Below are 72,089 nucleotides of genomic sequence, written 5' to 3'. Positions count from 1 at the left end.
GACGGTTGCGTCGCTTATGTATGACTGTCTTCCAACAGCCACCTGTGTCGTCGTCAGTTTTGCCGTCGTAAATGTTCGGGGCAGCATCTTCCTCCATCCTTTCCCCGGTCGGAGTGTCTACCTCTCGTTGTTGGGAGGTAAAATCGGCGACGATGGGATCGGCGGCCACTCCCGCGGTATCCACCTCGGGCGTCTTCGTTGTTGTCGAGGAACGCGCTTCGACGTTCTCCGTCGCCGATTGCGTCTTCTGCTCGTTGGAAAATGACGTTGCGGTAGATAAATGCTCCATCGAAACAGAGCGGTGAATTGGTCGAAGGCCCTTTGCACGCCCATTTAGAACATGGGCCTCGGAAGAGCTGGTCGCTTGGCGCTGTTGTTTCATGGTGTAGAAAACACGCCAAGGCAGCTATGGCCCCGGCAGGGGCAGCCGCGTTGGAACTGCTTCAGAGCTGTAGAGGCGCGGGGAGCGGCAACAAAGTCCCGGGAAGAAAAGGCGGTCGGTGGGAAACGGCGAGAAAGCCGCTTCCCATACGACTCCCGGCGAAAGCGGCCCGGGCAAGGGCGGTCAAGGGCGGTCAAGGGCGGTCGGTGAAGGTCGCGGTGGTTGCGGAGCGCGCCGACGACACGTCCGTTCACTTCGGCCGACCGATTGGAACTCTGGGAAGTAGAAGAACCGCCGGACCCAGAAATGGTCATGGTATTGGGGTGCGCCTTGTTTCCCGAAGCCCAGCTTATTGTGCGTTATCCTCCCTACATTTATGGCAAAGATTGTTCTGTATAGGGAAGCGCAAATAGTTGTGGACGACCTCCTCCGCTCTTGTGCCACTGAGCACAAGAGCGGAGGAGGTCCTAACACCCACAAACGAACGGTCTTACGGAACGCCTCAACCGAACAATCACAGAGATGCGGTCGATGCACGTCTCCAACGATCACCGCGACTGGGACGCCACGCTGGCTTAAGCCTGTTTCACATGATGCGATTTTCGTCGCACCGGAAGTGCGATTTCCGTCGTTTGCGATGAAAATCGCAGTCGCAGTGCCGACCCCCCGATTTTCGGCTGCGACCAACCGGTTGGTCGCACAGTCGCACCGTCGCACCGATCGCTGCGATTTTCCGTCGAAATTGCGCGGAGAGCTGTCAACGGAGCTATTCCGCCGGTTTGTTTTGGAAAATGGCGTCTCGCACGACAAGTGCAATGCACGGAGAGGTGGATCGTCGAATTCGGTACGTACGCGAAGGGAGAATAAAAAACTTGTACCGCAGATTGCATTCTCCAATTGCTATGCGTTTGTTGACACGCTACACAGCAAATGAAGTGCATTTTCACGTTTGCTTCGTACGCCTTTGGGAGTTCTCAGTGCTAGGAGGTGTTCGAACCCCAGCAGACGACGAGGTCGTCACAATTTTCTTTTGCTGAGTAGCATGCAGAAATCGCGCTTACAAAGCAGCTTGAATTACTTCAAACTTGGCAAGGGCAAATGACAAGACAGCAAAGTACCCGAAGTTTCAACGTTGCGCTGAACGCGGTACCGTTCAGTTGCATTTTCTTGTCGGTTTTCAAGCATGAATTTCCCGATGCATCTTGAAAGCTTATCTTGCCTCTTATTAAATTTGACAGAGCGAAAGTGTAGGCTATCGTAATGAATTTGCTACGATAGCATTAAATCCGTGGCTTGAATAAAACATTACATGCACGTTAAGTTGCACCTCTTCTCTGCATATTTTTTTTTTCTTGCACAGAAACCAATAAACATTGACTATGTTGCGGACTTTGTATCCTTACTGCATCTGTATGAACACATGCTCTGCAAGGTACTTAACTGTACAGCTAGTAGATTAAGTAAATTGCTTGCTATAATGGCACAGTGACAACGTACCCTCCTGCACAATTATGTAGAACTCGTGCAACAATGCGAAAAGCAGGCAAATGGTCTGTTCTTGTGGGGATAAAACAGTATAAAACGACACGCTCAAGAAAAGTAAATCAAAACTGTGCAGTGAAGTCAGCCAGTAAAAGCATTTCTTGCACGTTCACGGCTGATCAAGTGTGCAGAAACATTCATGCCTTACATGTTTCTAGTAAGTTTCTAATAAGTTTATGATCACATATATTAGTATGTAAAACCATATAACGATATCCGCTGCGATTACTATCTTTATAAATAATGAAATACCATGCTACTTGCAAGAACATATATCACCCGAGGATTTTAGAACAAATTTCTGCATTTCAACTATACACAATATGTGGTTTATTCAATAAAATAACACAAACTGGGCTTTTTTGCAATGACAAACTTATTCCAAACTTTACTTACATACAGGCAAGAAAAAAAATTATAGACAGAAATATTGTTCTTCAATTTGTTCACCTGCCACTGTGGCTATAGCATTCTGCTGCTAACACAAGGCGAGGGGTTGTTTTGCCAGCCATGGAAGTCGCATTTCAATGGGAGTCATAGGTGAAAAAAAAAAGCTCTTGCACTTAGATTTAGTTCATCATCTTTTATTGAACCCTTACACTTCAATATACTATTGCATAGGGGGGCATGCTTATGCAAAATCTAACACCAATAGAAAGCAAAGGGCAGAATTGTAAAACAACCATGTTTCGTGATAATTCGAGTGTGTAAATATTCATTGCATCAATATGTATTGTTCAACAGCACTGCACAAATAAGCATGATCAGGTATAGCAAGTACTCTGTCAGGAAGCTGGTTCTACAGATGTATAATATCAAGGCATGAATGCTCATACTACATATACGTCGCACACATAGCACAAAGAAAACCTTTTTCAAGAGTTGTCCCTTCTGGCAGATATGAGTGGGCCATAAGCAGCAGGAACTTTATTGCAGGACATTGTGTAATACCGCTTATGAAAGAATGAAGAGAGTTAAGAGGCTTTTAACAGGAGTACCTCATGCTGCTCTAATAAGAGGAACGATGAGCAAAAACATTTTTGGTAGAGCACTTAAACAGTAACTTTCTGAAAGGCAGAAAATTCCAGGTGAGAGTTGGAGGTACATTTGGCCCACACATAGCAACAACACAGGCATACTACAAGAAACACTACAGCCTATGGTGTATTACAGTCTATGGGAAAGCTATCTTATGCAGAAATCAAGAATGATGCAACAAGCCCTCGACAACACTTCAGACTTTCTTGGCCGGTCTGGCCTCTCGCTTTCTGATAAGTCAGCTCATATCAACGTCGAAAAAGAAAGAAAGACTAGAATCAAGAACTGCCCCAGATTGCACATTGTGATCCACATAGCTGGACAAGTATGCCCACAAGACAACATCCACAAATCCTCAGCCAGTGTAAGACCATGACGGCAGAGCCAGCACGTGGGTGAAACAATTATGCAATGCCTGGACGCAACTTCCACACCTGGTGAAAAGAATAATCTCGAAATAATGGGGGTGGACAAGTGGATACTATAGAAAATCGCAGATGCTGTGCTTGTGTCCAAGGTATGGTACGGTATGAATTACCAGCAGCACACAAAAAAGACAACTCGTCGAATACAGGCATCGGGTAGTAATAACAGGTCTTTCCAACTTTACCATGCTTGAAGACCTCTATGAGAAAGAGCTAACGAACAAGCAACTAGACAGTAGAGTTGCAGCCTGCAGCACAAATTCTTTGTCTCAAGAGCTCAGAACCTCGTCCCAAGATACTATGCCAGCTAGCATATGAGATGCAAAGACGACTACCCGTCCCTTCAGAAACACAACCTCGGGAGTGCCTGAACTTGAAACACAACAGGCCCATACCGTGGAATATGGGGGCAAACAATTAAGCCAGGAGACTATATGCAACTGCCAAACACACAGAGGAGGTTGCTAATCATGAAGATGCAAGCAAACATAAGGCACATATGGCATGGCAATAGCAGTGTAACAGTAGTATGACACTACATAAAGCTAAACCCTATATAAGTGAGTACCATTCCAGGTCATCCTACACCTAGAAAAGCTGAACTGAAAGCAATCAAAGCAGCACTTGTAGTGCAGATTACACCCTGCACAACACCCTGCATGGATTCACTAGAAACTATTTGGGCCTGCACATCACACAAGATTGTCAGGAAAATCAGGAGATTGACACGCGACTTGCAAGCACATGGCCAGAAATTAAATTACAGGATACATAACCGTGCAGATATTCCAGGACACAAGCAGGCTTATAAGCCCGACATAATAACTGAAAACTAGATGACTTTGTGTGTAATCATTATTAACTAAAGTGCAACAGATTGACAACAGACAAGAACGAAGTGCTCTGTGTGTTCACTTCGTTCCTGTCCATCGTATTTCTGTTGCACTATAGTTAATTACTATAGATTGTAACACCATAACTTGATACAAACATGCACACTATAGGATGCAGACAAATGCTCAGGACAAACTCTAGAATGTTTGCATCCTGATACTTATGAAAGTGAACGGTTTCATTCCATGGCTGTCAATGAGACGGAGAGAAAACTTGATTGTGTTCGTGGAACAAAAATGCATTGATAAGCTTAGACATATAGTCATTGCTTAACACTTTCGAAATGAATAATTATAGCTTGCTATCGACATTGAAGCAGCCTTTCGACAGCAAGAAAAGGAATCAGTTTTTCCAGCTCTGAACATCGAATTGCAGGAAATGCAAGCAGACACAAAATTCAGCCAATATAATCTGTTTAGGAATACCAAATTGGAATAAACATGGAGGCTTGCATTTGTACTTTCTCTGGCTGAGCAATCTAGTTTGAAATTACTCCCATAAGCATGTCGTAACAATGTTGATCTAATACAGGTTAAATGCATGACTATCTTAAGAAATCTGGAAGATTGCTATAAATTACAGTGAAGAAACTATAATATCTAATAACATTGATAATAATATTTATTTCCACAGAACAGGCTAACCGTGAGAGGCGTGCGAGGCTGAGCAGAAAGCTGAAAAATTCTACGGCAAGTGCGCCTGCTGTGGGCCCACGATCCTGCATTATGGATAGCGCGTATTGATATGGTCTTCTTGTTAGAAGTTCCGAGTATAGTACCAGCGCGAGACACGGGACAACAAAGTGGACGAGAAGTGTGTCTTTTAGAATGCTGTTACAACGTACAGGTTTCTACAAAAGTGACGGTAACTGCTCGAAACATTTGATTCGTCGGCTTTTGCGCCTTTAGAAATATTTATAGAGGGCTCCCATATATATATTCGCAGCGCAAGCACGGCGATGGACGAACCAGGCTAGCGCTAAGGTTGAATTTCACAACACAATTTTCATTCCACGTCGTAATCACACAGATCGTTTGAGGCTTCGTTCAGGGGCACACGCGGGCGTTCGGGTTGGTGCTTCTTGATGCGTTTGGCGTAAGAATATGGCTAGGAGCAGGCACCACATATGCGCAATTACGGGCATTGTACACGCATCATTTCTCCAAAAGCTGACGCCGAGCACGGGTAGCGCGAGGATCTTGTTGGGCTGACACGACAACTTCGTGCAGCCGAATTCGAATACTGCATATACGGTGAGGGCAGCTATATGAACTTGTCGGTAGGCCATCTTGTAGATTGTTGTAGCGCAGGCAAAACGAAACGGTCATAGAAGGTAGATAAGACAACACACAGCGCTGAACCATAGAATAAAGAATTGCTGAACCACCTGCGAACAGCTGTTTACGTGCGCGATGTTGCACTGATCTACAGAAACCGCCGTCGCGCACTCCAAGACAAATCTTAACTAACGGTTTTAAATTAGTAAACGTACATATTATTTGCTTCTAATCAAGATAAGTCAATAATATTATAGTGTAACCGTTTTATTCACTACAATAAAGTAATTATGCAGCGTGTGCCGCGAAACCTGGCTGTAAGCAACCCTGGGCGTCGCACCAGTCGCATTGTTGAAATCGCAATCATGTGAAATGAGCCCTCTAAAAATCGCATTGCGACGCGTGCGACAGCACCGATTTTCGTCGTTGCAGTCGCAGCATGTGAAACAGCCTTTACGCGACGCTCGCGATAACTCGTCCCCACATGACACCGCGGGATATTCACCTTTTATCTCTTCTATGGTCGCGACCCCCCACTGCCGTTTGACACCATCCTCCCTTCTGTGCCACTTGTTGTAACTGATTACGCTCGTGAAGTCATCGATCGCACTCGCATGACACGTCAAGTCGCCCAATCTCGTTGATTAGCCTCTCAGCATAAACAGAAAAAGCGTTATGACCGCTGCCGTCGCTATGTTAAGTTCGCACCATGTGCTCGGGTGCTCCTCTTGTCACCATATCGTCGGGTTGGCCTCTCCCAGAAGCTTCTCTCTCGTTACACAGGGCCTTATGAAGTCCTACGCCAAGTTAACCACGTCAATTACGAGATTTCGCCGCTACACTTTGATTCATCCCCAAATCAGACGTGTGTCGACGTCGTGCACGTTTTGCGGCTGCAGCCATACTTCGCTCGCAATCCTTCGCTTGCCGTGCGCCGAGACGGCGCTTCGCCACCCGGGGGTCCTGTTACGGAAGGATGAGAAAGGAGAGAGGAAGAAGATCGGAGACGCTGGCTGCTGCGTGTTGTTGGTGGTCAGCCATATTAACTATTCTGACTCATCCTGTATATACATCGTAAATATAGTTTTTATTAGCTCGCAACATCCCCGTAACACCACGTTTAAAAAGTAGATTCACGATTCTTACAGTCAAAATGTACCAAAATATTTGCCATTCTACTCAAAGAACATGAATGTATTGTCACGTGGTAGTGACAGTGAATAATGCAGCGGTAAAACTGTGAACGACGGAACTTGTTATTGGGCGAACTTGTGCCCACATAAGTAAGTTACACTCAAAGCACAGCAATAGCGTCGAAGACGGTCGGCGATCGTCGAAAATTTGTTCAGCGGGTCAAGCGCGTCGGCTTTTATACATCAGTCATCGAAGGTTCCAGAGTATAATCGCTGGTGGTCGCGTGTTATCCAGAAAGTCCTACACCATTCGCGTCGCACATACATGCAATCAGATTACACGGTAGGGTCAGGAGTAACGGGAAAACAATTTTTCAGAAGCCAACAAGCCGAGTCGGAATCCATAGAAGTACAAGGGCACCCGGGGTATATATAACGTCGCGATGACGGGAGTCTTGACAGTGATGGTACGACGGCATTCATAGCGGTGACTCTGGTGGTCTTGCGGTATAGTAAGGCTATGGCGAGCAATCTGATATGCCTCGTCAGCTCTCGAAATGGCATCGCGGGAGTGTACTAAGCGGGCACATGGACGGCAGCGGTGATGATATATTGTCAAAAGGTATACCGTTAGGTCGCGGCCAAACAATATAAAAAATTTAATACCAGCGCTATCGTGACGGGAGGAATTGGAGGCAACTGTAACAAAGGGCCGCTCAACGTCCCAGGGTTGATGCTCATAAGAGACATGCATAGAAAGCACGTCAATTAGCGTCCGGTTGAATGATTCAGTCAAGCCGTTGGTTTGCGGGTGGCAAGCCTTCGCAAATTTGTGTTTTGCCGCGCAGGAGCTAAGTAGATCATAGGTAACTCTGGAGAAAAAGTAACAGGCACGGTCGGTGAGGAGTTGACAAGGGGTTCCATGATGTAAGATGACATCCTGTAGTAGGAAATCAGCGACGTCCATAGCCCAACTGGTAGGGAGGACGCATACGTATAAATATGCAGTTGCGCATCGAGTGGTGTGTCCGTGCAGTAACAACAATCCATTTGTTTCCAGATGCAGAGGCAGGGAAAGAACCGAGGAGATCAATACCAACTAAGAAGAAGTGGTCAGATGGGACGTCAAGCTGAAGGAGGCCAGCAGGAGGCATAGGGTGACCCCTTTCGGCGCTGGCACGGTTCACATGCAGCCACGTAGCGACGCCGAACGCTGTCGTAAGTTCGGAAAACTCCAAGGTGACCAGCGGTCAGGGCGTCGTGGAGCTACCCAAGAACGCGCAAGCGCAGATGCGCAGGAACGACAAGCAGCAGTTCGCGTCTGTCTGGCTGCACGTTGCCGCTATTACCACCTTTAAGCACGATCGGGTGCAATCCAGCTGTTGAATAAGCTCACCTAAGCTGGGATCACGGCGCTGTTCATCACGGATGTGACTTAAAGCGGAGAGTGAGAGTACACATGCAGGCGCGTTATCGGAGGCTTCAGTGGGATCCACGGGATTACAGGCGTCTCGGCGCAATCGTTCAGACTTACAAGAAACAGGGTAGGTGTATTCTTGGTGCCGCAGTACCCAGCGACCAAGACTCCCAGTGGGATGCTTAAGGGACTAAAGCCAGCAAAGTGCGTGGTGATCGATAGTGACGGTGAAATACCGGCCATGTAAATTGTGGGTTCCTCTCACACCCGTACTCTTGGGCAGTGGCGTAGCTAGGTCGTCTGGCACCCGGGGCCCATAGGTCTTCTGTCACCCCCCTCCGCGGGTGTAGCTGGCGGAAAGAGGGGTGTCTTCAGACGCATATGACACCCCCCCTCCCCCTCTCTGGCCCCTTGCACCCGGGGCCCACGGCCCCCCGGCCCCCCCTGTTGCTACGCCACTGCTCTTGGGACAAAGGAACGACAGTACACAGTATGCAAACAATCACAAGGGCATTTATTGCACCTTTCATAGATCAGTGCCTGCTAGCCGAGTTGCTATTCACAACACATGCCGATGGGCGCGCGACAAATCTAGAAGTCTGACTCACCGCGACCGGAAGCGAGCGAATATGTTCGCCCCATGCTGGATCCCAAGGCCTGGTCGTTCGCGTGTATGGTCACGCGAATCGTGGCGCGTTCGAGGGCGGCCACGCGAGGCGGTCTCGCAGAAGCATGGGTCGGCGCGCACGCGGCAGACGTCCCCGCCGCGCGCCGACCGGGCAAGAGGGTCGCTGCACGTGCGGCACGATCGTCCCGCTTCCTGTCTCGAACCCAACAACCTGAGCGCCTTGTCTCCCGACGCCCGAGTAACCCCGCAGCGGCGCGACGCTCGCGCCATCTCTCGCACCGCGCTTGTACCACCCGACCGCCGCGGGCGCCAGGCCACGCGGGGGGCGAAGCCGCCCTGCAGGAGACGAGCCATGCGGGAAAACTAGATCTCAGGGGAGGCGTGAGAGTCACGCATCCCCACATCCCCCCAACCTTAAATCACTACATATTCCGGCGAGACATGTGACACGGTCTAACATCAAACTGTGCTTCGCAAACAAGGTAGAACATTAAACAGTGGTCGCGCCGAAGAAATGTCCGCACGCTGTCCATAACATGCGAGCCGACATTGTCCTTGGGTGCACCGCTGGCGTCCGCCGGTTACAGCGGCAGCTTTGCAGACTCGACGGCACGATGCCAGGCCAGGACTCCGGAGACGACGACGCAGTAGTCGGTACGAACAAGCGTCGCTCGCGCCGCCGCGCCCTGCTGGGAAGAGCCGCCGTAGCTGTCGGTGACCGCCGGCTCTTTTGTCCGCCACCGAGGGTTGTGAGCTGGATGCAGGAGGCCGCCGAAGTCGCCGCGCCGAACTGGCCACAGCATCACCATCGCCCGGGGTGGCTCGATCGTAGTCCGGGGCAGCAGCAGACGATGTGCAGGTGACGGCAAACCAGGGGTGACTCCAATCACGCTGCGTAAACTCAACACACTCGGCAAACACTAAAGTAGTGCAAGGGAGAGGAATTATGCATGCGCATCGCCCACGTGGTACGATGTTCAACTCGGCTAGAAAAAGATCGGGCAGCTACTCAGATGCTAAGTTCACGTGAACGAAGCTCGCTTTCTTGAGTCGAACGAGTAATTTCAGTTCGTGCGAGGCTAAATAGAATGAGGGAAGCGAATTGCAACACCTCAACGCCACGGTCCACCAGGTTGTGTCCCTCCACGTGCGACAGGCAGCTTCGTAAAGCCTTAGGCCTAAAGCGTCGCTACCCTGACAACAACCGGCATCCAAAAACAACACCCAAAATGGGCGCAAAACAGGCAGCCGCGAGGAGACGTTAGCTCTGTGAGGTGGTCCTACTCCGCTCGGTGCACAAAGCATCCGAGTTGACGGCGCCCACCGTCCCAGACGGTGTCGGAGCGCCCGGTGCCAGGCCGCAATACCAGTCAGCCCGTAGTGGCACCCGTGGCCCGCGGCCACCCGGCTCCCAGAGCCGCGACTTCATCCGAGTCAAAGAGATAGAAGAAGCTATTTACATAAGAAATTCGGATCACCCACGAGGCTTCCGTACTCACTCGCTTCAGGCTTGCCACTGCTCTGCGGGCGCTCAGCCTCGCTCTCCCAGGATGCAGACCACGTGGCTCTCGTACCGACGAATGCCATTAAGAAAAAACACTTGCGAAAAGGCTTAGCATGTTGACATGTTCAAACACACTACAGCCACCATCACCTCGCTCAAGAAAGCACGCCGCCGACGCTAGCGATCAAAATTCACGCTAGGCCTACGCTTCGGTTCAAACAAAGGTCTCGAACGAAGCAAACTGTTAAAACTATCGTCCGATGCCCCAAGAGTTCCACGTTGGGCAGCCAGATGTGGGTTCCTCTCACACCCGTACTCTTGGGACAAAGGAACGACAGTACACAGTATGCAAACAATCACAAGGGCATTTATTGCACCTTTCATAGATCAGTGCCTGCTAGCCGAGTTGCTATTCACAACACATGCCGATGGGCGCGCGACAAATCTAGAAGTCTGACTCACCGCGACCGGAAGCGAGCGAATATGTTCGCCCCATGCTGGATCCCAAGGCCTGGTCGTTCGCGTGTATGGTCACGCGAATCGTGGCGCGTTCGAGGGCGGCCACGCGAGGCGGTCTCGCAGAAGCATGGGTCGGCGCGCACGCGGCAGACGTCCCCGCCGCGCGCCGACCGGGCAAGAGGGTCGCTGCACGTGCGGCACGATCGTCCCGCTTCCTGTATCGAACCCAACAACCTGAGCGCCTTGTCTCCCGACGCCCGAGTAACCCCGCAGCGGCGCGACGCTCGCGCCATCTCTCGCACCGCGCTTGTACCACCCGACCGCCGCGGGCGCCAGGCCACGCGGGGGGGCGAAGCCGCCCTGCAGGAGACGAGCCATGCGGGAAAACTAGATCTCAGGGGAGGCGTGAGAGTCACGCATCCCCACAAAATAAGGCGGACTTTGCGCACCACCCAAAAGAGACCAAGACATTTCCGTTACACGATAGAGTAGTTCTGTTTGACAAAGGAACAGAGACGGCTGGCATATAGGAGATAACACTGGCATACCCATTCTGACTCTGGACCAAAACAGCTTAGAACGACAGAAAGCTGAGCTAGTTGGTAAGGATTCATTATGCAGAAAAGAGGTGAGGCGTGCAGACAGGACACAAGAGTAGAGAAGTTGACAGCACGAACGCCGACTATCAACTGAAGGGAGCACAGGGGTGAAAAAAGAAAGAAGACACAAAGCTCGTCAGCGCAAGCTCAGGAATGGTAACACCACGTGTCAGTCGGGTGCACGTGCCAGTCTACGTGAGAGATAACTGTTAAGGCACTTAATCTCTTCCTTATGTAAAGTAATCGAAGGCTGACTCACGCACGCATTTCCACCATTATAGGTATGCCATGCCTCTACCATAAGACACGTATCTTCATTCTTATGCCTGTACAAAATCGCGCATTCATCTAACACTGGCGTGCAGTTACAATCTTGGCAATGTAGGGAAAGATTAGAAGGCGATCCACCGGTTAACGACCTTTTATCTTCCATTAGCCTCTGACTGATACACCGTCCCGTTTGCCCTACGTAGAACTGGCCACAGCTAAGGGGAATTTTATAAACGACACCCATACGACAGTCAGTAAAACTGTTGTTCTTATTGTGCTTCACTGGACAAATATCTGCTCGTATTTTGCCTTTTACCTGCTCCTTTTTTCTCTGTACGGCGGCGCATATGTTACCTAGCTTATTGGGAGCAGTGAAAGCAACATTAACATCATATCTACTTGCAACTTTTTTAGGCCTGTGCGACACTGAATGAATATACGGAATAGCCACTACTCTTTTTTTTTTGCTATTATTGCTTTCTGTAATCACGTCCGTCCCCCTCGAAACCGACTTCATTAGGCGCTCAGCCACAGTGGCCACTGCTACACTAGGATAACCTGCTTCTAATAGGCGCCGGACCTGCCCATTAAAACTAGCGCTCGTTTTGTACATGCAGGATCTGGTGAGAGAAGACTTAAGGCACGACATGGAAATTCCGTTTTTCACTACTTTGGAATGCTTGGATTGAAAGTTTAGCAACGGTTTCGAAGATCTTGGGGAGTACTGCCAACAAACATGATTTTTTTCGAAGACCAAGGAAATGTCAAGAAAGTGAATTACGCGTCACTGAGGAAATTCCTTGGTAAATTTTAATCCTCCTCCATAAAGTTTAAATTGCTCAGCTACTGAGGTGGCAGCGGAATCGAATTCTTCCCTATTGCAGAAAATCAGGTAATCATCAACGTAACGAAATATCTTGATAACGCTATCACCTAAGGATTTCTCTAGGCAGTTGTCAACCTTACTCAGGTAAATATTGCTAAGAATAGGGGCAACCTTTGAGCCAATCCAAATGCCTGATTTCTGCAGAAAACGCCATCTCTCCACCCAATCAGCGTCGACTTCAAGTCCATTGAAAGAATTTCTAGAAAAGCTCCCGTGGAAATACCGCATCTGTCAATAAAAGCCGACTCGTGCACTTGTTCTTCAATGCACTCATTTACGGAATTTAGCAACCCGTCATGCGGCAAGGAATAATACAGGTCTTTGATATCTATACTAAAAGCTGTACAATCACCAGGATTTTCCTCTCTCAAATACTGAACTAGTGCCTGAGAATTACGCAAGCAAAAGGGGTATGAAAAAACTAGTGAAGGTAAGCAGTTCTGTAGGTAACTAGCGACACAGACCTGCCACGTCCCTTTCTCTGACACTATAGCACGAAAAGGAATTTCTTGTTTATGGGTCTTCGCCGAGAAAAACAGTTCTAAGGTGAGGGATTTTGCTATCTTGACATTACAGACAACCCCATGAAGATTATTTCTTGACAAGAGGGCAACCACACATTGCTTAACTACCGAAGGCTTGAGTTTTACTGGCTGTAAATTCTTTTCTATGGCTGAAATCGTTTTTTCTGAAAACATGTCATCTGGCATAATTATGAAATAACCTTCCTTGTCAGATATTACTGGTCTAAGTTTATGCTCATCAAGGTAATTAACTAACGGTCGGAAAGGGTCAGAGGTCTTAAAATGAGAATTTGATTGTTTAATGCTAGCAATGCAATCTGAAATACAGCGCGAGCGTTCTTCTTCCGGGACAAACCTGGTTACGCAGCGCGGTATGCTTAAATCGTCAACGGGGTTTACGTTAGGCTTAAAACAGTGCTTAGGACCTAAAGCAAGGGTTTTTCTATGGGTATCACTTACGATGGCGTCTCCAAGAACCACTACGTTATTTGAGGGTGAATAGACAGGTGTTTCCTCTTACTTTGTTGAAGCTCCGGAAGTTATACGTGGCGCTTTCTAGAAATTATGTTCTACCTAATAATTTTTTTAAGTTTGGCATCATGTTTTTGGAAAGAGCGTTTCATTATGCACAATATGATGTGCTGCAATGTGTGCTGGAATATTATTTGTAGTGGTAAGTAATTTTTTTTTCCGAGACCTATGAAAGACGACCATTTTCTCGCCGTAACGAAAGAGCTGGGGGGGGGGGGGGAGGGTTAGGCTTTGGGCATCGCCGTGGGGGGAGCTGAGCCCCCCTCCTTCCCCCGGCAAACTGCGGAGGGGCTCGGGGAGCCCTCCCGTAGTCGGCGCCTATGGCTACTCGGACACGTGGACCTGACATTTAGTTTGTCTACCTCTCCATGCACGGATGCCCTAAGTCATCAAAAACTATTGCTGCGGAGCCAATACTTAACACTGGAATAAAGGTGTTCGCGCTTTTAGATTGGGTCTTGCTGCCATGTGCAATGAATAACAATGCTTAGGCATTGGCATGTCACAACCACTGGTGGCAAGATTTTTAAACATTTCAACAACTTTCTTGGCCCAGAATTTTAGGCGATCTCATATCTTTACTACTTAGGAATTATACCTTTAAATACTTAGGAATTCATATAATCTCTGATCTTCGATGGAATGCACATATCTCATATATCGAAAAGAAAAGAAGCCCTAAAACAACTGCATTACTTGAGGAGAACACTAGCTCAATCTACTCAAGAAATAAAGCTTTTAGCCTATAAAACCTATGTACGACCGCTATTAGAATATGCTGCGGCAGTATGGGATCCCTGGACCGAAAGTAACAAAGTGAAACTAGAAAATGTCCAACGCAAGGCAGTCAGGTTTATATTTAATTGTTACAGCTGGAATGTAAGCCCAACAGCCCGGCTGCACACCGCAGGACTCGAACAGTTGGACATCCGACGTCACCGCGAACGACTAAAATTATTTTACTTATATTATCGTAATAAAATAAAACTAGAGGAAGGCATTCTAGTTGAGCCCCTTACCCGCCGCCCTACGCGTTCCTATCATTCCAAAAAAGTCGGCGCAATCTTGTGCAAAACAAATGTTTTTAAACTCTTTTTTTTCTCACACCATTGTTCAATGGAATGATCTGCCTGGAAACGTGGTCAGTTCCGAAACAGTGAACTTGTTTTTGCAAGCCCTGAATGAACAATAGGGCACACATGCAATTTGTTTTGAGTCGAGTGTTTTGTTTTTTGATTCTACTGTGTTTTGCACTCCAGCCGAGTCTCGTTGTTTGCTTCTTTTGTTGCAATGTACGTTTTCTTTGTTCCTGTTATCTCTGTACCCCACTCCTGCCTAAGGCTTGTAATACAGGCCGGCAGTATTTGCTAAATAAAAAATATGCAAGTTTGCACTGCATGCCTTCGTCAGCGAGCTCATTTGTTCGTGCCAACGCAATATTAGCCTCCTAAGAAATTATTTTAAAAAAACTGCAACGCCAAACTAATAATAAAGGAATAACAATTCTGCATGCCACAGTCCCCGCTCCACCAAAGACGACCGTCGAATGAATGACGGTCGTCTGCATGCACTGTGAAATTTTACCAATTTGCAATAATCAACTCAGTACAATCAATCACACGTCGAAACCTCAACAAACCAAATTCACGCCAGTCGGTGCAAACACGGCGCATTAAAGCACTCTGACGAACACACAACACATTGGAAACGCATAAACATTTGCGACATTTATTGCTTGGTCACAACACAAAGACTAGTTTGGCATCCATGGCCTAGGAAACCGCATGCTCCAACAGGCGCTAATTAACCGGGAACTTTTCAGCCAATATATATACTACACCAGGGGCCAACATTACACCTCTGTTCTCGAAACGCGCAACTAAAAGCACTTGGTGATCCTGCAGCAGTGCGTGCATACATGCGGAGTGCTGACGTGAACAAATAAACAATCGTTGAGTGCATCAGAGGTGATCTCAGAATAACGACCGCGTTTTCGGAATCCAACCGTCGCTACGTCTTCCTCGAGTGAAGGCGCAACTGCTTCGCTGGCTTTCCGCACAGCATCGGCAAACGCAAAACAGGGTGGGCGGTGCGGCTTATCTCATAGTCCGTTGCGCTTCCTCGCGTAGATCCCCAGACAGGCACAGGTGCCGAAGATGGTGATCACGATGCCCAAGATGAGAGCAAGCGCATCTCCGGTGTCCAGTCCGGATGCCTGTGCCTTGGACACGCCGCAAACCGCGACGAAGAAGGCGACGAGGAAGGCGCGGATAGCGAGACCGACAGCCATGGTTGCGTTGCTTGCTTGCGTGCAAATTAGCAAATGCGCCAACTCCGCAAGGTGAAGCCGAAGCTGACTGACCTGGACCGATGAAGGTAGCAGACGCAGGAAGTTACAGGAACGCCGCCACTGGCAGCAACGGCTCATTTTACGGCCTCTGAGATTGCGCCGCGCGCACGGCATCGTGTATTTGTACATCTCAGAGGCCATACACAGAGAATTGAAAGAGACTGCATGGTATGTTGATATCATGGAGAAAATAATGGTTGACATGTGCACTCTATATTTTAATGCACATTTTCAGGATATTTCACACACTTTCACGCACTTGAGAATGATCACTCGGGTGATCATTCTTAAGTTTTATGGAATTTTTAACAATCATCTGGGGCAGATAGCACAATTCTTGTCCTTGAGCTGGATTAGGTGGACATTACTAGCACGAAAACCGAAACATAATCAACTAAGTTACCAAAATTCACTAATTAACTTCTTAATTAATTTAATCCGTTACTTTGCGGCACAAATTGCAACTTCCGCATTGTAGCCGGTGAACTTGAGACATATCTACTTGAAACTAATCTCCAGGATGACACCATGAACATATGTGCCGTAAAGTAACTACATATGAAGTTAAATAGTCCATTCTTTTGAATTAGTTGAATATGTGTTTCTATTTCTCGTGCAACCCATGTCCCACTCTCTAAATAATCCATCTCAAGGACTAGAATTATGTTATCTGGAACACGCTGAACACGGTGTATCAACCCATTTGATACACCGCCGGCGTTGTCAGAACGGCCCGGCTCTCGTGCGACGTTCTTGTTTGCATTTATTGTTTAAAAGAGTTATGACATATCAATGACATGTGCGTGTGGCATAAATTGGAATACAATTTGACATGCGCTCGATCAGAATCCTATTGGAGTGCAAGTTGACAAGGAGCTCAAAACACGTGGGTTGGCTCCTCTCATGCTTCTCTGCAGCACTGCGCTCGGCGAGTTCTATGGCAAACGGCAGCGGAGCGGCGCCTTGAGCGTTCCTGCATTGCTTTAATATGGTCCCATTAACGTCGACAGCGGTCATAATTAAGAAGGGGTTTGTCGTAATTTTTTGTTGTCCCAGTTGCAATGTTCACCTTTTCGTCATTTAAAGTGCAGCGCGAAATGAACTTGAATAAGTAATTGATGTATCAGGAAGGCAGCACGACAAAATATAAATAACTCTGCAAGCATATGTCATTGCGAATGTTTTATTGGATAAGTGTTTCGATGAGCAGACTGAGCCGCAATCACTATACACCTCTGCGTTGTCAGACAATGTAAACAGTGCAAAAGAAAGCTATGAAAGCATGAAGGGAAGAAATATATTAGTTTCTACAACCATGAATGAACGCTTCATGTATAGAGTCTATACTTCATGCGTGAAAGCGGCAGAAACAGAAGTGGCTCAAGCCAGCAGTTGACCATTAGGCTACAACTGGCTTACGGCCGACATGCCAGCACTTAGCATCAAGCTGCATAGAGTAATGAGTACACGTACGGGGCGAATACCCTTCTGAACTGGCTCGCGCTCGTTCGTTCTGTTGGTTTCGTCTCAGCTGCAGCGGCAGTTAGTGGTGCGTAGTGCTTAGGCAGCGAAGCTGCATTAGCAACGTACCGAACGTCACTGCGTGTGCCGTCTCTCTAAACTGCTGCTGTTATTGCGTTATCAAGTCGTAAGGCCCCCCTGCACTACTGCTGCTGTGTTTCGTGTCTGAGAAGTGAAACTGCGCTGCTTGCGCTCAGGCCATAGAGCGAGCAAGAGGAGTGTGTAGTCCGCTACCATGGCCGACGTAAAAATAAGTATGGACGACAGAGCAGGCCAGTCCTCAATCCTAGATGATTTTTGCTACAATAACAACGTGTCGAAAGCAAACGTCTACGTTCGACTCGGTAAGTGATGCGTTTAGTGCATGAAAGTGGGCTGGGTCGCTTCTTCCTCGTGCATTGGCGCCCTCCCTGTGTTCTAGAAAGAACCCTTGTGTTAACCTTTCGTTTTCGAATTGTTCTAGATTGACACTGCGATTATTTTGGTTTTGCTGGTTTCTGAATGCCGCCCCAGGTTTCCTGCGCAAAGTTTACGGCATCCTCAGCATTCAACTGCTGGCTACCACGGTGATTGCAGCCTTCGGAATGTTCACGCCAGCTGTCAAGCTCTACATTAGCCAGAAGTAGGTGCACTTTTATTACTCATTGTTATTCCCATTCTCGCCCATTGCGGAGCCTCTGTATATCCACTGTAGTGGGCTAATCTCAAGTTTAAAGAATCCTGCATCAGCTGATGTGATCGTAAGCAATGGGTTTAATGAGAGCGTAGGAAGACCGTGCGGCAGGAAAAATTATGTCGATGAAAGAAAAGTAAACAAAAAGAATATCCGCACACAACTTTGAGCAGCTGTGTACCTAACTGTGTGCATCTGTTGCACCTTCACACACCACTTATACAAGACATTGAGCACATGTAGTATGGCCGGTTTACCGTTAAAGGGAGCATTTAGTTCATTCTTTACGCCAAATTCAGACAAAGTATGATCCACTGGAGTATGCTCCACTTGAGGCCCATTTTACTGCATGCATGCAAAATTCGAAGAATCATTATTACCATTAGGTGCTCTCGTCAAGGGTGGGCCATTATATTTAGTAGCATAAACTGGCAAGATGGCACAGCCCTATCTGAGGTCAGCATTAGCAGAGCATCAGCTTTAATCACCGTCGTGGTGCTTGTCAATGTGCAAAGCACTTGTCACACAACACCTGGTGGCAAAAGCACCGTCTATGACTAAGAGCAAGCAGTAGCGTAGTACAGCTTGAGGCAGAAAACATGAACAATTTCAGCTGTTGGTCCCACAGATAACAACATGGAAGCCACAGAGGATACCTCATATGTCACGTTGGTGACTTGATGCAAGATACGGTATGAGCTGTGATAGTGCGAGAGGAGTTTCTTGGAGAGTCCAATACGATGAAAAAGTGTACAGAGCAAGACTACACAGTAAGGCCTGAAGTGCACATCCCTGTGGCTACGGACGTAACTGGTCATTTGAGCAACGAAAGATGCGGACAGACAATTACGGGCAAAGGCATCACATGTGTGCACGATACTTGAGACCACATCAGAAGGGAGCAGCATGTCGATTGGGAGAAGAGGGTAACGTCCAAACAAAAGGTAAAAAAGGAGAGTAACTGGCAGTGTCATGTCGCGAAGAATTATATGCAAATGTAATGAAAGTTGTTGCGATGCCCCATTCCCTATGGCTGTCAGACACATACATGGAAAGCATGACTGTGAGCGGTACGGTTCAGATGCTCTAAATCTATTAGATTGGGAGGATACGCTGTCGTGAATTTGTCACAAGTCAAGCACGAGCGCAGAAGTTCGTCCACAACTTCTGAAAGAAAACAGCGGCCATGGTCGGTGATGAGCTCACAAGGGGCGCCGTGATGTTGAAGAACATCGTGGAAAATAAAGCCCATGATGTCGTTGGCGCAGCTGCTCAGGCCAGGAGTGGACTGGTTGTCACTGTCAGACATGGTGTTGGAACAAATGTGAAATGCATCAGAATGCGTCACAAATGCTCTCAATTTCATCGTATACCACGATGCATCAGCTCGGTATCTCCCGTGCTCACAGTCTGCGCAAAAGTCGGCGGTGGCCATCCGCTCCAACTACTGCATTTTAATTGCTGAGCACGTAGTGTGTACAGTTGCCCACAGACCGCGCATATCCAGGCTTTCCACCGTTCCATCTGGTGAGACCGCAATAAAAGCCGATTGAACTGAATGGCCTCACCAGCTTCGGTTATGCTCCTGTAACTGTTCGTCCACCCCAAACCGCAACGTGTTTGTTCAAATTTTGTTTCACCTTGCATTGCAGCAACGCAAAACTGAAGAAATGACGGAAAACATTCAGCCAATGTATCTGGTGGCATGCGCCTGCTGTACCCAGTCTGGCCATCACATGCCATTGCGTTCGGCGTGCCACCGCATGAAAGCACCACCGCCCCAAACTCATCCTGCACCCAGTGCTTATTAGAAAGGAAAATGAATATCAAACTTTCAGCTTTTGAATTAGGCGCTAAATCTCGAATGCCTGTGTGTTACTGTGACGTGTCACGGACACCAAAGCATCTTTTTGCATTTAGGCTTTTGGCTCAGCAAAAGTTCCCGAAATGTGCCATGTTCAATCTTTCGCTCCTTTAGGAGACAATATAGTTCATTTTTACCACCAAAGAACTAACTAGGCCCTAGAAGATGCTGTTGAAATTCATAACGTCATAGTGAACTGGTGCGGGAACTTCAAGGAGAATTCGACACCGATCTTTTGTTGTTGCACTTTTTCTGACTAACCAAGTGTCTTGTGGTAAGAGTGGTGTTTTTGATGTTGTATAAGGGTAATTTACTGATGCAGAAGAAATCATTTTTCTCTTTAGTGTCCCCTTAAAGACTCCAAGGTATCCAAATGGAACCATCCACAATGGTGTCACTTACAGCCCTGTGTTGTCTTGTGATCTAGAAAATGTTACGATGGTTGCTCAAGTCAAACCCGAATTTTTCATTGTATGCACGTGCATTCACACTAGCACCATCAGTTTGCTGGGCTGTTATGAGACATTTGTTGGCTATTATGCCATGGTGTGCTGGTGCCACTTCGCACCAGAAGGGACATGTTAAGATGACGGAGTAGCCCATGAATTCACTTGTAGAACAACACATGATAATTAAGTTTCTCGTGAACAAAGGCTGAAAACTAACTGAAATTCACGCTAGACTTTAAAGTTAACATAGTGACAAGATGCTAAGCAGCACCACAATAGTTCAGTGATGCAAGCAGTTACGGGATGGTTGGACATTAGTGGTAGAACATTCCACGAGGCGGTGCATTGGCAGCGAAACTCATGGCACAGATTTTCCTTAGTGGAACACAGCATAGCTTATGTTGATTGTTTGAACTACTCTGAACTACCAAAAATGTTCCCGGGAGGCCAGCACTTTGGAAGTGATGGTCATGTCAAGCAGGCTCTCTGTTAATGGCTGGCAAAATCTTTCTGTTTTACTGGCATCCATGTCCTGCTGAAACGCTAGTATAAGTACGTTAGTGTTAAGGGAGATTACCTCGAGAAATGTTTTCTCCTATTTCTGTTTTGATGTATGGTGCATTCCGAGTGGCAGCACTGGATGAGTAACGGAAGTCAAGTCATGGTCGGCGATATTGCAAGCAGTGCATCTTGCGTAGAGGCATTTGTGAATGGGACCTTGATTCTCTTGCTTGAAGCTTGGCTCCTTCAAAAGGAAGAGCGCACGGCCTTCTGCTTGAAACAACCATTTTCGTGCCACACAGACCTTTGATACTTGGTAGCCATGGTCACACTGTGTCTTATACGCAGCGTGCTTGTTTGTTTTCACTGCTCAAACCTAGTGAGGGGTCATTTTCTTTGTTTTCTTGTTATGTATGTACTCTCCATAGCTGAAAATAAAGGTGTTGAACTTGTTTTAATTTTCTTCTGTGTGGGATGGTGTCTGAGCCTTGTGGGGGTTAAAGGAGTTGCCCAAAATTTAGCAATAACACTCCACATTGCATGACTACAAACATTTGTGGCTGTCTTACTCAGCCAGATGCAAAAGGCCTGGTTTTAAATATATATATATATGTTCTGCTTGCATTTTGCTTTCTAAGTTCAACATGCTGCCCAAAATACATAAAATATGCAATGCTGCTATCACATGGTGGCAGCACTACCTTCAGCCAGGAGCGACGTAGTGTGCCCAGATTTTCATGTTGCTACAGTGCAATTTTCTCGGATTACACACCATCTGATGTTTTCCTTCCTTTACCAGCTGTGATGGCTCAGTGAATATGGTGTTCCACTGCAGTGCACTAAGTCCCTGGTTCGATTCCTTGCCTCAAGAACTGCATTCTGATGTGGTGGAATGCAAAAGCACTTGTGTGCTTATGTATGCTTGTTAAGGAACCCCAGGTGTCAGAATTAATCGGGAGCCCCTTGCTACATGAGTCCCTCTCAGCATGGGCATTGCTTTGAGATTTTGTACCTCATAAATTGTTTTCTCTTTTTTTCCAGCCACTGGATGGTGGTGGGGGCATTCTTCATGTCCATGGCCCTCCTCTTGGCTCTGATGGTGAAGAGGCGGGAGACACCCACGAACTACTTTCTCCTGATGGGCTTTGTAAGTTTTGTTGAGGCCTGATGCTCAATTTATTTGCTCACCTTTATGGTGAAGTCCACTGGTCGACTTGGAGCAGTTGCCCGAGTCCTGGAGTGAGCACTTGGTTTTCTTAAATCCAGGTCTGCCTACAGTAAACAAATTGCTCCGTGCTGGGTTGTTCCTGAATTGACATGTTTAGCCAATGCTGAAAAGAGCTTTGCTTTTCCTTGAGGTTATGCTCTTACAAATATTCAGGGGTCAGGGGGATTGGGCTGTCTTTATTTTAGTCATTTGTAATCCATGAAATGCTTATTTGATAAATATTCAGGGGTCAGGGGGATTGGGCTGTCTTTATTTTAGTCATTTGTAATCCATGAAATGCTTATTTGATTCCCATATTGGCTGGAAATGCAGTGATAATGCAAGATAGTAAATTTATGTACACCTGTGTGTTAAAAGCAGACACGTTCATGACTAGCAGGAGGAAGTGATGCGTTATGGATTCGAATTCATGGTTGAATCAATGCTCTGACGGCAGAGCAAAAGTGGTCAGCTGTGAAGTAAGTTGATCCAACACAATCAGTGGAGTGTCACTTCAATTCAGAATGTGCTCCAGATCAACAAGTGGAATTTATCTAAGACACGGTGGATTAGTGCATGATCTTTGTGATTAGCACTACCCACTCTTAAGGTACTGCTAATAAGGCTGCACTAATGCTAGTGTCATGGTTCATTGAAGCTGTTTCACTGTCATGATTGAACGGGTGTGAAGTGCACATATGCTGCAATATAAGTTCACTTGATGTGGTAACCATGCTCTTAATGTTGAGGAAGCCAATCTGCTAAATGTAGTGTTCTGTCAGCCTGATGTTTTAGAATGGGAGAGCATCACCAACTCTGTGAAGAAAAGGCATACAAATCTCAACGAAATCTTTCTTTCAAATGAATGACATGTGGGGTGCGTAAAACAATGACTTGTCTGTAGATACGGCTTGTTGAAGTTACATGTATGATCTCCATCCACCACAGTCACATTTCAATAGTGGCACAATCCAGAAGTGCCCATGTGCAGTGCTATGGGGGAAGGTTAAATAACCTCAGGTAGTCAAAGTTAATATAGAGCCCTTCGCTTAGGCATTCCTCATAACGCACTGCTCAGCTTCGGGATGATAAACCCCATAATTTCATCTTATAGGGATACAGTATAAAACTTTTGCTGCCGAGATTTTGAGCCTAAATGAAAGCTCGGGTGCTGAAGCTGGCTCACACAACCTTGTTTTCAGGCAGAAACTAGCAGAAAATAACAAATTTAATGCATTTTTCACAAGATATCGCATCTGGCAGCAGCACCGTGAGCTAGAGGAAGTGGCGCTTCTGTGACGTCTGTGCTGGATACCGGCGTGCAAGCCATCACCTGCGTCTCTCCACTTGCATGGATGGTGCAGATTGGCAGTGAATGACATCTTGACCGAGCAGTTGCTTGTGGCCGCATGCTTGCTTTTTCAAGTGAAGCTTGTGCCCAAGTCTAAAATCACTGTTTTCGTTGTGTGCTGCTCTGTAATGTGATCAGTGAAGCGTCTGGTACAATGCGGGAGAACGCCTCTACGCTGCTGTGCGCAAAGGTGTCAGAAAAGTATCGTCAGGTGAGACAATCCGCATCATTCCGTTTCGGCAGAGCCGAAGCTTCAAAGGATATGGATTAGCACTGCACGCCCATCGCACCCAACATGGGTACCATCAAAAGTGCGTCTTTCTGTGCTCCGAACACTTTGAGGACAGTGACTAGCAGACGAGTGCTGCTTTGCTGCAGAGCTGTGGCATGTTAGCAAAAGGGCGGTGTGGCATCATAGTAGCAGTGTCTTTCAATACTTTTCATATTGTCATGAAACTTTCGCGTAGTGCTATGGGAGAGCTTCATATAGTGCCCACAGTGGACGCACAACGCTGGCGCAAGTGGAAGGTCGATTGGCACAGATGCCGAATGGACGCTGCAGGTGTTCTGTGCATACTGTTATGCCATACCACATGCTTATCATCGAGGCGAGGGGAGCTGCCATACTACGTGCCTATCATCGAGGCGACGAGAGCTCCCACTTCTCCGTGACGAATCAAGAATTCGACATGGGTGATGTCATCACCGGCGCCGCCTCGTACCTGCTGACGAGGAGTTGCCAAAGGGATTTAAGGGAGGACTGGCACATTGTGAAGACAGAGAGTCGCCTCCAGCCACCCAGCCGGTCTGATGTGCTCTTACAGCTATATGTGCGCTATCATCCACTATCTGCAAATATTGCATGAAGTTTTTCGTTTCTTCTTCGTCCATGGAAAGAGTCCGACTCTTGTCCTCCACCCCGAAGTCACAACAGTGGATGGCAAACTGTGGGACTCGAAGCCAGATGACGCCCGCTACACAGCTCAACGGCAGCCATGACCGGCGTGAGCTATTTTGGATGGCTGAGTGCCTGACGTTTGCCTTTCGAATCACCAGACCTTTGTCGCACATGTAAATGCTAAGGACAATCGCTCAAGTATTCTGAAAGGGTTGGAGTGGTTTTTTCTTGGTTTGCTTCAGGCCTTGCATAGATTTCCAGCTTCGGAAGCAAAGCTAATTTAGAGGCAGAACATGAGACGAGCCGTCAGATCGCGATGGAGAAACTCAGGATACAGGACCTTCTTGATGTTTGTCAGGAGATGGGAATTTCGGTCGCCACAGCAAGGTGAAAGAAAGCCATTCTGGACATTATGAGGGCAGAAGAGGTAACTGAGGAGAAAGCTGAAGAGGTTTGGGGAGAAATTCTTGAGAGGAGAAGCGAGAAAAAAATGTGCGAAGAGGAGCAGAAAAGGTGCGAGAAGGCAGAAAAAAAGAATAGGCGCGAAGAGCGAGATCATGCTCTTAAAATGAGAAACTGGAAATAGAGCTAACTCAAATCAGCTCGGCACGTTCAGTCTCCTTTCTGGTGGAGACGATACGCGTAAACTGAGAATACAGGGCCTGGTGCTACCGTACAGGATAGGCGACAATATCGCACTTTTTACCATGAATTTCGAACATACATGTGAAAAGCTAGGGCTGGACGAAAGCCTTTGGTCTCAAAAACTTCTTTCAGTTGTCCCAGGAGAGGCCGTGGAAGTTCTCGCACGCTTGTCTAAAGTAGGCTCTGAGAACTATGGAAAGGTAAAAGCCGTGCTTCTTCGCAAATACCGCCCCTCCGCTGAGGCATTTCGCCAGCAGTTTAGACGAGCAAAAAGGAGCAGTGAGTCACACACTGAGTTCTTGTACGAGTTAAAGTCTAGCTTGAAAGAGTGACTCGAAAGTGCAGAAGTGTATGGCAACCACGGCAAGGTGCTTGAATGCATAGCACTGGAGCAGTTTTACCGAGTTCTTCCTGAAGAAGTTAGACTTTGGCTCCAGGACAGGCTCTTAGAGGTAGACCTCTTACAGCTACATGTATGCTATCATCCACTATCTGTAAATATTATGTAAAGTTTTCCGTTTCTTCTTCATCTACAGAAAGAGTCTGTCTCTCGTTCTCCACCCCGAAGTCACAACAGTACACTCGCTATTGCGCAGTGGTCAGTTGCCGGTATCCATGTGTGAACATTGTCGACACAACATGCAAATCACTGCCCTGTTTCTGTAGTTTTCAGTCACTTAAACGCGAACAATTTCGAAACAACTTCAGCGCATTGTTACGACAATGCCTGCTGCTGCTGCTGCAAGCCGTCACACATAACATAATGGCGGTCGGTGCACAGCCCCGCGCGTGCTGCCGTGCAGCTGCCGGGCGCTGGCAATCCTCCAAAAATACAGCCATGTGGTAAAAAATATGTGAAATAAACACTGTGTTCCAAACAGTCCCATCTTCAGAGACAAATTTTGATGCTTCCCTCATTTTTTTTTTCATATTTTTTAAGTTTCCCTTTAATGTGTAGCTTGTCAAAGTAAACAATTTGTACGGCTGTCATGTGCGTGAACGCTGTGATGGTTCGTGTTGCCCAGTCCCTGTCAGCCTGGGGACATAATGTCAGTTGATCACTTTTCGCAATACTATCACTTTTGCGTGACATTGTACACAGTGCGTTGTATTATTTGAGCAGCTTTGCTCAAGAGCCAATCAGCACACATTGAAAGTGATATCTCCAATAGTGAGTGTCTGAGAATACGTCCCCTGTTGCTGTTCCAAGGAAGTGCTGTAAGAATGCCTGTGCTGCATTTATCAGTTTTCAATCAATAAGTTTCGGGTAGCACTGAACCCGATTGATTTGATTGAATAACGAGTTTTCTTGGTGCAAGGGCCAGTTCTGTCCAAAGAGCTCCAGGCATGTGGTAAGCACAGAAACTAGGCATTTGCTAACGAATGCATAGCTGTGCTGCAGGGAGCATTTCAGAAAATTTTGTGTGTGGGGAGCCTTATCGCATGTGCTGTACATTGCAGAGAAAGGAAAATGCTTTACCAAATACACAGCACATGAGAAGCCGTACATCCAGTTTCACTGTGCTGCTGCTTTCTAGCAAAACTGAACACACACATTGTTAGGCTGCACCAAGCTATTGCAGTGTATGTCTATTTTCTTCATTCGCAGATACTCTGAATTGTAGCCTGTGTACAGTAATGTAGTAAATTGATCAAGCTAAAAAAAAATCCAAGCACTTCTTATGAGTTGTGAATGCAAAAGCAGTAATGTGTAATTGAACGTTGCTGAGTGGTCCTTCTAGTTTTGCGCTGCGAGTAACGTTTTGGAATTTTGCTCTGGAGTATGTTATTGAGTTCTGCGATTAAATTGGTGCAGGTTATTTTTTTTCGTACAGTTTCTACGTTAGCATGCTGGCTTTAGACCGGTATCATTTAGACAATATTGCTGTGAAATCAAGGGCGCCGCATGCCACCAACGTCCTGCACGATGAGAAACCGAGGAAGCAGCAGCAGCCACCAAGGCCAGCAGGTGCGCGCAGCACCTAAGCCCATCGAGAGTGAGAGAGAGAGAGGAAGATAAGGACTGCACACTCGCTTCCAAGAGTGAGGTGGTTGCATCCACACGTGTCACATGACTGCCTTGCCGACGACAGCCTGTCATGCCCCACGGCGTCGCATCGCCGTATCTGCTCCGTCGAGGCGCATTGCTGACGTGGTGCCGCAACAATGCCCTCTGCCCTCATGCAACACCTAGCACGCTACCGCAATAGCAGGTGGTCCATTTAGCCTGCTCTGCTCTGTCAAGGAACATGCATGACAGGGCATTGCAGCCAATGGGAATTCAGGTGCCGTCTCGCTGCTACAGATGCCGGCTTTTTCGCTCAATGGGCCATTTAATGGTTTTTCATCAAAACTTTTGCAGTAACCACTGATGATAGTCAATGTAAGCGAATAGTCTAAACGAGCGAGCGAGAGCTGCTCCTCCCAGCCCCTCTGCCGCTCCTCCCCACAGCTTTGCTGCGTGAGAGCTTATGTGCATTGCTGAGTATTGCTTTATTTTTTCCAGACTCTTGTGCAAGCTTTCACCGTTGCTGTTGTTGGTGAGTCTAAAAATCTTGATAATTATTGCTTTGGAAAGATTGCTGTGCTTTCAGTCTTTTTCAATATGTTCACGAGAGGCTTATGCGAGAAAAAAATTTGTGTGTCTGGCTGCATTGGTCAGGTTTGAGGCGTCATACTTGGAAGGGCCCTGTGGTGTTCGCTCATTATTTTTGATTGCGAAATAAGACAGCCTAGATGCTAGGAAATGCTCCCATGAACACATAAGCCAAATATTATTCCTCCACATGCATCAAGGACTTGCCATAATAATACAATCGAACCCACTTATAACAATATTCAAGTACCATGAAAATTTCATTGTTATAACTGATAATTGTTAAAACGGGGTTGCATGAAAAGAGTCAAGGTAGGGGGATGGCAGAGCTGTTGTGGGAAAACTATAATGGCAGGGAGGCCAGTGCTCCTCCCCACCACCTTCCTCCATCAGGCTGCTGATTGTGTTGACTTGTTTAACTGTGCTTTCGCACACTCCAATCGCATGTACCAAGCCACGGCTGTTGGCGTTCAAGAATGGCATTGCTATAACAACTGCAAAGAGAGGTCACGGACGGCAAGTGACATGTGAGCTCCGCCGAGGCATCCACTTTGGTGGCCCCAAAAGGGGCCTTTTAAAAAATATGACAAGGTTGCCTCGGCAGTCTCCCAGGTTTAAAAAGTCCAGAAGAAATGTTAGGGCAAAATTTGCACAAGCATGTCGCCATGTACTTCTCGCTGGCTTGCACGAGAAAACCCCATGTCCATCAGCATTGCTTGGTTTATGCGAAGCTTGCTCACATCCTTCTCCAAAGCGCCCAGGTTCTCCATGTAGTGTAGCGGAAAGTCTCCCGTGAAAATGAAGCCCCAGTGGGACTGAATCATCTGCAGGGTCTCCTGCGAGGGCAACGTTGAGGCAGCCTGCCCTACCGCATCATCATTCTCGTTGTGGTCATCACTGTTGCCGTCGCTATCTGATGCAAGCACGTTCGCAATGATGGCCTCATCGGTTAGAAGTGCTTAGTTTCCAAACCTATAGCAGAGCGCTTTCTTGTCCCCGGCAACGTCATGCATTGACGATGATCAGCGGGCGAATCAGCCATCTTTTGTTTTGGCGGCGAGTCAAACAAGGATGAGAGAACACATGGTCAGGAATGACTTTGATGCAGCCAACAAAAACAAGCATGAGCGACTTAATCCGTTAGTAGAACTGTGCCGAACCAGGGGCTAGCGAGCAATCTAGGAGCAGTGATGGTCCGCCTCTTGGAACTACTTTGCTACACTCGCAGCAAGTGGCAACAAGGGAACAAGCATTCCAATTTCACATTCAAGTTTCTTCAAGCGTGTCGTTTGTCTAGTGAATTCGACGCAACAAAACTTTGTCATGCCAATGTTCGGCAATCTAAAAGCATTTGATAGAGGAGATGGACATGCATGGCTTTGCTACATTGAATGCCTTGAAGCTTTCTTCATTGTCAGTGACACTGCAGCAGAAAAAAGAAATTCAGCCTTCTTTAGTTGATGTGGGCAGAAGATGTATGCTCTCTTGCGGGATCTCGTTAAACCCTCGTAGCCACAAGGCAAAACGTTGCTAGAAATTCTTTCCATTCTGGGTGACCATTATTGCCCCAAACCATCTGCTGTTGTTTAGCGTTTTAGGTTCAACACGCACGTTCTCGCGGAGGGCGCGTCCGTCAGTAACCTCGTGTTGTCACTCTAAAGTATCTTGAAATACCATATTCACTTGATTCTAATGCGTCTTCGATTGTAATGTGGACCCATTTTCCGGGACCAAAAGAAAGGAAAAAAAAAAGAACCTTGGATTGTAAAGCACACCCGTTTACCATTACCTAAAAAAAGAAAAGTCCTTTACAGTACTGTGCAATTCATTCTTTCATATAAAAATAAAACTTTCTCTCACTTAGAAAAACAACGATTTACTCCAAATACACTAAAGTTACGATAAATTAAAAGAAAAACAGTTTTGCCCAAAAGGCAAAGCATCAATTTCGATAGCAAATTAGTAGGCAGCTGTACGAAAAGTAAGTCTGGTATAGTGGGCTGAGCAGTGGCGTCGCAACAGGGGGGGCCGGGGGGCCGTGGGCCCCGGGTGCAAGGGGCCAGAGGGGGGGAGGGGGGGGTGTCATATACGTCTGAAGACACTAGGAAATTGTCGATATCCTCGCCTTCCTCGACTACACCGGGGGGGGGGGGGGGGTGATGGAAGACCTATGGGCCCCGGATGCCAGACGACCTAGCTACGTCACTGGGGCTGAGGCAACCAGGTTCAAAACCAGGTTCAAAACCAACTGTCAGACCAACTTTTGTCACTGGGTATGTGCCACTGGGTATATGCTGCTCTTCAATGACAAAAAATAACCTTGAAAATTTCTCAAACTCAAAGCCTTATCACATGTCTTCAGGCACATGCCACGTACGGACTTTGTGGTGGCGCCACTAGATGGCACAGCATATCCAGAGGAAAGCACATTAGAGGAACCTGGCTTTGTACACGCCTCATACATGATGGCTTTCAGTGGTGGCAATCCGGCCGGTCACCACATTGCTTCAGCGCATATTGCATTAACATCAACATTCGTCATGAGAAGGGCTCTTCCTGAATTTCGAGTAAGCTTTCGTATTGTTACGTAGGAAGATGCAGACAAGAAGCTATATGCAGGTATATTTACAAACAAATGTGCCACACTTGGCCAAGAGGCAACAGCCCTCACTAGCCTCTAATTGCGTCGTCTTCACACTACTGGCCTCTTTGTCATTGTAAATGCTGGTCCGTAGCACTACCTCCAGCGGCAAAAGTGCCGTCTTGGAGCAACTAAAGGCCAGGCTTGGAAGCAGTGTAGTAGGCCTTGAGCCTACTGACGTGCATGGCATCACTGGATGCCAGAGTGCAGGGTGAGGTCGAACTGACAGGAGCAGTTTCATACGTCAATGGCGGCACCAGGCAAAGCACGCGATAGGGCCTTGTGTATCGCGAAAGGAGCTTCTCTGAAAGTACAATGTGACAAGAGGGCGACCACAGGAGCACGCACGCACCAGACGAGAACTGTGCATCACAATGGCGGCCATTGTACAGCCGCTTCTAATTGGTTTGCGAGGCCATCAATCAAGTATGGTAAAGCTGACGAGTATGGTCGGTGAGGGCGAGGACGTTGCACGCATACTTGCTTGTTGAGGTTGCAGTAGAAGGAAGTACCATATCAAGGGGCAAGGTGTTTTCGCCACCGTACAATAGATAAAATGGAGAAAGTCCAGCGGTGTCGTGCCGAGAATTGTACGCAAATGTGACATAAGGAAGGGCACTGTCCTAGTCATGGAGGTCCTTCGAAACGTACATGAACAGCATATCTGTGAAGATACGGTTTAACTGCTCCATCAGTATGTTGGTTTGAGGATGTTATGAGGTGGTCAGCTTGTGTTAAGTGGAGCAGGAGTGCACAATGTTGGCGATAACTTTCGACAAGAAGTTAGACCACGGTCAGTCAGCAGCAATTTCTGGATGCCGCGAAGCTATATTATGTCATGCAAGAAAAAATCTGCAACGTCAGTGGCGCAGCTGGTTGGGAGGGCCTGCGTGATGGTGTATCGGGAGGAATAATTAGTTACAACGGCTACCCATTTGTTCCCAGAAGATGACACGGGAAAGCGGACGAGGAGGTCTAATCCAACACGAAAGAACAGTTCCACAGGGATGGGATCGGCTGGAGATGACTGGCTGGTAGCATCTGAGGTGTTATTCTGACGCTGGCAGGAATCACAGGCAGCAACATAGTGTTGGACAGAGTGAGCAAAACTGGGCCAATAGAGGCGGCAGCAGACGCGGTCATACATACGAATTACCCCAAGGTGCCTTGCAGTGGGTCCGTCATGAAACTCAAAGAGCACAGGCCATCGTAGATGTTTGGGCACAACAAGAAGATCATATCCGCCAGGGAGAAAGTTCCTTTGATACAGAATGCTACCCTAGAAGACATGTCGGCGAACTGAGTTGTCAGTAGGTGTAGAGTGCAGATGGTCCATGAATGCTTGCAGCGATAGATCCCGGTAACGGCCAGCGACAAAGTGTTCCGGTAGGATCTTTTTGTGAGCACAACCAGCAAAGTTCATTATGGTCCATGACGACTGAAGAGGGTCGGCCATATAAGTATGGGCGGAATTTTGCAACGACCCAGACTATGGCAACACACTCTGCTCAGTGATGGAATAGTTGCGCTGAGGGGACGAGCCTGCTGGTGTAAGCGATAACGTGGTCGTTGTCGTGCTGGCGTTGTGATAGTACTGCGTCGATTCCATGGCCGCTGGCATCAGTACGGACTTTGGTAGGCACAGAAGGATCGAAATTGGTCAGAACAGGTGGCGTTGTTAGCAGGTCGAATAGAAACGAGAACATAGAGGCCTCGTTATCACCCCACTTGAAAGGGGCATCTTTCTTCAAAAGCTCAGCTAGTGGTCGTGCTATGGCTGCAAAATTTTTCATGTAGTGGCAGAAATAAAAGCAAAGGCTACTAAAGCTGCGCACATCCTTGACACACTTTGGAACAGGGAAGTGCGTAACAGCATGGATTTTGCCTGGGTCCGGTTGCACTCCATCCACATCAACGAGGTGTCCAAGGATGGTAGTCTGGTGACGTCCAAACTGGCACATTGATGCGTTGAGTTGTAGACCAGTTCGACGAAAAACATCCAGGACTGCTGAGAGGCGCTTGAGATGCATAGCGAATGTTGGGGAGAATGCTGTAATGTCGTCCAAGTAGCACAGGCATGTGGACCATTTGAAACCGTGAAAAAGGGAGTCCATCACGCATTAAAATGTGGCAGGAGCATTACATATACCGAACAGCACCACTTTGAATTGATAAGGACCGTTGGGTGTTACAAAAGCAGTCTTCTCGCGGTCGAGATCGTCCACGGCAATCTGCCAGTAGCCGGAGCGAAGGTCAATAGAGGAGAAATAGCGAGCACCGTGGAGGCAGTCAAGGGCGTCATCAATGCGAGGTAAGGGATAAACATCCTTTTTTGTGACCTTGTTAAGGTGCCAGTCGACGCAAAATTGCCATGAGCCATCTTTCTTTTTCACCAGTACAATAGGTGTCGCCCACTGACTACATGACGGTTCAATAATGTTCTTGGCAAGCATTTTGTCAACTTCTGTGTGAATAACTTGGCACTCAGCTGGTGACATTTGATATGGGCGGTGATGAATAGGAAGTGCATTGCTGGTATTGATGCGATCTTTAACAGCTGTCGTTTGAGCCAAATGGACGATTGCTAAAGTAAAAAAATACTGTGGTATTTAAAACAGAATGCGGTAGAGCTCATGAGCATGCTCGGATGGCAAGTCGGACGTAATAATTTTCTGTAAGTCAGTGATGGTACAAGTTGCCGACTGCAACGGTAGAGGAGGGTCGATCTATTGTCGTCTACTGCAATAGATACTACTGAGTGATCTTCAAATGAGCAAAGCTGGGCCAGAGACATCTGTGTGGCAGCACTTGTGTCATCAAGACAAAATTGACCACTAGCAGGCAGACGCTATTCACCGTAATAGATAAAACTGTATGAGGTACTGTGATACCATGTGTAAGGAGGACGTCTTGTATGGGAGCCCTGATGGGGATGACACGAAGTCGACATAAGTCAATGGTGAAGGTGGCAAGCGAACGAAGTCTGCAGAACTGAGGCGACTTAAGGGGCTTGCCAGGATCCACAAAAGGCAGGTCAAAGTGGAGAGTACTGGCTGAAGAGTCTATGAGAGCAGAATGTGTGGTGAGAAAGCCCAGGCCAAGGATGATGTTTTGGGGCCAGTGGGTGATGACTGTGAAGAGAAAGAGAGTGGAGCGATTGGCGAAGAAGACACGGGTGGTACACATGCCAATTACAGGGGCTGTTCCGCCATTGGTGGACAACAGGACATGGACAACAGGCATCATGGCGGATGTTGTTATTTTCTTCAGGCCGTTACGAAAGTCAGCGCTCATGACAGATGAATGTACCCTAGTATCTATAAAAGCATACACAGAAACATTGTGGACTTGCATGTCAAGAGGTTTCATATGAGCGGGCAGCGTCAGTAGAGGATTTGGCGGCATAGGGAGCAATGCAGCAATGCAGTTTTCCAGCTGGGAGCATCTGTAGAGAATCGGTGAATATTAGCGATGGGGCTGGAGCAAGCGAGATTGTCAGTGTTGGGGTGAAGGTGACATTGAATAAGGGTAGTTCGGTGCAGGAGATTCAGTGAAAGCATTATCGGACCTTGCGGTATAGGGACGAGAAGGGCCGCTTGGATGACAGTAGCCAGTATAAGTGGTCTGGGTCGGGGAAATCCAGCAACTACGACAGTGACGACAAATGTGCCCGATTCGATGGCAGGGAAAACAAATGTGCTTGTCATCAGCAGTGTGCCATTGAGATGGGTTGCGGAAACAAGGTGGGTAATAAGATGTGGGACGGGGCGGAATCGAAGAATCTGGGTGGGCATCATGGTGATAGGCCGAAGAGACGTTGTGGAGACCCATGTTGGTGGATTCTTGGCGAACAACTGCCTGGGTCAAAGAAATCGTGACTGCAGGTGAATTAGAGGAGCTGGAATCGAAGCCAGCTAGATAGGGGCCTCAGTATCTCGCTGGACGATCCTGGTAACATCGCCAGTGTTGTTGTGACGAGGAGCATCTGCGCAGGAAGATGTCGCCACGGTGTTTGGTAAATGGGCAAACTGTTGGTCAATATGTTGGCTTTTTACAAGTTTTAGGTGGCGGCACTCTTTGATAACTGCATCCACCGTCACCATGTTGTTGAAGACGAGCAAGTTGAAGGTGTCATAAGCAATGCCTTTGAGAACCTAACCTTGTCTGGCTCAGTCACTTGTGCGTCAACTTTGCAGCATACAGCCAAGACGTCTTGAATGTACGTGACGTAAAGCTCTGTTGACGTCTGCAGGCAGCTGGATAATGCCTTCTTCACAGCAAGTTGGTGATCGTAAGGGTTGTCGAACAAGCCTTGGATCTTTTACTTGAGTGTATCCCAACTGGTGAGCTAATCTTCATGTACCTGAAAGCAAGCATGAGGTGTGCTACCGAGGTAAAGGACTACGTTGGCAAGCATGATAGTAGGGTCTCACCGGTTATTGGCTCTGATGCGTTCGTACAGGCTGATCCAGTTTTCGACATCTTCCCCATCTTTTCCCGAGAATACGCCAGGATCACAGGGAGTGGAGAGTGCGGTGTAGGTTGCCGAAGTGGCAGCAGGTGTCGGAGCCGGTTGAGTTGAGCGGTCGTTGCCAGGAGCCATGATGGAAGGCTCGACATACCATCCACTGCGAAGCTCCGTGACGAGGTACAGAAAATGTCCACCTCCACCAAATATGTTACATAGGAAGACGCAAACGAGAAGCTATATACAAATATATTTACAAACAAATACAGTGCACTTGGCCAAGAGGCAACAGCCCACGCTAGCCTCTAATCATCATCATCTGCACACTGCTGGCCTCTTTGTCAAGTAAACAGTGGTTAGTCGATGAAAAACAGTACCTGAAGAATGCCAGACAGTGTGTGAGAGTCAGTAGCAGGGTGCATGCCCAGTGGTGTGGCCTCTTTGTCCTGAACTTTGCTTCAGTGAAATTTAGATTGTGATTCTATATGTCCACACAAGTCTTCCTGGGTTTTCTTAGTGCAGCTTGTTCAGTGACGCAAGCACTGTGCCACTTGGGCCAAACTGCGCCGTGAAGGAAATGTTGCTACATGCTGCAGAAATTGTTCTTTATCATGTGTATTACGCCACACCTGCGCCGACATGCACCTGCTCCAAATAGTCAAGCAGACAAAAGAAAAAATTCGGTCAAAATATAATTTTGTCGTTTTTGACAATGCAGCCGTGGTATGAAGAATTTGCCTAATTGTGCTCTGTGCTGTGCTTCATTAAAATATAATAATAATAATAATAATAATAATAATAATAATAATAATAATAATAATAATAATAATCCTGTTTTATGTCCACCACAGGACGAAGGTCTCTCCCTGCAATCTCCAATTACCCCTGTCCTGCACCAACCGAATCTAACTAGCGCTCATGGATTTACTAATTTTATCGCCCCACCCAGGCTTCTGTTGTCCTCGATTGCGTTTTCCTTCTCTTAGTACCCATTCTGTAACCCTAATGGTCCAACAGTTATCTAACCGGTGCATTACATGACCTTCCCAGCTCCACTTTTTTCTCTTGATGTCAATTAGAATATTGTCTGTACCTGTTTGCTCTCTGATCCAAACCGCTCTCTTTCTGTCTTTTAACGTTATGCCTAGCAATCTTCGTTCCATCGGTCTTTGTGCGGTCCTTAACTTGTTCTCAAGCTTCTTTGTCAGTCTTCAAATCTCTGCCCCATATGTCAGCACTGGTAAAATGCATTGATTGCACACCTTCCTTTTCAGTGATAATGGTAATCTTCGAGTCAGGAGCTGGCAATGTCTGCCATATGAGATCCAGCCCATTTTTATTCTTCTGTGAATTTCCTTCTCATGGTCAGGGTTCCCTGTGATTAATTGACCTAGGTAAACATACTCCTTCACAGACTCTAGAGGCCAACTGGTGGTCCTGAACTCTTGTTCCTTTGCCCAGCTATTTATCATTATCTTTGTCTTCTGCATATTAATCTTCAACCCCACTGTTACACTTTCTCTGTGAAGGTCCTCAGCCATTTGTTGTAACTCGTCTGCATTGTTGCTGAGTAGGACAACGTCATCGGCAAACCAATGGTTGCTGAGATATTCGCCATCGATCTTTACTCCTAAGCGTTCCGAGTTGAATAGCTTGAATACTTCTAAACACATATGAATAGCATTGGAGATATTGTGTCTCCCTGTCTGACTCCTTTCTTTATAGGTATCTTCCTGCTTTTCTTGTGTAGAATTAAGGTAGCTCTGTAGATATTTTCCAAGGTACATTCGAACCTGGCTATATTGAACTCGCAAAAAAACGCCATCAGTTCAATATAGAGCATAATTCGATCTAAGCCTGCTAAATAATTGGATGCCATAAAAGCATATACCATTTATAAAATCACTTTATTGATGAAACTAGCTTAATTTTGCATAAATTAGTCCTGCATTTACTTCTGCTTGGGCAATTTTGCTCCCTGCGATGCACGCACTTCCCCACATTGTCTAAGGAGTTGGAGCAGCTGAGTCCGCAACCTTCCGCATTCGTGCAGAAGCACTGGACTAGTGCGAGTGCACCAATCACTTCGGAGGATGTGGGCAAAAAGGACTGTCATTGCTTTCCTCTTTGTGACCCACTTTCATTTGTGCTTGGTGCGATGTCGGCGATGTAGTCTTTGTTTTCGAGCTCTCCCGTGGTCGCGACACCATCATCTGCACTCACATACTCGTCCACCATTGATTCAACAACTTCCAGAAATTCTGACAGCTCGCTCCAAACTTTGGTAACACTGACAACGGCTTTGTCACATTAATCAGAATTTACAGTCATTACCGAGAACGGGGAAACCAGCACGGATGAAGAACCACCTGCACACGGCCATCCGTACGTGTCGGGCGCCATGGGCACCGGGTCGTGAGTTTGGCTGCTTTAGCCCTAATCGTGTCGAGAGTGCTCCGTGGAATCTTGCACACTGAGGGGACATCCGACTTCTCATCGCGTTCGACCCGATTTATGATTTCGAGCTTCACGACGAAAGGCGAATTCTGCCACTGCATCACGGCAACACTGCGTGAGAAGGCCCACAAGGCGCAAACACAATGAACCAGAAAAGCAGCGAGACAACTCACACTTTCGCCATCTTGCACTACAAGAGCACAAGAGCCTCTGATTGGCTGTCTGAGGAAGCACTGTTGGCGGGCTAGGATCATCTTTTGCGGGGGGTGTTGACGGCTCGCCCGAGCAGCCCGAGGCAGCGCACTCACGGTAGGGAGAGCGGTTGGATGAAGCCGCCCCGCCGGGTTTCCCCGCTACCGCGAGGAAAAGCCAACTTCTGGGGCACTTTTCCGCTGCTTGACGTTCGATATATCAAGAGTCGCTGCTATTTTTGTTAGATGTGTAATTATTGCTATATATGCTCATCGTAACTATATCGTGACCAGAAATGGTTCGATATTTACAATAACTCTATGTATACTAGTTCGACTCTACAGTGAAACCTCGTTAAACCGTAGTTGGCCGTAGCTCTGAAAACGTACGCACTTAACAGTAGTGCTGCTTAACCGAAATAGTATGAGATCGCCCACTTACCTGTCAAAAACAGAACTCAGAGAGAGTGCAATGAAAGGGGAAAAAGACAAGCAGTATTTATTCAGTTCGTGCGATAAAAAGTGTTATTTTCATTCGATGCCGTGGCGGCCTAGCAGCAACGACCACTGCCTCAAGCTTACTGAAGCTGCGAGCCAGCTCTTCGGCCAGGCCCCACTTCTCGGCAAACACTCGCATGACAGATTCCTCATTGGCGTTGCATATTCTCCATGCACGGGCGCGGTAGCGTTGCAGAAGTTGTGGGCGCCTTTTTCATTGCGGAGTGCTATTCTCGTTGCGACGATTGCATTCATGAGGCTGACGTAACGCGCAGCTTCTGCCACTGTTGGGCCTGAATCGCCCATGCTGTCGCTTCCCGTGTCGTCCTCATCACTGTCGCTAGGCGACACTTCGGCAACAACAGAGGCAACAATGGCGAAAAGTCCAACTTCGTAGCCAACATCTTTTTGCGGTCGCAGCAGCGCTGCCGAGCCATGTCTTCACATTCCAAATTCCACACACTGTAGTCAACAGTAGATCTATGTCGCGTGCTAGCGCCGACTTCTTCGTGTCATGTTCGATAGCATGAACAATGTCTGATTTTTCTTCTATGCTGAGCACCCGGCGTCTTCTTTTTTTGGTATCCAAGCTTCGGCAATAAACGCGAATCCTTGCTTGCACGATGCCACAACACTCTCCGGTGGGCTGCCAAAATGATGTTGATGTTGATGTGACTTCACGCACAAACGCACAAGGTGCTTGGAGGCTGTTCTGATCTCTGAGGCTTATTGTTCTGCCGGCCTGCCTGATGGAGACGACATACTACCGTGTTTGTGCGACAAAAAGTAGAAACACTACGTGTTGACCGATACGTACGCAGTAAGATGGTATGGTTTATGCGGATAGAAAACTCATTATGTTCAATGGCCGCTGAGCTGGGGATTTGACTTTACTACTTTTAAAGCGGAACTAGTACTGTTTAAGCGGGTATGGTTTAACGAGGTTTTACTGTATTTACGTAAGTGTTCGGTAGTCCTTGATTACGTAATGCCACTATGACTGTTGGTATCTCTAATGAATCAAATGCCTTTTCATGATCTATGAGAGACATATAGAGAGGCTTATTATACTCTACGGATTTCTCGATAACCTGATTAATGAAATTGATGTGATCCATTGTAGAGTATCCCTTCCTGAAACCCACTTGTTCCCCTTGTTGACTCAAGTCCAGTGTTGCCCTTATTCTATTGGAGATTGTTTTGGTAAATATTTTATATAATACTGTGAGTAAGCTAATGGGCCTATAATTTTTCAATTATTTAATGTCTCCATTCTTGTGGATTAGTATAATGTTTGCATTCTTCCAGTTTTTTGGGACCCTTGCGGTTGATAGACACTTCGTATAAAGAGTCACCAGTTTTCCAAGCATTATGTCTCCTCCATCTTTGATTAAATTGACTGTTATTCCATCTTCTCCTGCTGCTCTTCCTTGTTTCATGCCTTGCAAGGCCCTTCTGACCTCCTTGCTATTTATAGGAATTCCTGTATCCTCTTCATTACTGTTTCTAATTGAGGTATCCTGACTCCTCTTGGTACTGTACAGGACAGTATAGAATTCTTCTGCTGCTTTTACTATATCTTCGAGATTTCTGATTATATTACCCTGCTTATCTTTCAGTGCATGCATCATGGTTTGTCCTATGCCAAGTTTCTTACATTTTTTATGGTTTATTCAGTCTTTCTCACATTATAGTTTCGAATGTCACTTATTTTCGCCGTGTTGATCAGCTTTGACAGTTCCACAAATTCTATCCTATCTCTTGAGTTGGACACTTTCATTTCTTGTTGTTTCTTTATTAGGGCCTTTGTTACTTGGGAGAGCTTGCCTACTGGTTGCCTTGGTGCCTTGCCTGCCACTTCTACTGCAGCCTCTGCAGTTACGGTTTCATTCATTAGCTCTATGTCATCATCATATTTGTTTGCAAGTACCAGACTGAATTTGTCTGCTTTTACCCTTACTGCCTCTAGGATGACCAGTTTCTTCTTGATCATTTTACTCTTTCGCTCTTCAAATTGAGGTGAATTCTAGCCCTCACTAACCTATGATCACTGCACTTCACCCTACCTCTCACTTCTACATCCTGCCCTATGCTGGGATCAGCAGAAAGTATGAAATCAATTTCATTTTTTGTTTCACCATTAGGGCTTTTCAAGGTCCACTTTCTGTTGCTACGCTTCATGAGGAAGGTGTCGATTACGTATTCGAAGCTTATTCCTTTCTGCGAATTCTACCAGCATCTCTCCTCTAGCGTTCCTAGAATCGACGCTGTAGTTGCCAATTACTTGTTCACCAGCCTGCTTTTTCCTCACTTTTGCTTTGAAGTCTTCCATTACTACAATATACTGAGTTTGCACTTTTCTCATCGCTCATTCAACATCTTCATAAAACTGATCTGCTTCCTTATCGTGACTGGATGTTGGAGCGCAGGCTTGTACTACCTTTAATCTAAACCTCTTATTAAAGGGCCCCTGAAGCGGTTCGGACAAATTTTGTTGACGCGTAGGGTACAGCTTAAGTAGAACATTCGCACCACAATTTAAGTGAAGTGTAACGTATTAATGGGGCTACAAGCGATTACAAGTTACCCTCCTCCCTAGCCATGCTTTTCCTCCTCAACTCGTTCGCCGAGCGAGCGGGGCTAAGCTCCGCCTTCACTGGTTCTGCGTCACGATGTGACGTCACAGCGTCCACTTCCGGTTCTTTTGGAGCCCGCCCTTGCCCGCGCGAAGCCTCTCCGCTAGCCGCTTGGCCGTCGACCCCAAGCGAGAGCTATCGAAGCAGCGTGCGTTGCGAGCATTCTGTTGTAGCGCCGAACGTGTCTGGTATTCCAGTAACCACAGGCAAGCTGGTCATTTTGGCAAATGACTGGAGGCATAAACTCAAGGTGATGAAGGAACTTTAGCGTAGATGTACGTGAGCGGCCTGATCGGTCTGCACGGTCCAGCCACTTGTTGGCGCAACGCTTAACCAGCCAAACAAAGCGCTAATATTGCACTAAACAAGTATAACACATTTTAAACATTTATAAAAACAATGTGTATTACACTCCTGCGAGAAATACGCACCAGTAGCAAAGAAGAATACACTTCGTTACTGCTACTGTGTATGGTTGAGCTCTGTGCCACCAGGTGGCTGCACCGTGCAGACCATTCACATTTGCCCTTCTGCTCATCCCATTACGGCGCAGTCAAGCAGCCAGACCCTGTCCCCTTGCGCTTGCGTTTGCCCTAATACCGGACTCGCGAAACGCTATTGCATTAGTAATCTTCTGGTGTAAAGTGACGGCCACAAACGTGCAAATCCTGGCGCCGATCGGATAGCGGCAGTTCTATGCGCAGCAGCCAGTTCGCTCGTATGCTGCCTTGCAGAGGGACACGATGTCGCAGCTTGACATATTGCCAGTTGCTATGTTTGCAGTCCACAAGGCAACAAAGTCGAATCATAGTGCTTGCGAAAAGACTGAGACCTACTCTGACTGCAGAGCTCTCGTCAAAATGGAGTACGCTGTAACACAAGCAGACGCCACTTGCTGTGTGCCGTAAGTGTTTAAGTGTACTGAAAAATTGTTCTTGTGCATCCCCCTTATGTTACTTTCTTTTTATAAAAACAAATTAACTAACGTTTCAACTATTACGGACATCATTTGTTTAACATAAAGTTGGAAAAATTATCTATCACGCGCCCTGGTCAGCCAATTGGATAGCTCGCCCCGCTGATGTCATATGGGTGATTTCTGTCATATGGCTAGGGACGGCTTAAAATTCCGCCGAGCAGTGTGCTGCGATCGGCAGCGACGTGCATTTTTAAAACCTTATAACAAATTACATGCTTTACGAGAAGCACTTAGGTGAGTCAAATAATGATCACAAGGACCTACTCTAACGACTCAGTACGTTTGTAGAAAATCGTCAAATTGTTTCAGGGTCCCTTTAAGTTAGATTACGACTACAACTACCCTCTCATTAATGCTGTAGAATTAGTGTTGCCTGCTATGTCCTTATGTATTATAAGTCCTACCCCGTATTGCTTCTTATCTAGGAGACCTCTATAGCAGAGGACATGTTCGTTATTCAGCTATGTATAAGCCTGCCCAGTTCTTCTAATCTCACTAAGGCCGATGTTGTCCCAAGCAATGTCTGATAATTCCTCAAAGAGTCCTGCTAAGCTAGCCTCACTTGAGAGGGTTCGGGTGTTAAACGTTGCAAGGGTCAGTTTCCATTGGCGGCCTGTCCGGATTCAGATATTCTTAGCACCCTCTGCTGTGTTACAGGTCTGACCACCACCTTGGTCAGGTGCTCCGCAGCTTCTGGGGACTGAGGGCCATTGCATAATTGAGTGAGCCATTTGGGAGGGGGTGGCCGAATACTGCACTAGAGAGGCCAATTCCTGATCTGGTGAGAGAGTGACTTGTTGAAGCTTTGTGGGCCTTCCTAGTCTGGTTGTACCTGGGTTAGTATAGCCCCGCTTGCTCTCGGCAGCTTTTGCCGGTGACAGGCGTCACTCCAAGCCTGCAGATGCTGTTTACTGGAGGAAGTGAATTTCAAGCTCATCATCATTAAAAAAAAAAAAAAAACTGATAGCAGGATTCGAACTTTCAGCTATGGCAACCGAGCATTCGACATAGCTGAGTGAGATAATCCCGCAGGTTTGGAGGCTACCTTATCGCCAACAAGTACAGCCCCGAGGGCCCTACATGCCTGAAAACTTCTTTGAATTATCCGAGATAGAAGTGTTTTCCTGATCGCGTTGGGTAACTCCCCCCCAGTACGGAATGATTTCTAAATGATTCTGGCCTCATTGTTCCGGAATCGCACATGCGCAGGTGATATGGCATAGTATTTCTCAATGGTTCCAACATTGTGATTTTGGAGTCACCTGTATACATGCGGCCATGAGCGTGGCTAGATATACAATGCATTTTCGGTGAACTCAAATATATTCTCTACCTAAAATAACACGATAGTCTTGCCTGCAGAGGTGCTTCGTGTTCACCCGTCGCTGGCACGTCTGGCAGCCTGATGTGCATGGCAAAGTGTGCCACATGCACGATTTTGCTAGTTTGGAACTTTGTTTACAAGGTCTGCAGTTGCGCCCTTACTATACATTCGCTCTATGAACAGGGACGGATCTGAGGTAACCTCAAGTAGAGGAGGGGGAGGAGAAAAGACGAGGAGCTGTATGTTCAACTTTATTGGCACTGAAGTATATGAGCATGTTTCTGGCAGGATTGTCTGAACCTCCAGTGTCTAGAAGAACACGGCAGTGCTGCAGGGAAGTCCAAATAATAAAGGCAGATGCGCATAATCCATCAGTGACATGCATATTACAATAGGACTGATACTTTAGCTAGTTGGCTGAAATGCAATTTTTTTTTTAATTTCATAAAGCCCTGTCACTGTGCGCACTTACGGGGCACATGATTTCTTGCTACTTTGTATGTTAGATATTTGTGGCCATTTCGCGATCCATCAGTGGTATCTATACATGCCTTTGATTAGTGTTTTACATCTGGTGCTTGTAACTATAGAAATAATTATTTTATGTAGTTGTGGTGACACACAATTGTTTCGAGGGCACAGCTGCTCAATGCCTTTTCGCAATTGCTTAGCAGTTTTGAGAAATGCATATGGCACATATTATTACTACTGGGTAGCAGAGACATCGAAAAAAATTTCAGAAATGGGACAAAGAAGTAGACATTTACAGATGCACAAACCACACAACACAGATGCTGTTCCATCATGCATGTTGCCTGCAAGGACAACAAAAAAAAGTGCCCTTGTTTCTGTTCCATCTTGACTTGCACTGCTTTGTAGTACTTCTGATCAGCTAACCAACTCACTCGGGTAGTAATTTCAGTTATACAACATAGTGTCGATATAGTACAACCACCTTTAATAAGGTACACGTTGTGGGGTCTTCGGGTCTCGCAGGAGTACCGACCACCGCGGGTTTGAGCTTAGCGAGCCACAGGGCCGCGTCAGCCGTCAGCCTCTAGCGCCGCTGCGCGCAAGTTCAGGCAACAAGGGGCTACCGAGCGACACACGCAAGAGCACAGTATTGCCCTAAGTTGACAGAAACCGTTTGTTGTCTCCAATGGCACCCGACACTGCACAAACGCCCGGTCCCGGGACGGGGGGGAACCAAAGGGGTCCCTCACCAAGGGCAAAAATACAGTCAGGGGCGCCTGTAGCACGTCGCTGCGAGAGCACAGGCTCAAGCTGGGACAAGCCGCTAGGAAAAGTCCCGGTGGCTATGCTACTTGCTCTAGTGATAGCCTAAGGGCCAACTCACGAGAGCTCGGGCAATCTCCTTCGGCTTGGGCTTCCGATGAGTGCGGCTCGGCATGGTACGACCTCGCGCGAGCACTAGGCACCCGTTCTTCGGCTTAGCGTCGGGATAGGAACAACACGAGGTACGCGCTCCCCGCATGGGCAAAGGCACCGTGCGTGAGCTCAGTCTTAGTCACAAAGGTGTCGGCGGACGAGAGGAAGCATGTACGTACCGGGCGCCGTTCCAAGGAGCAAGATAGTTGCTACCACCACGGCAGTAGCCACCAGGGGCCGCTCCGTGACGTCACTAGCTCCGCCCTCCCGGCGAACCACCGTGAGTGGAGCGCCACCGCTAAAAACTGGTTTGGAGCGAGGACGATGTGGCTTAAGGATTGCAGAACAAGGTGAAATGTGCCTGCGCAGTGGCGCGTCGAATTCCCCAAATCCCCACAACGTCTGCCTCTAGGCAAGGCGCTGATGCACTTTCTGGTTGGCTGTCGCGTGATATTGAAACGTGGTCGCCCGATAAAGATAAACAAGTACATGTGCCAATGTTGCGCGAGAGCTAACCAGAAAGTGCGTCAGCGCCTTGCAGTGAGGCAGACGTGTAGCTGTGAATAGAACAGCCTAACCGACCATACACTCCAACTGCTAGCACGCCTTTTAAGTGCATGAGCATAATTATGGTGCATAGTTATGCACCAGGATAGCCCAGGGCATAATTATTAATGCACGAGGATATGGCACTCATGCTATGTCATTAAAAAATTGGTAGGCTGTACGTATCCAAATTTTGGACCTGAGTTTGGCAGATAGAATGCTTTCACAAATCAAGCATTTAGCAGATGTAACGGATAACGAAGCCAGGGACAAATTGGGGGAGTAAACTCTTTATGGAAATGCAGAAGTAACATTGAATTAGGGTTTAAATTAGGAATTTGAATTTGTCGCCATCTTCTTATATGTAATAAAAGAAATTTAACAAGTTGAAGTAAAAACTTGCATGTTAGCATAATACATAGAGCTTCCTTTTTGCACCAGAAGAGTAAGTTACTGCTCCATAGTATCGTTTCCTTACTCTAAAGAGTAACATTTTTAGCTCTGGAAGCCTAAATTCCTTTTCCAGACCGTAATTTTTCCCGCTCTGAAAGCTGCTCTGAAAGCTGCTCCGAAAGATGAAGTGCTGCTTCCATCACTGCTTCTGTGATAATTTTTTTTTTTTATGTGCGTGATGTTTCTTTATTTGGCACACTTGGTTCAGAGCATGGAGGAAGGAAACCTTAGGAAAGGCCCCAGCTAGCCTGGCTGTATTGCAGAGAGTGTGCCTGAAGTCGCACGCTGCTTTTCGACAGGGAGCACTTGGTCTCATGGTCCATACATCTTTGTTTCCATAGAAACTGCACCCATGAAGCTTTCGCTGCTCTCGGTTTTTGAAGGGTTCAAAAAGAGTGTTCTTCTCGGGCATTTCTCGAAGCACATTTCCTTCTTGAGACAAGCTGCGTTTGGACTGCAGTTTGTATGCTTGACCATTGTGTTTTGGGTCTGTGAACGGTGAGTGTGAGTAGCAACCAGCAACACAGGCTCTTGCATGTGATGTGATGTGATGGCATGTGATGGCTCAGGTCTTCGTTGTGTTCTTCAATGCGTCGTGGAAAAACATTGGAGCACATCTGCTTAGTTGAAACTGGTGCAGAAGTTTTGTAGGTTTCTTTCTGACGTGCGTCAGCAGCATAGACTGCTGGCAGCTCATGGCAGTGCAAGTGCAAAGCTTGTGCCCATCTGCTCCAGCGAGCTGATTAAATACTCAAAATGGAAGTGTCATGCCGAAATCACTGCATGTCTGGCTTCAAAAGCGTGACGTCAAGGCCTCTTCTATACTGTTTCTTTCCTCCTTGGTTCAGAGTCACTGATATTGCATGCTGCTATGGCTGGATGGCTTTAAACATTTTGTCAATTCTAGTGTTATCCTTTCTTTTCCACATTCTGTCTTGCTTTGTTTGTACTTTCACATCTTATAAACTGAATGTTTTTCTTTAAATCCATTTACTGCGCTCTTTGTGTAAACCTCACTATCAGCGTGCCCTTGCAGTGTCCTTCTACGATCAGATGGCTGTGCTGCAAGCTTTCCTGCTGACACTGGGCGTCACCGGTGGTCTCACGCTCTACACCTTCCAGAGCAAGCGGGATTTCTCAACGTGGGGGGCAGGGTGAGTCTGCATTCCTTAATTGATTTGTTCCGTGATGTGGAATGCAAGTGTGCTCACTTGGTGTGCATGTATAACGCAACTTGGCATTCAAAACTACAGTAATTTCAGGGATGAAACTGTTTCCTTCTTTGCAACTGAAGAACCATTTCATTTGGCTTTGTGAACGTCTGATGCTTGTGTCATGGTTTTATGAAAGTCCCACAGTTAATCCCAACTATTGCCTTTGAAATTATTCGACTCTAATTACTATTTGCTTCGACTTCACGTCTAACTGTAAAACTGATATTCACACAAGGCTACTTTTTAACAAGTGTACGAGTGCTAAGTGACGATGACCATATTCTCTCATCTGCGGGGGGAATGCACATGGTAGCTGGGAACAACAGAGAAGACGACTCAAATTTCTGGCTTTCTCTCTCTTTGTTTAGTCACCTAATTAACGTGTTTGTAAATAAACGTAACGAGTTTCTTTTTTTAACCATGGCCCCGCCATGTTGCCTTCACTTCCTACTTGGGAGAATAAAACTGTCGCCCTTGTGTTGCAAATGCAACTGGTGCAATCAACAAGATTTTTGAGGTTAAGTAGATGAAGGCAGTGGTGGGCGTTCTAAAGGCACGGCCACAGTAAAGGGAAAATGCATGCAGTCCACTGCAGGCAGCCAAATACAGGCCGCAAAAGTTGCTGCATGGCATTATCCTATTGCGGTATTGCGGTACAAAGGACAGGTCTGAGAGCTGCCTTTCGCATCGTGCCATGCACCTTGGACACAGGAAATCAATGAGAGTGACTGCTTTAGTAACATGCATACGAGGGACCCAGTGTCATCCAGACCCATCATACGGACGTGTCAGAATGCTAATTTCATCATCATTATCATTTATCATTTATTTTCCCTTAAGGACCCCTGTCGGGGTCCACTCACATTTATAGTTTCTGCTGTCAGCTCACACTGTAGGGCTGTATGTGGATCACGAATCATGAAGTTCTTTAACATGAAATTGTATAGTGCCAGACGCGATCTCATGATGCCCTCAGTTACGCTTGCAATGAGGTTCTCATCACCTTATATCTCTTGCATTAAGAATGAATGCTTGGGAATGAAAGCAAAGCACCCATCTGTCAGTAGACGAAGGAAGAACTCACCGACAGTTAAAATATTCCCTAATGCGAAATTTAAGCACAGCTCTATATGTGTTGTCATTTCGCGATATATTATGTGGCATGGACAATCTGTCTCGTGCGGCATGTTGCAAACGGAGCGCAGTATTGCAAAGCAGGTAATACTTGTCACATGTACAATTCTGATTGCAATCGGGGCCAATCCAGATCAGATTTCTTGATCGCGATCATTATTGGTCGCTGCTTCACAGTCCAAACATCCGAATCAAGTTATTCTCGTCTTGTGATCTTCAGCAACTCTCAGAACTGCATAATGTAGTATTGGCTACAAATTCAGATTTGCAAAATATGGTTAAATTTTGACATTATTTCAGTTTTACAGCTCATTATTGCGGATAAAAAGATTTTTCAACATTTCCTATTGATGCCTTCACTTGTGTTTACCATTTTCAGAATACTGCGCTAGAGGGCGCAGACATGAGCCTGCAATCGCACTTAAGGAGCCTGATCACAATCCTTGGATCACGATCACGATTCTTGGATCACGATCACCCAGATCCGGTTCCCTCAGGATCGCGATAGCAGTTTATCCGATTGGCCCCGATTGTGATCAGAAGCGTACATGTGGCACCGGTATAACACTCAAAACACAACAATAGCGGTGAGCTTAGTCAGCAATTGTTGAAAATCTGATTTGTGGGTCAAGCGTGTTGGCTTTTATACATGACTCGTCGGAGGTTCCAGTATAATCGTTGGTGCCTACGTGGATTCCAGAAAGTACTACACGATTCACTTCGCGCATACGATCACATTACAAATACTATGGAGCACCAGCAACAGTTGTAGTCTTGTGCAGCATTGTGCTTTCCTCCTTGCTCTTTTACCATACTCTCCTCCTCCACTTCCCGCTTCATGCTTTCACTGTAGCCTCCTCATTCGCTTCCCTTCTTGCACTCTCTTCTTTCATCTCCGCTGTGCTTTGCGTTCACTTTCATCTTTTGCTCTGCCAGTTCGCTTGGTTACAAGGGAAAACCCGGATGCTCGCTGTAGGAACGGGCTCCTAAGAGCTACGCTCTAAAGAAGCATTCGATATGTTCAATCTGCACGCCAACTTTGAAAGAAGGCAATGCCTTCAGGCTGAGATTCGACTAACGCAGTAGCTAACTGCTAGTTGATAATGCTGCACCTGTGTTTTATTGCCAATGGTGCCCCGTGTGCCTTTTTGTCTGGTGTGGCCATGCCTTAAGATGCGATTGACGTGTTCACTGGGCCCAACTAGTGCTAATGGAAAGCCAACTTCCCAGCAAGCTCTGAGGAGACAGTGAGCACCGCTGCGTGACATTTTGAGAGCCTTGCGATTGCCTCTTACTTTTCTGCCATGTACAGACAATGCAAAACCCATATAACTTGCAAAGCACGAATTATACCTCGGAAATGGAGAAAGACGGTGTGGTAAACCTACACGAGCTGGTGATGAGCATTCATATGACAGGGTGTCAAGCAGACATCATGTGAGATGGTGCATTGGAATGCCAAATAACGCTGATCCAGTTTCAATGAAAGAGTTTTGAAGCAGAAACTGAAAAGCAGGAGGCAATTTCAAAGAGCCATGAGTTTCTAACCCAGGAAAAATCAGAGTTCTGTGAGGATGACAGCAGTGGAACACTGTGACGGAACAAGAGGAGGATGAGCAGCTAAAGCTTGCCAGCTTGATAAAGAGGTGCTGGCATGAACCCCATGTCAGGAAGCCTTAGTTCCTTGATGGTTTGCGCCTGTAGGGGCAACTCTTGATTCGTTTGACATTCCTGCTGAGTGGCGGGCCGGTGTGGTGTTACTACGACTGAATGAAAAAGGGCGCATAGGCTGCTCTCAAGACTGACAGCACAAGAAAGGACGACAGGCATCTTTGAGAGAACATTTCATGTTTTTGGAGACAATGGGCAGCATTATACAAGAGGTCTGGGGAGACAAAAGAGGGGAAAGTGAGTCCTGGGATGTTTGCTCTAAACTTGGATAATTATTTGGGTTATTACCTGGAAAAATAGAGAGCCAGCACTTTGATGGTAACCGACAGAAACAAACAATGCTTGACAATGGAAGGAAGGCCCACAGTATGCTGAGAGGTGACAGGTTTCCTACGCCAACAGAAATCGACAGATTGATGGAGAGTGTCAATTGCAAGCAGACTGCAGTGGCAGCCGTAGAAAACGCTAGAAGTATGCCAGGCATGAAGCAAAAGAAGACAGGTGCCGTGCCACATTCTGTGGCTGCATTGATGGTGTGAGAAGAGAGGTGTTTTTAATGCTAGTTGGCTGACCATTTGGCAAGAAATGGTCCAAAAAGCAAGTCAAGCAAACAAACAGGTAGCATAGAGTTGCGTCATGACTAGGCAATTGTGGCGACAGTGACTGCCTGTGGGAGTGAAAAGATATTTCTGCTGTTGTAAATGAGGGGCAAGAACAGGAATCTTAGTTGCACGGCCTACAGAAGGTAATTTGGAAAAGCTCTGAGATCAGGGACCGAAATTAGACTTGTTAGGGAGACTGTGGCATTGAAATATAAAGGACAGGGCTCAAATTCAAGTTTTATGGGAGAGGAAGCCAGAACAGAGCTAGCATACATTCCACTGGCAGCCACTGAGGACGTGCTTTTTGTATCTTTCAGTAATGCACTAACCACACTTAAGGCTCGTTCAAACCAGTGGCTCACAGAGGTTGCACGACCAAGTTGGTTGCAAACTGACCAATGGTGACGAATTGCCACCTTTGTCGAAAAGCGAATGTCTTGGGTCAGTTGCTTGCTTGTCGATTTTTCGGTTGTGCTACTGCAGTCGTAAACCTTCCAAACCAATCAGCAGTGCAGGAGCAGGATGTCTGCTTATTTTACACAGTGCGAACAAACATAAATGACATCAATTGTAAGACATTTCTGTGTGGTGGAACATTAGTTGCCATGAGTCATTTGTTGGCCACCAGTCAATGTCAGTTGTGTGAATTCTGTCAAATGCTGGTGTTAATGCATCCTAAGTGAGCAGCGGAGAACTGCACTATCTTCGGGATCGGCCTACATATGAGTAGGGCTCAACACCTGCTTTACCTCTGCCGCTGCTTGGCCCGGCATTGCACTATCTTTGGGATCGGTTCATGTATGGGGAGTTTTGTGTCCTGGAGGAACTAGCCCTTAACAGCTTTGCTGTGAAATTGGTTATGTCCTTGTGTTTTTCTTAATTAATAATGATGACAACGATTGCGGGAGCACTGGAATGCGTGTGTTCGCGCTGTAGTGCTGAGGGCCACCAAAGAGCCAGCTGTGGAAGAAGACGTCACTGGAGCGAATCCTGATAGCTTTGTGTCTACACATGGACACAATCCTGGGGGAACTAGCCCTTAACAGCTTCACTGTAAAAAAAAAAGAAATCTTGGAAGTGGTAAGCATAGCAGTTGAAGAACTCTGAGGCAGGTATAAAGTCAATGTAATATGATTGGCCAGTTGTTTCCAGTGCACACCTAGGAGACCTGTTGCTGCCAGAAACTTGAGAACAGGCCAAGGTGAAAAGGCATGGCCTGGTAATCCATGATGGGTTGCTGTGTTGTAATAACTTTTGGGAGGTCTCAAAGTGCTCGACTCTCTTTGGCACTCGAGGCTGTCAGGAAATTTGCACATGTGGCAGTGATGATGTTTTGGTGCCATTTCTGTGTGTGCGTTTGGGCGTACCGAGGCATCTCCAACGGAAGGCCATTACACCAGCAGAGGGAGTGATTGCAGAGACTGCAGCTATGAGAGATATTGGTCGATTGCTTTGAGAAATTGTCTTGCAAACACGGAGGAAAGTCTGTGTAGATGTCATGGGAGATCTTGGACAGTGGTGGCCAAATTCTGCCATAAGCAAAAACTTCTTGTTAAAGGAACCCTTAAGGGAAAAGCAGTTTAAGCGGTATTAGTATACCACCCTTCTACAACAAAAAAAAAAGTCACTCTTAATGTGAAAAAAAAAAAAAAAGGTTTAGTAAGTCAGAAAAGGTACAAAATCGAGACTGGTGGCAACACTGTCTTGGCGTACTTGCACCAGCTCGCCATGATGTCTAGGATGTTTATAGCAGCTGTGTGCTCCAGTTGAGTTTTTATCGGTAAGAATGGAATAAATTGTGTTCCCAAAGAGCAACAGGCTGAACTTGGGATGTTTCAGCAACTTCTACTGAGCCAGAACAGCCGAAATACAAGAAGATCATTTGAAATTAGTGATGCCACAGTGGTGTACAGGTGTCAGGAGTGACAAGCGTAAAGAAAGAAAGAAGACGAGGAAGAAGGAGTGGAGCGCGAGCGCGTGGACACAGTTAAACGTGACAAAGTTAAAGGGATCCTGGCAGGCTCGCCAATGTTGTCACGCATACGTTAACGCCTGGTACGCTTGCTTCAGCGGGCGGAAGGAACACACGAACGCAAGATGCAATACACACGTAACATTCATTCAATCGGCTATTTTAGTAACAGGAACAGACGGTCAGATTCAACACTTATCACACACGGAATGCGTCCACCCTTGCTCAGCTTTCCGCTCACACTACCGCGTTTACAAACGTCTGTGCGGCGATCGTCTATTCGCTGTAGTAGTGGCGCTTACAGTACCGGTTTGGTTCGACGCGAGTATCGGCGTCCTCCCGGTCTGTGGTCCGTCGATGCGATCTGGTCGTCGTCAGTCGTTGTTAGTGTCCGGCGTCCCCGATGCCCCGGCCGACGTGACGAAGGCACGGTCGCTGCGGGTCTGTCGCGCTCCGGCAGAGCGCGGCTCGTGCCGGCTGGCGCTCCCGGTGCTCGCCGGCCCAGCGTAGTTCTCCGGACGGGACAGTGACTGGCTGTAGCCAGCCTCCGCGCGTCCACGGTCAGCGGCACAAACGCTGACGTGTCCTGGCGGGTAGGTCCGGGCCAGTGGTAGTTCTGGGGACGTCGGACATCTGCTCGCCGAGCCTGGTACTCGGGCGGGACGTCGATGTGTCGCCTAGGACCTGGGGCAGGACCCAGAGAGGCGATCTCCGGCCGTCTTCTCCTGGAACGCTGCGCCCTGGCCACCACGTCCTTCCCAGCGCGCGCCCCTTCTCCAAGATCGCGGCTCCACGCGCTCGCGCTCCACTCCTTCTTCCTCGTCTTCTTTCTTTCTTTACGCTTGTCACTCCTGACAATGGCCCCCTTGTTTTCTGAGTTTTCGCTCCGCGAAAACTGCCCTCACTACTCGTCACCTCTTGGGTTTACACGGACACTGCACTTCACTTCCCTACACCACATATAACTTCACTTCGCCGCTTCGTTCACCCCCATCACTGCACTTCGCCGCACTTCACTGCACCCACCACATATAACTTCACTTCGGCCTTTCTTAATTCACACCATCACTACACTTCACTGCACTTCACTGCACCCACGCGCACATCACGTAAGCACGTAAGTTTCTGCCCAATCTTAACAATACATCAATGTCCACGCCAGCACCATTCACAAGGCATTGTATTCCGCGAGTGTTTGAGGAAGACTCCTCAGAAGCTCTAAACACTATATGCATGCACAGCAAGCTGTTCCCCAGTATACAAACATATTCACACAGTAAACACGTAAACGAACATATTCCGAAAAGTCAGTGATGTCCTTCGTGTCACGTTTACTCACTAAATCCGCGTACTCCTGCCTACCGGTTGTTGTCTGACATCGATACAGCCAGACAGGAAGCTGTGCAGTAGTCCTGACTCTCGACGCTGGCGCCTCATCGCGACATTGCCTCGAGTAGGATGATTTAGATGAAACCAGGAGTTGGGGCGGGACCCAGCCCTGCATGCCCTGGGCTTGTCAAAGTGGTCGGACACAGCGATGATGCGTCCATTGCTCTTCAATTCTTGAGTCCGTCTTTTCTCACATACGCTCGGTTTAGACATCATGCTTGTTATCTTCGCTTTCTGAGGCGTAATTTCTGTTCCTGGGATGTCTGCTTGGTAGGGGCTTTCAGCAACCAACTCTGTCATGACCATTCCGGCGTCCTTTTGAAATGGTTGCTCAATAATAGGCGTAGTCCCTAGAGGTACCTTTGATATCAACCTTTTTGGTGTGTTTCTCTGACATATCTCGCAAGATCTCACAAACCGTTTCGTGTCACTTTGCATGCACGGCCAAAAGAATTGTTCTGATACTCGGCTGGTAGTCTTCCTTACTCCTTGATGGCCAGTCATAATAGTGTCGTGCGCCAGCTCGAGGACTGCTCTTCGTAAACTCACTGGCACTACTAGCTGTCGTGTTTCTCTTCCATCGTGGGTTCTGGCTATCCGGAACAGTAATTCTCCAACCTTCTCAAACTTATGTACGACCCGGCTCTTCTTATTCTGAATCCATTTCCCTAACATTTCAAAATAATGTCGCAACGTACTATCCGCTTCTTGCCTTTTCTTCATTTCTATAGAGGTTATATCGATGGCGGTGCCTGAAGTGTTCTTTATATGGACATCTTTCCTATCCTGGTTCCTTGTGCTTTTCTCTACTGACAATATCCTAGCTTCTCTGGTATACGGATCCGAACTTCTTTCGTTGTCTCTGCCACCGGCTTCGGTGGATTCATGCTCCATCCTACGTGTAATCTGGATATTGGGAAAACTCCAGAGGGGATCTGGATCATCCACTCTTCTGACTCCTGGCACATTCCCAAGAATGACGTCGTAAAGCGGTTCTTTGACGCACCGGGCTTCAATCCAACCGCAATAATAAGGCGTCAAAAGCAACACACGAGCCATAGGCATTCGCCGTACTGTACCATCCGCCAATCGAACTGGTGTTTCTGTACCAGTGATATCTCTGTCCGACACCATGGATTGCCTTACCAGAACAATGTTGGACCCAGTATCTCTTAGTACCGACACTTTTCGTCCCTGCAGCATTCCCACTACTACTGGCATCGAGGTTTCCGGGTCTTCTGACCTCGGAGCCGTCGTGACAGCACTTGCCTTGTCGCTGGCCTCCTTCTGTTCTATTCGCGTACTGTCAACAGCAATGGGATTTTCGCTCGCAACAATGCAGGCAGTCTTATTTTCTGACTTAGCTCGGCAGGTTCGTATTGTATGTCCATGCCGTCCGCACCCCTCGCACTTCAACGTCGAACTGCGAGTACGACCCAAGGGGCAATTCACAGCCCGATGCCCTATCCTGTCACACATAAAACATTTGATTGTACTTCGAGTCTGGGCTCTCTCATCTGGTGTCTTTTTATCTTCCTTCCCCTTTCCCAAATTCCTTTGGCCTTGGGCTTCTAAATACCGGTCGGTGTGTTCAGATATTTCAGCCAACGTCCTCAAGTTGCGTTCTTTCAGGAATATTGCCACGCCCTGATGACATGATGCTAGGAACTGTTCTGCAATCATGTTGTCCCTCAATTCTTCAAATGTCTTCTCTATGTTAGCCATCTCCAACCAACGATCAAAGTAGTTGGAGATGCGAGCGGCGAATTGCTGGCCTGTCTCGTTATCGTGTGGCTTGGAGCTTCGGAATTTATCCCTGAAACCTTCGGCCGTTAGTCTGAAGCGTTGTAGGAGAGCCTTCTTTACCTTGTCGTAATCTAGTGCATCAGTCGCTGACATCCGGCTGTACACGGCCAATGCTTCCCGCACGAGACACATACTCAATCCCGTCGCCCAGTCACTCTTCGGCCAGCCTTGTCCAGTTGCTATTCGCTCGAAACGCTGCATGTAGGCATCTAGGTCATCTCGCCTTTCGTCAAAAGGGGCGATAAGCTTTTGGGGACACACTGTCGCTATTCTCTGAGGTAGCGCGTCTGAGCTATTTCCTGCCTCTTCTCCACTGTTACTCATGCGCAGCTGTAATTTCTTTTCTGTAAGCTCTTTTTCCAAAATCAAATTCCTATACGCACGCTCGTCCGCATCCTTCGCTCTCTCCTCAGCGGCCTTGGCTCTCTCCTCAGCTGCCTTCGCTCTCTCCTCATCTTCCTTCGCAGCCTCTCGCGCCTCTGCGCGTTCTTCTCTTAATCGCTTCTGTTCCTCGTGATATAGTGCTATTATGGCCTCAGCCGACATGCCCGCGGCACTCCCTGCCGTCATCAAACGTTCAAGGTCCATTCCGCTGCTCAAGACACACCGAGGCACGTGACAAAGTTAAAGGGATCCTGGCAGGCTCGCCAATGTTGTCACGCGTACGTTAACGCCTGGTACGCTTGCTTCAGCGGGCGGAAGGAACACACGAACGCAAGATGCAATACACACGTAACATTCATTCAATCGGCTATTTTAGTAACAGGAACAGACGGTCAGATTCAACACTTATCACACACGGAATGCGTCCACCCTTGCTCAGCTTTCCGCTCACACTACCGCGTTTACAAACGTCTGTGCGGCGATCGTCTATTCGCTGTAGTAGTGGCGCTTACAGTACCGGTTTGGTTCGACGCGAGTATCGGCGTCCCCCCGGTCTGTGGTCCGTCGATGCGATCTGGTCGTCGTCAGTCGTTGTTAGTGTCCGGCGTCCCCGATGCCCCGGCCGACGTGACGAAGGCACGGTCGCTGCGGGTCTGTCGCGCTCCGGCAGAGCGCGGCTCGTGCCGGCTGGCGCTCCCGGTGCTCGCCGGCCCAGCGTAGTTCTCCGGACGGGACAGTGACTGGCTGTAGCCAGCCTCCGCGCGTCCACGGTCAGCGGCACAAACGCTGACGTGTCCTGGCGGGTAGGTCCGGGCCAGCGGTAGTTCCGGGGACGTCGGACATCTGCTCGCCGAGCCTGGTACTCGGGCGGGACGTCGATGTGTCGCCTAGGACCTGGGGCAGGACCCAGAGAGGCGATCTCCGGCCGTCTTCTCCTGGAACGCTGCGCCCTGGCCACCACGTCCTTCCCAGCGCGCGCCCCTTCTCCAAGATCGCGGCTCCACGCGCTCGCGCTCCACTCCTTCTTCCTCGTCTTCTTTCTTTCTTTACGCTTGTCACTCCTGACAACGGGCATGGAGGTTTGTTCACAAAATTAGCAAAATGAAACTTTCATTTTATCTTACAATAATCAAACTCTCACTGCGAAAGTAGAGTTTTGAAAGAATGTTTTGTCAGTTGAAACTGATTTAGTGATTCTCTTTAGTGGCGGCAGCCAGGAAAGTGAACCAGCACAATGTCTGTGAGGTGCCAGGGGCTTCCAACAATTGAATGGGTGCCAAGTGGCAATCACCTGCACCGCTGCACCTCCTGGGAAGGGACTGTATTGACCGGTCATGCATGGCAGATGTGACGACAACCTGAGACATGACAAGAACTTTATTTGAATCCTGAGGGAGTGAGATCTTGGGGAGCCAGAACCGAAGGCTCCCGAAGATCAAGTTGGTGGCTCCGCCCACGATGGGACCGGGAGATCAAGCCCCGCCGCAATGTCGTGGGCCCTCCGGACAGCCTGGAGTTGAATGTGGAGATTGCTGCTCTTGAGAGATTCCTGCCATTGTTCTTTCCTGATGGGTGGAGAGGCGTTAAGGGCTGGGCACAGCCAGAGCATGTGGTCAAAAGAGCATGAATCATGACCACATTTGGGGCATAACTGTGAGTGTTCAGGATCTACCTTGTTAATGGATCAAGGAGTGGGATACGAACGGGTTTGCAGGAGTCTGAGTGTGGTAGCCTGGGGTTTGTTCAATTTGGGTCGAGGGGGTGGAAATGTCCTCCTGCCTAGTCGATAATGGGAAACAATTTCTTGGAAAGTACATAATGGATCTTTGTGGATGTTGACCTCTTTCCAAGTCTGGCTACCTGCGACAGTGCGGTGCGTGAAATCGCGTGCTCTCCGGTGGGCCTGCTCATTAGGATTACATTCAAGCGGGTTAATTGAGCTATTTAGATGGGCTGGGAACCACGAGATTTGGTATCCTCCTTCGCGGCTCTCCCTAGTCCTTTGAAGTGCTTTAATCACAATACTGTTCACCTGTTCAGATATGATAGCGGACGAGAAGGATCTCGGGCTCGCCATGCGCGAGTCCGAGAAGACGATAGCGGGAACTTTTGAGCTGTGAAAAGCCAGAGCGATCGCCACTTCCTCCGCTACATGGGCAAACTTCGTATAAGCAGAGGCTGCATTGACCAGGTTGCCCCCCCGCGTCTACCACTGAGACAGCGAACTTATCCCCGCTGTCATATCTGGCAGCATCGACAAACAGGGCATCTAGTTTTTGCTGATTGATCGCTTTAAGGATAGACTTGGCTCTCGCAAATCTTCTACCCTCGTTATGCACTGGGTGGATGTTTTGCGGGACGGGGTCAACCACGATGCGACTTCTGGTTTCCCGGGTCAAACTAACTTTGGTCGCTGGTTCATGTCTGGGTTGGATTCCCGCTTCTTCTAAAATCTTTATCCCTGGCTTAGTGGATGAAAGTCTCATTATCTGAGCCGCTCTGTGAGCTTCTATTAGCTCATCGATGGTGTTATGGAGTCCTAGCTCCAGCTGCTTCTCAGTGCTCGTGCACTGCAGAAGGCCGAGCACGTGCTTGAGGCCGGTTCTGATTAGGGAGTCGAGCTTGGCCTTTTCCACTTCACCCTAATTAAGGTACGGCGCGATGTAGATGACATGACTCAGGAAGAACGCCTGATAAGCTCTGAGCAAATTGTCCTCTTTGAGACTGCCTCTTCGATTTGAGACGCGGGCTACAAGTCTTAGGACATTATTAGCCTGTCCAGTGAGCCTGTTGAGGGCCGTCGAGTTACAGCCCTTGGCATCAATGAGGAGACCTAGAATTTTGACCGAGTCCTTCCTCGGTATGGGGATGCCCATTTCTAGCTCGAATTTCTTTTGGCAGAGTTTCCAGAGGCGCAAGATTTCTGACCCCCTGTCTGGACTGGCGGTATAACAGTAGCTCTGATTTCGCGGGGGAGAGTTCAAGGCCCGTGTTTGAAAGAAAATCTTTGGTAGCCTCGAACGCGCTTTGTAACGAGTGTTCGAGCATGGCTAGTGATCCGCCCAGTGCCGAGATTGTGATATCCTGAGGGAGACTGAGACCTGAGAGTGACTAGAGATCCTTGACTCTATTTAGCCTCCTATTTAGTGTTCTTGTAAGTAAATGTAACAAGCTTCTTTCTGCTTCTTTAACCCTGACCTAACCGCAACGTCTTTAATGCTCACACGGGAGAAGAAAACAGTGGATACCACTCGTGTCACAAACATGACTAACCTTCTGTGACATGGATGACTATGGTGTCAAGGGTTGCATTGTTGTGCACGAGCGTACCGGAAAACAAAACAGCTGGGATGATCAAGTTGAAAAGGTAATGCAGTACAACTTTCACATCCCCAAGAGAGTGTCAAATGCCAGGAATATACGGGAAGCGGTGAATTTGTGTGAAGGTGCAGGCTTGTCTGGTATGGCTTTCGTGTTGAAGATTAGCCAAGATCTTGGGCTGATGCCATTTTTCACAAGACACTTAACGAAGACTGCCCATCCTGTACAATAAGCTGAAAGCTGCAATAAACAAAGCCTGGCAATGTGCTTTAGGAGACAGTACCTGCAGAGGTTTCTGAGACTTCTCAACTTGGGTAATCCCTGTCTCATACATTCCTGTTTTTGTGTGCACTTCGTATTAGTACTGGTCCACCTCACTGCATAGTACAGTGAAGCTATCTCTGCTTTTGTTCCTTTTTGTGCAGACTGTACGCGTTCCTGATGGTTCTGCTTATGGGGAGCCTGCTGCAGTTCTTCCTCACCTCTAGCCACCTCGAGTTTGTGCTCTCACTTGGCGGTGCAGTGCTGTTCTCCTTCTTCATTATCTTTGACACCCACATGTTGATGCACCGCGTCTCTCCCGAAGAGTACATCCTGGCTACCATCGAGCTGTACCTGGACATCATCAACCTGTTCCTGCACATTTTGCGCATTATCGGGGAGTCAAGGAGAAATTGATTCAAGGAGGGTACTTGGCATCCAAGGAGCCCTAGCTTTTTCTTTTTTTTTTTCCGTTGAGGTGTGAAAGGCTTCAGTGCTAATCAAGACACTGCTGGCATTCCAATGGATTGAGCAGAAGTGATGGAAGTAAAGATTTACCTTGTCAAGGCTCTCATTCTCACTTCTTTTAAAGCCCTGATGAACCCTTGTCTGTGAACTAGGGTGGTTGCTTGGGCTAGTTGGTAATTCGTTATCAGAAATAATGTACAGCGCAAAGGACAAGGTGTGTGAGAGACGACATACTTAGTGCTGTGTATGTCGTCTCTCGCAGTCCTTGTCCTTTGCGCTGTACGTTATTTTTGTTCCTTGTCTGTGAGTTGTGTTTTGCACAAGAATTAAGCTATTATCTTCTTTGTGCTTTTAGATATTTGTACAGCAACAAGCTATCTGTGCTGTGATGACTGATCTTCACTGTTGTATGAGTGTTTATGCTTCTGAAAGTGTTCGTGAGTGTAACTGCTACTTAACAGGCAATGTCTAAGTGTTTGCAGCTTGTTAGCTGCGAAATATTTCTAAGCATAACTTAGCATTTTCCAATTGTTGCCTTCCAGTAGGTTATATATTGTGCATTTGGCTGCCACATTTTTATTTCCACCTCACTTGTATTAAGACTACATTTCTATTGAAGAGAAACTAAAAATTGCATGAATCCGTAGTTGGCATATTTGTATAGTCAACTTAGATAACTGTATGGACCACTTTTTAGGCACCGTCGACTCATGTTAACTCGACTCGTGTATATGATACTTGTGTAAGTATTGGTCCAAATAAGAAATGCCAACAAAATGAACAGATTAAAATTTTTTTATTGCTTGCGCTATGTCGTCATTACCACACTACTTCATATGGTATTGCAATAACTACATGTGCCACCATTGGTCATTTGCCCGCAGGCCCCAACACTATCGTTAGCACTTGCCTGATAAAGTCGTCAAAATAGCCCAGGGCACAGTGCAAGGCATCATCACCACTGTACGACAGGTCACTCCCATCACTGCCATCCCCTAAGGATGGCACTGCTTGCCTGAGGCACTGCTTGCACCACTGCTTGCCTGAGGGGGCGCTGGTGTGGCTGGAATTAACCAGAGCAACATACTCGCATTAGAACTAAAGTGTTACTTCCCTAGCAATGTATGGTTTCTTGCCAAGATTTTCCAGTGCGTTCAAACTGAGCGAAAAGTTTAAATAACCGAGGTTGAATTGGGAGTTGACCTTATTCGAGAACCACACGGAGCTTAACAGCATTATGTAGCAGTTGTGCAAAAATTTTCCACCTGCATATGCAGTGCTGTTCTAGGCAGTGATAGTAGTAGCCTCGTTGTAATGACCATCCTGTCGTGATGTAAATAAAGTAAAATGCATTATATAAAATTTGAAGAAATAAAGGGACATAAGCCAGTTTCTAATGTAGAGCTTTCCCTACAAAGCAGCAAGCGCACAAAGAAGTTATACAGTAGCATTCACGTTCTCAAGTAAATACTGTGCCACCTTGCCATTTGAATGTAATTAAAATTTAGAAACTGAAAGCAGAGTGAGCATAAACAGTGCAACCAAGTTCATTCAGTAAAGTCCCTCAGCTGCAAATCGATTTTTCCGGACTGTTATTGAAGAAGAAAATGGTTTAGCATTTCACTCGCATGCCTGTTCCATGTGCTATGCAACTATACGAGTAGAAATAAGCAAGAAGAAACGGCATTGCTGTTACTTTACACGAGAACCTGTAGCATGGGAGCTGCTGTCTAAATACATGGGAGGGGAAAAATCTTTGTTGGCAAATCATTGCGCAGATTATGAGGTTTGTTGCATTTAAAATACAACGTTCAAATGTAGTGACTTTATGCAGGTAATCTTTTATTTAGGACAATTATTTACAAAAATCTTTAAAAATGAAAAAGAAAAACATTTGCAATTTGGCATAAAAAACTATCCAGTTAGAGCGGGCAAATTTTATTATGGATTGCTGTGATGCTCGCCAAAACTTGTCAGTAGAACGCTTGTATAACCTTTGTTTGCAAGTGTCCTTTATGCAAAACCAGAACTGTTTTGCGTAGGCTGTAAATTATATTGCATACTTCAAAAAATCTGTGGACACCTAAGCAATTCTTACGAGTTGTGAAGGCAGAACCATTAATATTTCACTGAATGCCGCTTAGCCATGCTTTGAGGTTTGCAGCCGGCTATGTTGAGTTTTGCAATCCCCTGCTTTCTCACTGCATCGGACTGACACATCTGCACTTGGCGTTCCTGTGCTAAATGTTCAATATGTTCCTCAATGCTCATTGCCACCACTCGATGCCGCTTCACCTTGCCTTTTCGAGCCAGCGGATGCGCGTTCTGAGCCACACTTCACTGCATATCGAAGATGTTCTGCGCCGTGTCAATGTATCTGCTCCGTCGAGGCGCGCTCGTGATGTGGTGTCAAGGCCAATAAGAATTTAGGTGTTATTTCGCTGCTACAAACAATGACGGCTTTGTACTCAATGAGCCATTTGATATTTAGCATCAAAAGTTGCCCATGTATAATTGGTCTGTTTGAAACCTTGTCCACACGTCGTGCTTTGGAGCTCTTGTTGGGAACTTATAGACAGCCAGTAATTCACCAACACCCATGTGACTTCGCCATAACATTTACCATGGTGTCCTTCCACCGTCCCTACCCCCTCCCTCACTTCCCCACCAACTCAATTTTCACTAAACTTAATATCGGTTAAGCTTACAGTTCTCCCAGGGCAGCGTGATAAACTCTGCTTTGTTCATAAAACACATTTATAAAGCTGCGAATCGCATGCATGTGTAATTTACTGTAAATGTCATGATTAGTCCCCTATCTTTGAAGTTTACTTATATATTGCCCATAAAGTGCCTAATATTTTCGCTAAATATAAACAAAGTATCTTGTTCACCGAGAACACCTCTGAAGCCAAGTAGGAACCTCCTATATGATGCATGAAAATAGGAGGAAAAAAAATTATAATGATCCCCCGCACACTGTGGGAATCGGTGTAAGCGAAGCTTTCTGTGCTGGTTGCTTTGATTGACACTAATTAGGGGTGGTGTTGACCGCAAATGTTTCATTTTTTCGATGGTCAGTGCTGAGGTGACATTAAATGTTACCTTTCATGCACGCCTGCTGCTTATCTGTGTAGTACACAGAGCACACAAGGAGAGGTGTTTGCTTGAGGTGGTGTTGTGCACCATATTTTATAACCTCTGAGAGAGTTGATCGTTGTCATTGCCTCACTTGGCGCATCGCATTGTAGCAGAAGTATTAAACTTGGATTATGGGTCTGTATGTGCCAAGACCACAATCTGATTATGAGGCAAGCCATAGTGGTGGACTCCGGACTAAATTTTCAGAAATACCGGGAACCTACTGTAGCGTACCTTGAAATTAAACCTATCCAGTTTCCCCGCAATCACTGTCGTATAATAGTATGGTTTCCTTGCCTTCTCACGTCACCCCCCCCCCCCCTTGTATGGGAACTGCCTCTTCTCCCTCCTCTATACAGTTCTATCTATGTCCCCTCTGGACTTGCACGTTAGTAGAAAGGTAAGCACTGCAGTTTGTGCAATGTTTTTGGGGGGTCACATATAATTGCAGCTGTCAAGAGGCTAATTTGGCGATGCCCAGGGAGCTCCAGTGAGCATTGTCACGGTGTCTACTAATCGGGAAAACCGGGAATTCTCAGGGATTTTTAGTAGTCTGGAAAAACTCAGGGAAAACTCAGGGAATTTGTGCTTCTATCAGGGAAAATTGGCTGTAAATTTATTGAAAGGGAACCCAAAGTCACGGTAATGCTGGCTCGAGTAACAGAGAGGAATCGTAACCAATGGTCTTTGACGCCGCCTGGAGGAGTTGTCAGAGTACAGTCAACGAGCGATTTTCCGGACGCTAGATAATTCGGACGGCTTCGCGGCACCAGTGCGTACCCCATAGGGTGTATAAGAACGCTGAAATTTCGGGCGCAAGAACCCTTCGCCGTCAAATTTTCCAGACTTTTTGCCATGACCGCAGGTCCGAAACGGCATTAATAAAAGCCACAACCTCCGCCATTTTGATAACCTCGCCGCCTCGAACCGGCACACTTGCACGCAGAACCACTGGCAGCCGTAGCAACCACCGCAGCAATGCTAGGCCTAGCTTAAGCTTCTTGCCGTTCTGTACCGTGTTTTTCATTGAAAGAATTCGCCGCTATCAGCAGTGGCACCGACACCGCCTTTGTGGTCATCGCGACTGGCTTCGAAGTTCGGAAAGTACGGCGCGTTGCATAATGCCGGTTCCCGAAAGTCAGCTTCACCGCATTACAGAAGTGTTATGCTGTGAAGCATAACAAGTGTGTGAAGGGGCAGCTGGCACGGGACACAGTATGACATATATTCCTGAATTATACACGCGTTCACCCGCCATCTTTTGTCACAGTACGAGCACCTATATGCCTAATTAGTGTACTGGCAGGCCTTCAGCACTTTTTCGGGCGTGCCTGTAGCGATTTGAACCCTTAAGGGCTGTGAAAGACATGTATTCATTTTTTTTTCGACGTTTTGTCGGCCCCTAGGTAGTCCGAAAAATCGGAAGCTGACTGCACAATTGTCCAAGAGGATGCTTCAAATAGTCCGCGTGGCGAATGCGCAGCCTAAGGAAAACAGGAAGACAAATGACCTAGGCATTGAGAAATGAACGGGGAAGGAAGCACGCTGTCGCTTTTTTTGAGGGAGCTTGCACTCTGAAAGCAAAGTGTTGGCGGACACGGAGATGCAGGTGTCTGTCACCCAAGTAAAAAAAAAAAAACTCTTTAAAGCAGAGAAACGCAACACTGAGGCCTTGTGCGTGGGCTGAGTATGTCAGGACAGTTAAGGTTGACTTACCAGCTGTTGCGAGAGAATCTAACTTGTGATAAAGTTCGGGCTGCATACCAGTTAGCTTGCTATCAATCGATAGAAATAGCTCATAGTCGAAAATATTCTGTATGCATCTTGTTTTTATTCACATTTGAAAATGTCCGACTCAGTTTGCAATGGGTTTTACTATTTTCCTTCGAAGATATTTTATTCGCTGTGTATTTTACTAACCCCTCCCTTCTGCTTTCTTTTTGAATAAAATGAACACTACCCTTACTATTCAAACTGGAGTAAGTTGTTTTTTTATTTTTTAACATGCTTACTAGAGAGTGACACCATTGGGCGACATGATGTACGGAGCCCGTCTTGACATAAAACAAAGTTCTGTGTCACTCAGGAAACATTGCAAAGGGACTCAGGGAAAACCTGAAAAACTCAGGGAATTTGGAAATGTCAACTTGGTAGACACCCTGATTGTGCACATTTGATGCAGTGGGGTCCGAACGAGTTTCTCGCTTTGTCTTTCCTCTTTGACTCACTCTTGTCATGTATACGCACGCTCTGAACTGCCCTCCGACATAGTGTGCCAGGCAGCCGCAGCAGCAGCACCAGCAGCAGTAGGAAAGTCGAAGGAAGAGGCAAAGAAAACTTTGCTTTCTTTAAGAACAACTGTTCAGTAATTATTTGCAACACTTCTAACTGAACAAAGAATGCAAAAATTTTGTCGTGCATTGCATTTATTGTGAGCCTCCTCACCTCTCCATGAAATTTGTTGTACACAGTAATCTACAGCTATGTCTGGACACTGGGAAGCATAGCTGGTAGCTACCATATCCCATGCTTTTTTACAAATGCTGTGTTTTTAAGAGGCTGTGTTTGATCCAACCGCGTGTAACTTCGCACAGAGCGTTTCCGTAGTGTACCACCAATTATCGCTACATTTGGTTTTGGTGGCGTTTATAGTTTTGCCACTGCACTAGGGCAGCCCACTCAATTCTTCCCCACTTGTTAGGCACACTCATAACGCTCTAGAGTGCTCGTATGCGTAATTTATTGCAAAAACAATTGCCCATCTATATTTAATTTTACCTAGACATCACCTTTGTTTTACAACACCAAACGTAAAGAAACCTTCCCCTTTAGTTCCATGAGAACACCAGGTGAACCTTATGTATCATGCACGAAAAAAAAAAAAAAGAAAATGAGGTTTCAATAATTATTCATAATGCTTCTAATTAAGCCAGAATTGTTAAAACTACGTGACATATTGCGCTTAAAATGCTGTCTCTTCACAGTATAAAACATCTGAAATGCAGAGTTCTCTTGGATCATTCAGAAAAGTAGCTAATAACAGCAGTGTGATTCTTTCGAATACTGGCTTATAGTGTTTTTAAAGCAGTATTTGATCAACACACACTTACCATTGCACATAAACTTGGTGTGTTGTTCCATCTATGTTCCCGAAATTTGACCTCAGTTGTATTTTTGCCAGCCCAGCCATCCAAGTTTGATGCCACTCGTAAAACAGACTAATAACGCTATGGACCACACATATTCTACTGGAAAAGGTGCATTTAACCCGCCCATTCGGAACACTGCCTACACATTCATACCATGTCCCTAATTTTCCCCAGATATAACACCGGAGAAACAGACTACTAATTTCATATGGTGCACAAAAATACACAGAAAAAGGAAGGTTTAGTAATTATCTCCAACACTTTAAAGCAGGAGAGCGAAAGTTTCACAGCACATTGTGCTTAAAATTCTCCCTATCTTCACGGGATTTCTGGTCCATATTTTGCGCTGGTATTTTGGAGTCTGAGAAACATTTCGATTAGCGGCAGTATGACACCCTGGAACACTTCATTGAGTAACCTTCGACAAAGGCTTTAATGAACCTACACAGAAAAAAAAAAACACTTCTCTCTTGTCACTCGGAACGTTGCTTCGTACTTCGAATAAATACTGTTACAGTGCATTTGGACAGAGGACTGTGCGCGCAAGAGGAAAAATTAAGACGAAGAGGAAATGGTAGACTGTCTCCTAGAACTGTGCCTTCTGCACCAACCTGCGCCATTGCCACCAACTTTTCCCCATGTAAATAGTTGTACATACATTTCTGCACCGGGCTTCCTCTTCGTAACATTTGGCGGAGGTGCAGGGTTACGACTCGTAACAGAGCTTCGCAGTGGTCACCGATGACGCAGGAGACGTTGTTTAGCTCGGCAACGCCTGCGTCCACTGCGTCGACTGTACCCATGCATCCGCGTGATTCAGGAACCTTCTGCGGCACCGATGGCGCCGACGTCGAGGACTGGCTGGAGATGGATGTATGCGTGGGTGAGCAGTCACGACAAATGGGATCCCACAGTGATGCTGAGGAACATAATGTTTTGCTTGGCGGGAACTGCATGAATGTGGTTTCAAAAACCACGAAGAAGAACTCCATGACTGGTATACTTGCAAGCAGAAGCTGCGAGATCTCTTCGAAAAATTACTGGGTGGGAAGGTCGTCGCCAAGGAAGAGTTGGTGTCACGAGCTCAGACGTCTACCCAAGGCTATGTCGCCTATATACAAGACTTGCTGGCATACTGCCGCAAAGCCGACGCTGAAATGCCGGAGTCTGAAAAAGTCGGGCATGTGTTAAAAGGTATTGCTGATGACGCCTTCAATTGACTCATTTGTAAGAACTGTGCTTCGGTTAATGACATTATCATGGTGTGCAAGCGTTTCGAGAAGGTGAAAAGCCGTCGTATTTATCATTCATTTGCACGACTTCCCAATACGGCTGCAACATCGTCTTGTTAAGATTGACATGACTCTCCTTCACGGCAGCAGCAGCCTTCAGAGCAGCCGACGAAGATCGTCCGCCGTGAGCTGGAAGCCATGTGTCCTGCCACTCTGTACCCACCTGTCAACGATGCATATACGCTCCTTTGGTTTCCCCCTGCTCAATATATTGTGCGCCAAGAACTCGCCAATGCCGGCTTGCAGTCAGTTTGCGTCGTGGCCAGTTCCCGGTCAACCGAACGTCCTGTACGTGCATATTCAAGATCAATGGATCCCTCGAGGCTCTCAGCATGGCGGAGCGGCGAACTCCGGATATTTGCTTCAGTTCTCGCCACGTTGGTTATGTCGCCCGATACTGTCGCAACCGCTGGTCCTCGATGCCGTTCTCGAACAGCTCTCGTACAGATGGCGGTTTTCGCCATATCCAGCCGCAAGCCGAGCCGAACTTGCACGCCACTGACGGTACGACCGCATGGCGCCATCAGTCACCGTCACCGAGCAGTCACTGCAGTCCCGTTCGCCGCCAAGTCGTCGCCCGCCGTCCAGGCCGCCCAGGCCACCCCAGTCCAGTCGCCTGTCGCCGTCATTCCGCCCTGGGCGCATACCTTCAGAAAACTAAAAGATGCAGTTTCCGGGGGTGGCACTTCATTGTCGAAGTCTCCGCCAAAGCCTCTCACCCTGCCGACCAGACGCAATATAGTCGGTGTAGAAGTTGACGGTGTATTTGCCCCAGCGCTTGTTGATACTGGAGCCCACTTATTGGTGATGAGCAACCGTCTTCATTGCCGCTTGAAGGAAGTCCTTACATATGCTGCACCTCGTGCTATCCGGGTCGCTGATGGAGCAACGTCCACTGTACACTTCCCGAATAACTGTTGCTGGTTTCAACACTTCCGTTCGATTTGCTGTTCTGTAACGGTGTTCCCATGACTTGATCGTCGGGCTCGACTTTTTATCGGACCATTCAGCACTGACTGACTGCGCTGCTGGCCTCCTCCAACTCAAGCTGCCTATTCACTGCTGTGCTCCAAAATCAGCTGAGCCTCGTTTATGTTCTGTAGACTTCGTACGGTTGCCGCCTCAAGCCTCCATGTACATGCCTTTGACGTGCTTCCCATCAGTTCCTGACGGTGACTATGTGCTGACTCCTAATGTCAATGTTCTGCGGTACAGTTGCCGTTCCTCAGACCATTGTAACTATCGCCGATAACCGCGCATTTCTTCATGTTTTACATTATGGTTTAACTACGCAAGTTATCCCGAAAGGCATATAGCTCGGCAACGCTTCTCTCATCGAATATTCTTTCATCTCTGTATTAGATGTTTCGTCCTCGTCTGCAGCCACCTGCTTTCCGATCAATTCCGCAACATCCGATCCCGGCATATTTTCGAAGATGATCGCTTAAGACCTGCTCCTCGAACAGGCTACGGATCTTTGTCACGTCCTGGTGTCTTATGGCGACATCTTTGAGGATTTCCCGCTGGAACAGACTTCCATTGTGACCCATAAGATTGACACCGGTAATGCTAATCCTATCCGCCGATGACCTTATGGCGTGTCTCATGCAGAATGCCATGTTATCCAAGCTGAAGTAGGCAAGATGCTAACCAAAAGTGTAATTGAGTCCTCTTCGAGTCATTGGGCATCGCCGGTTGTCTTGGTCACAAAAAGAAAAAAAAAAAACGATGGAAGCTGGCGATTTTGTGTCGACCACTGAACAAGATCACGAAAAAGGATGTGTATCCTCTCCCGCGGATTGATGACGCTCTCAACTGCCTTCACGGATCAAAGTACTTCTCTGCAATTGACCTCTGATCTGGTTATTGGCAGATTCAGGTTGATGAACTCGACGGTGAGAAGACCGCTTTTGCTACACCGGAAAGCCTTTACCATTTTAAAGTTATGCTTTTCGGACTTTGTAATGCCCCAGGAATTTTCGAAATAACGATAGACTCTCTCCTTCGGGGCCATAAGTGGTCCACCTGCTTATATGTTATCTGGACTATGTCATCGTATTTTCCCCTACGTTGACAGCCACCTTAGTCTCTTTGGCGCTATTTTTGAAGTCTTTAGGGAGGCTGGCCTTTCACTTAACTCTTATAAGTGTCATTTTGGACATTGCGAAGTCAAAGTTCTTGACCACCTTGCCTGTGCTGCAGGTATACATCCTGATCCTGATAAGATTCACGTAGTCAAGAACTTTCCTTTACCCTGCTCAGCAAAAGATGTGTGCAGCTTTGTGGGCTTAAGCTCCTATTTTCGTCGGTTAAAAATTTTTCGGGTGTCGCCCGGCCACTGACTGACCTTCTCAAAAAGGACACTGCGTTTTTTTTGGGGCCGCAAACAAGCCGACGCTTTCTACACCTTCATCCGCTTCTTGACAACGCCTCCGATATTTGGCCACTTTGATCCATGTGCGCCAACTCGAGTTCACACAGACGCCTGTGGCCATGGCATAGGTGCTGTCCTCGCCCAATCGCGAAATGAAGTCGAGCGCGCCATTGCCTATGCTATATAGTCGCCTCTTGTCCCCTTCAGAGCGCAATTTTTGTATCACCGAGTGGGAGTGCCTGGCCCTGGTGTGGGCAGTGGCCTAAATTTTGCTCTTACTTGTTCGGCCGCCCATTTTCTTTCATCACGGGCCACCATGCCCTGCGCTTGCTATCGTCACTGAAAGACCCGACTGGCCGCCTTGGTCGCTGGGCACTAAGACTTCAGGAGTATTCTTTCGTTGTGATGTAAAAATTCGATCGCTTAAATCTGGGTGCCGACTGATTGTCTCGTCGTCCCGTCGATCCTCCCGTCAGCGACGAACAGGATGCCGACACTTGCCTTCTGGCCATTTCTGACTTTCGCGACATCGTTACTGAGCAGCAAAATGACGACTCTCTCCGGTCGATCATTGAGTGCTTGACTTCAGGTCAATCAGATCGCTCAACCAGAATGTTTGTGCTTTATCGACGCAACATCAGCCCTGATGGACCAGATTTACTGCTAATTGTCCCTCGTCATCTCCATTCTACTGTTCTTGCTGAGCTCCACGACGCACCCACTGCCGGACACCTTGGCACCTCCCGCACTTACGCCATAGTTCGACGTCGCTCCTTCTGGCTAGGCCTTTACCCCTCTGTGTGATGTTATGTCACGGCTTGTGACCCCTGCCAGCATCGAAAGAGGCCGTTTACTGGCCACCTTCATCCATTCGATGTTCCCACGCAGCCTTCCCTCCGTGTCGACATGGACCTTCTTGGCCCCTTCCTTACATCCATAAAAGGAAACAAATGGATAGCCGTTGCCACAGATTATTTACTTTATTTATAAATACTGCAACCCTGATTTGGGGTTTTAGCAGAGTAGAGTTACATTTGTTGGATTTTGCAAATTGGCAAACAACTGTAACAATAAAAGAAATACACGGAAAGGGACTACATAATTTGGCAATGTAAACACGATGGCATACCGAAACCAAGCACAAGAGCATATAATAAGCTTAGCGCGACATGCGAGTCAAGTCACTGCTGTAGGTGTTCAGCAAAAAGGTTTACGAAAGGGTTGTGAAACGACTACATTAGTAAGCTTATTCCATTCAGTTATTGTCCTAGGAAAAAACGAATACTTGAAAGTGTTATTTCGAGTGTAAAAAGGAGTTATGGTCGAGGCGAGTCTCTGCCTTGTGGCATATCCTGTAGAAAAAGAATGTATCTGCAATATGTCTACCTTATAATAACCTTTAACTATAACCGAAACAAAAATTTGGATATCAAAACACGATTTCTTTGCGTTAGCATTTGAGATTGGCTTTTGCTAATAATGATGGGATCGAAGTTCCTCCAAAGCTCTTATACATAAATCTCGCTGCTCTGTTCTGGCTTTTTTTTTAAATTTGGTTAACATGTTATGGGTACCAAATTATAGAGACATAATCTAAAGTTGGCTGAACAATTGCCTTAAACGCAATAAGGCGAACAGCAGGAGTAGGAAGTTTGAGAGCTCATCTTAGATAAAAGGGTTTGCAGTTAGATAAGCTAATTACAGCGTTTGTGTCTCGTCCAGCTAAGGTCATGTGAAATCTAAAGACCGAGATACTTCTAGTGCTCCACTTCCAACAGAAAGACATTACAAGCTGAATATATGTAATGTGGATTACATTTATGGGAAATATTCAAAATTAATAGACAATTGCCATTTATCGCACTAACGAACAACCCTTTGAAGTGCTTCGTTCAAATGAATTTGATCTTCCTGGCTTTCGATTTACGAGTAAAGTATGCAGTCATCTGCATATAACTTAACTTTTACAGGTATGTCTTGTATTATATCATTCATAAATAAAAGAAACAAAAGGGGCCCGAGCACAGAGGCCTGAGGGACTTGTACACCAGAGTCAACTAGTACTGTGTGAGAACTGCGATCATTAAAGGAAACATACCTACTGTTTTTGATTTGATAGATAAGCAGAAGTCCAGTTTACAAGCTGATAGGTTTAAACATTACATCTAATTGAAATAGTAGTTTATTGTGAAAAACTTTATCAAAAGCTTTAGCGAAATCCATAAAAATTGCGTCAATCTGTTTGCCGGAATTTATAGCTTGAGCGATATCATGTACCGTAGTCACTTATAGAGCGCAAGTAGAAAATCCATTTATGAATCCATGTTGAGAACTTGACAAAAAATTCTGAAATATGATTATGCATTATATGTTCAAGAATTTTTCATCAAGTGGAAATTAAATAGATGGGCGATAATTAGTAACGTAATGTGTGCTTCCACTCTTATGAAGGAATTCGATTCTGGCGGTTACCCAGTCATCTGGAACTCAGCTCTCATTCAGATTTAGAAGGGCATATGCGACGCGCTATGCCATTACGCGTGCCCTGCCTACCAGCTGTGCTACAGATCTAGTAGACTTTTTACTTCAAGACGTAATTCCTCACCATGGCGTGCCAAGGCAGCTGCTGACAGATCGTGGCCACTACTCCCTGTCCCAAGTTGTCGAAGACATACTTCGTTCCTGATCCACCGAACACAAGCTTGCAACCGCATATCACCCACAAACGAACGGACTGACTGAACGGCTCAATCGCACTCTTACAG

At 47.0% G+C, this 72,089-nt stretch overlaps 1 protein-coding gene across 1 annotated transcript; it reads left to right on the top strand.

Moving 5' to 3' along the window:
• Nucleotides 1–17,333: 17,333 nt before the first annotated feature.
• Nucleotides 17,334–59,469, top strand: LOC142592611 (protein lifeguard 4-like). Its single transcript, XM_075704151.1, has 6 exons — nucleotides 17,334–17,724; nucleotides 17,894–18,002; nucleotides 21,909–22,014; nucleotides 27,475–27,508; nucleotides 46,183–46,300; nucleotides 59,065–59,469. Exons 1-6 carry the CDS (start codon nucleotides 17,616–17,618, stop codon nucleotides 59,315–59,317), a joined length of 729 nt encoding a protein of 242 aa, XP_075560266.1. The 5' UTR covers nucleotides 17,334–17,615; the 3' UTR covers nucleotides 59,318–59,469.
• The last annotated feature ends 12,620 nt before the right edge of the window (nucleotides 59,470–72,089 follow it).

Source organism: Dermacentor variabilis, chromosome 9, assembly GCF_050947875.1.
Source record: "Dermacentor variabilis isolate Ectoservices chromosome 9, ASM5094787v1, whole genome shotgun sequence".
Taxonomy (NCBI): domain Eukaryota; kingdom Metazoa; phylum Arthropoda; class Arachnida; order Ixodida; family Ixodidae; genus Dermacentor; species Dermacentor variabilis.
Note: the sequence above shows the minus strand (reverse complement) of the source record. Positions and strands in the feature narration are given on the sequence as shown.

Excerpts from the sequence above, each read along its gene's own strand:
- LOC142592611 (XM_075704151.1), top strand. The coding sequence starts at position 17,616 with ATGGCCGACGTAAAAATAAGTATGGACGACAGAGCAGGCCAGTCCTCA. Across the intron at positions 22,015-27,474 it reads ACTTTCTCCTGATGGGCTTT|ACTCTTGTGCAAGCTTTCAC; the intron begins GTAAGTTTTGTT and ends TATTTTTTCCAG. Across the intron at positions 27,509-46,182 it reads TTTCACCGTTGCTGTTGTTG|TGTCCTTCTACGATCAGATG; the intron begins GTGAGTCTAAAA and ends GTGCCCTTGCAG.